The 72,089-nt window shown below is 38.0% G+C and overlaps 1 protein-coding gene and 1 long non-coding RNA gene across 3 annotated transcripts; both read left to right on the top strand.

Annotated features, from left to right (window-relative positions):
* The first annotated feature begins 13,061 nt into the window (after nucleotides 1-13,061).
* CPPED1 (calcineurin like phosphoesterase domain containing 1) lies at nucleotides 13,062-48,277 on the top strand. Of its 2 annotated transcripts, XM_042864419.1 has the most exons (4): nucleotides 13,062-13,185; nucleotides 21,151-21,369; nucleotides 34,620-35,042; nucleotides 47,628-48,277. In XM_042864419.1, the coding sequence occupies exons 1-4, from the start codon at nucleotides 13,122-13,124 to the stop codon at nucleotides 47,858-47,860; spliced, it is 939 nt and encodes a 312-aa protein (XP_042720353.1). In that variant the 5' UTR covers nucleotides 13,062-13,121; the 3' UTR covers nucleotides 47,861-48,277. The 2 variants fall into 2 exon arrangements, with proteins under 2 accessions (XP_042720353.1, XP_042720354.1); XM_042864420.1 differs by lacking the exon at nucleotides 34,620-35,042.
* Nucleotides 48,278-49,824: 1,547 nt separating this feature from the next.
* On the top strand, nucleotides 49,825-55,569 carry LOC122176090. The gene is made up of 3 exons (XR_006177631.1): nucleotides 49,825-49,867; nucleotides 50,659-50,726; nucleotides 53,376-55,569. It is a non-coding gene; the product is annotated as an uncharacterized LOC122176090 (long non-coding RNA).
* Nucleotides 55,570-72,089: the final 16,520 nt, after the last annotated feature.

Below are 72,089 nucleotides of genomic sequence, written 5' to 3'. Positions count from 1 at the left end.
GGGAATTAGTCTGTCATTCACTCCCACACATCTGACAGAAAGCTGGCCTCTTTAAAGTAATGTAATTTATATACACCTTGAAATATTAAATATGATTTTACAGTTTCACGAATTCTCCCTGTGAATATAGTGATTGTTCTTTAAAAGAAAAAAAATATTAAATTTAAAAAGGAAATCACATGTAATTTCTGTGCAAAGTAGAACAATTGAAGTGAGCCTTGAGAATATGATGAAGAAACAGATTATTTCAATGACTGAATAACCAGATCACTTTTCACTGCAAGTATTTTAATACACAAAATGACCACAAGTGAAAAAGAGCAGAGATCTTACAATACCAAATTATCTCACTTGTTTCTCTCATGATGTTTAGCTTAAGTTAAAAAAAACATTTGTATAGCAAGACCAGAAATAGATTCTCCATGCAAAGACTGAATCTGTATCCAGTTTTCAGTCTTTTCATCTTATTGCAAAAGATATTTGGGGTGTTACGTCTGGTGGTTGTCATTAATTACTTATTGATAGCTGTACGCAGAGGACAAAATCTCATTAGTGTTAAAAGGAATATTACCATAAAGAGAAGATTTCACTGTGAGAATCAAGATTTGATCCTCAAATTTATTCTCATTGAGGTGTTTTTAATAGGATATAAAATTCCTTTGGTTGCAATGGGATCACTTTATAAAGTTGGTATAAGGTTCACGTTATTCATAGTGAAAGAAAAAAAAATAACATTAAAGGATCTAAAAAAAAAAAAAAAAAGCCACTGAAAAATGTTAGACAAAAATAACAAAGATAAGGGCCAGATTATCATGCATATTATGTAGAAGGAATATGGAGATATTTAAAGAGTATTTCACATACAGTGCACCCTTAAGCACCAGCTTAGATAGCTATATACTGCTCAAAATGTATTCAGATAGAGCTCTGGTTTCTATGTCCATCAGCACACTGAAGCCCAAGGGAGGCATGGTCTGCCGGCAGAGTGATAAGGACAGCTCTGCAGCACATAGGCTGAAAGTAGCTGTTTGCACTGCTAGGGAAGCCAATGAAAATCAGCAATCTTTGTCTCTACCTTCCTGCCTACATCTATCCTAAGCAACTTTTGTGCACCTTGCCAGTGTAAGAATGAAGGCTGCTTTTGTCTGACTTCATGACCTTTCATTACAGTTACACTCCACAGGGACAAGAGAAGACTCATCTCTGTGCCATACATATATAAATTTTTCTTGGCAGCTGGCATAAAGCCATGGAGTTAATTCCCTATGATACTGGAACAATTACAAATCTCAGCTCCTTCAGAGTAAAATGTAAATTTCATTATTTTCACCTTATTTCACAGCAGTAATAATGAGATTAACAAATCCTTTGTCAGATACAAACAGAAACCTAGAGGAAGGTGATGCCATCCTCAGAGACCTAGACAGGCTTGAGCAGTGGGCCCAGGTGAATCTCATGAGGTTCAACAAAACCAAGTGCAAGGTGTCGCACCTGGGTCGAGGCAACCCCCATTGCCAATACAAGCTGGGGGGTGAAAGTTTAGAGCACAGCACTGCTGAAAAAGACTGATGGATGGGAAGCTGGGCCTGAGCCAGCAATGTGCCCTCACAGCCCCGAAAGCCAACTGTATCCTGGGCTGCATCAAACTAATAGGAATGGGAGGGTGGTTGGACTAGATGATCTTGCAGGTCGTTTCCAACCTTGTGATTCTGTGATTCTGTGAAACAAAACAAAAGAAGCACAGCCCGCAGGTTGAGGGAGGGGATCCTGCCCTTCTGCTTTGTGCAGGTGAGGGCTCACCGGAGCAATGCATCCAGATTTGGAGTCCTCAGTACAGGAGAGACATGGAGCTGTTGGAACACATCCAGAAGAGGGCAATAAAATTGATTCAGGGATGGAACACCTCTCCTACAGAGACGGGCTGAGAGATCTGGAGCTGTTCAACCTAATAGCAGCATTCAGGTATCTAAAGGGGGGAGGAGGCTGTGTGAAAGAAGGAGACAGACTCTTTAGCAGAGACTGTTATAACAGGACAAGAGGAAATGGTTTTAAACTGAAAAAAGGAGAGATTTAGATTAGATATAAGGAAGAAGCTTTTTACGATAAGAGTGGAGAGGCACAGGCACAGGTTGACCAGAGATGTGGTTGGTGCCCCATCTTTAGAGACATTCAAGGTCAGGATAGACCATGCTCTGAGCCAGCTGATCTAGCTGTAGATTTCCCTGTACCACTGCAGGGAATTTGGACTAGATGATGCTTAAGAGGGCCCTCCGACATAAACAATCCTATGATTCTGTGATCCTTTAATTGTGATTACTCTTAGAGCTTGTAAAGGTGTTCTGGTACCACAGTGATGAACATAATAAAATTGCCAAGTTAGATGATGGATCCAGCTGGTGCTTCTCCCTCTTCCTCCACACATCAAGGTACTCACCAAATGCTTATGATTTTGTCCATTGAGTCTTGTTGGTTTTTATGAATTTACTTGCGGAATGTGCAAAATCATATGCTCTCTTTCTTCACTGTTGATGTAGTCTAGACTGTGAGAGGCGCACGATTTTTGCAGAAATAACATCCCTATGTCGCTTTACTCTCTTGATTCTTCAGTTTACCAAATAACTTTTCAAAAGCCCTAGCTGGTTCATAAATAAACGTGAGTTCTCCTTTTATATGCCTATCTTGTCTGCTCAATCATCTTAGTCAAGTTTTGACCAGAATGGCTTTATTATGTTTATTCAAGTGAGATTTATTGTTCAGTAGCTCAATGAGAAAGTCTCCCTAACTTGCACTTTTTCTACTTACATGGGATCTATGCAAATGTGGCAGTTTAGAGTTTTTTTGGTTTTTTGTTTTGTTTTGTTTTAATCTAGAAGATGAAATAAATACTGTAAGAATGCAGCAATATTACAAATGTCTATCTCCAAGGAAGGAAAAGTGAAAAAAATAGGAATGGCATCATTTCACAAAATCTTTTGCAGGATATTTACCCAACTCTTTTTTAAAGAGAAATCACAATTACTTAAGTTCTCATAATCTTACTAGCTGCACTGCCTAAGAATACCATTGCATCTTGCACTACTTTCTGTCCTTGCTGGCAGGGTCACTGCAAGTCAAAGACAAAGTGGCTATGCACAAGATGATCTCTGATCTGTAGACAAAGGTACTCTCAAGAGTTAAGTGAAGGAATTACTTTTGCAGGCAGAGCAGATGTCAGTATCCATGGTTTATGAATCTGTTAGACAGTATACTAGGACTTGACTAAAACATTTTCCATTGCAAAATTAATTATGAGTGGATTTTATCTGCTGAAATACTTCTCCTGTGTACATACCTGGATGCCTCCAAAACAATTACACTTTAAAAGCTACATAAAATAGTAAATACTGGGAGAAAGGAATTCTAATGGACTTAAATTAGGCCAGGACTCCTTTCAACCAGGGTGCATTTGGCTCTTTATTTGCTTGAGTTGCAGAAATGTGATTAACCAAAGTTTATCCAGAAGTAAATTAGTGCTAAATCATGAAAATCAGAGCTCTGAGACTACTAGTGTAGCCTCATGCTAGTTTTTTTCATCTAAAGAGCCCAATTAAGCCAACTTGGCAGAAGCTTGAAAAGCATGGATTTTCTAGTGGTTTTTAGTATAAAAATAAAAATAATAAAAAAAAAATTTAAAAATCACTCTTTTTATTATATAAAGAGAAAGCATTCCTGTGTGCCTGGTGAAGAGTAGAAAGGCAAGACCAAAGCACACCAGAACTACACAGATTTCTTCTGGCTTTGGAAGCCGAAACTGGAAATTTTACTACTAGTCTGTTAATGATATCATTATTTCTGGCTGACAGCAAGGTAACAGATGCTTTTTCAGGTCAGCGCATCCAAGCCTGATCCTAAGCAGACATCTCATTCTTATTTCTGATATAGATGCCCTTTAAGTACTGTAGCATATCAAGTGCATGAACAGACCATGTACAGTGGTCAATGACTTGAATTACTCTGTGGGGATCTCTCTTACAGCTTAGCAACACTGGCTTACAAAACCTGCACTAGGAAAGAAATTCAGCCAAATAAGAAAGTCAGTTCAGCCCCAAATAGATTCCCAAAAGGAGGCTTAGGGCAGACAGAATTTATGCACAGACTTTATGCTGCTTCTCCATACTGGTTCCTCGTCCTTCCTGCTAGGTGAATGAAGATGTACAGACTTGTGCAAATACCTGTTAAATCGCTATATATTTAATATTTAATACTTAAACTTTGACTGCAGCTTGCTTGAAAGTCACAGAATCACAGAATCCTAGAATGTTTTGGGTTGGAAGGGAACTTTAAAATAACCTAGTTCCAACCCCCCTGCTATAAACATACAGACATCTCCCACCAGATCAAGTTGCCCAAAGTCCCATTCAGCCTTGATAAAATCAATGAATTGTCACAGTTCAACCTGGTTTCTGTGATGAGGAGGTGAAGGGAGCCAAGGATCCGCACCCTGGAGAGGGGGGTATGTGGGAGCAGAAAGGGAAAAGGCAAGGAGATATGCCTGGAAGAGGAAAACAGCAGCAATGAGCCATAGGAAAAAAAAACAAACTCAGTTTACTGAATACAGTAGCAAAATGTGAGGTCGTATAGTATTATTGAAATTGAAGCTAATAAAATGCAAAAGAGAGAGTTTCTAAAACCAAAATCCTTACTCTAATGCTGTAGGCAAAGTGTCCAGTGAAAAAAAAACCACTGTCTTGTGACTCCCAATCCACTTCAGCTTTCCCTGCAAACAGAAAATAGAAATGGAAAACAGAAACAACAACAATATGAAGTCTTCTTAGAGTCATAGTTCATTCTTCTCTCTTAAAACCATGAGACTGGAACTCATGAAGATATAGTGACAAGTCATGAAACTGCACCTTTGACTCTTTAACTCCCACTGCACTGTGTGATGTTATGATGTGGAATATCGATGGAAAACCTTGAAACCATGACCTAAGTAAATGTCTTAGTTTCAGCTGGGACAGAATTGTTTTCTTCAGAGTGTCTGGTATGATGTTTCAATTAAATTTGATGTGCTCTTGAGCAAATTATCTCTGGGAAGTAAACAGAGTAGTTGCTTTCTCATCAGCCTATTCTAACAAGGAATGTGATGATTTCCATCTAGGTAATCTTGAATGTTATTTTGTCAAACGTCCAGCCCTGGCAAATTCTAAACAATTCAGAATTCTTTAATACTTTTCAAAGAAACAATCGGTATGGTAGAAGGTCAGACTACGTAGAATTGCTTGAGAACTCACAAAGGTAAAAAGTTACTGATGTTTTCAAATCAGGTTTCCCTCCATGGAGGATTTATAGAGGGTTAGATGCCTCAGAAGAGTAAACCTAGAAGTCTGCATACTAAGTGGAAAATATGACAACCAGTGATTAAGTGCTGTGTCTCACCTGGTGCCCATCTAGGGAAGTTAAATATCTGGCAGAAGATGGTAAGCAGGTGCCTTTTTCTATTCAATTTTAATTTGGACTCTGAATCCCATATTCATCTTCTCAGCACAAGAAAAAGTATTGCTTGTTTCTTTCTGTTGTATTTATTTTCTTAACAGAAACCATTAATAACAGATGAAGAAGCTACTTCAGGTTAATATGAGTAAAGATAGAAAACGAAGAAAGAAGCTCACTGGTGATCAGAATATCATCTTCCAGCTGTCACAAAGTCTAAACGTGAATCATTTTGACTTCCCTTTGCTCTTCAAAACTCAAATGGTAGGACAAGTATGAGTACTATGCCGACACTAGATATACTCCACCAGCTCTTCAATCACTGATTACTTGTACATATTCAAGGCCTTTCTTCTGGTTTTCACTGGAGCACAATATAATTCCTATGATAGCACCAAAGGCCACAGCATTCATTGAAAACATCTTGATTTATGGAACTCATCATAAAATGTGAGTAAGGAGACACCCCACCCCTTTAGTATAAGCCTAAACACCAAAGATCAAAGCCCGAAAAGATTTCTTTCATTCACTAAAAGATATTAACATTAAAAATATTTGTAAGGAAGAGACACGTATAACCACCTACCTTACTGTAAATTCACATGTGATACAGGTTTAATTAAAAGGCAAAAGGTTAATTATATTTTCTAGGTATTAAAGTAAATTGGTCAATACCAATCTGCATTCTTGCTATTTTTGTTGGAGTCTTTACTAGGTTGTTAATAAGCACCACCACTCTACTAGGGATTATAAGCTCATATTTTTCTCATCTGATTTCTTTCCATTCAGGAGACTCTAATAATGGAAATATATCCTGTCTTTTATTTATGTAGGTAACTCCAAATGACTGCTTGTACACAGTGTATGCCATAGTCTCAGTTGTTAGGAAAGTTCTAAGCTTCCACTTATTTTATTTTTTATTTCCTCCTAGGCACTTATTATATTCTTCCTATCATGCTGAGCTCTTCTAATGTTTAGAAATATTTTAGAACTAGAAAGAAAGAAAAAAAAAAAAAAAAGCACAGTCAATTAATTCTTTCATTTGAATAATTAAACATTTTAAATAATCCTTCCATACCTTTTGTTCAGCTATGGATATATTATTAGTAGTAGCCTGTACTGTGTGCTGCAAGAGAATGTTAAGCACATAATTCCTAGAACCTGGGGAGGACAACATTTCCTGACACTGTGAATTTACCTACTCAGTGACATCTTGTTCTAATTCAAATGCATTTCACAGTGTAGTAATTATACCATATGAATGTTGTGCTCTTCCATGAAAAATTCAGCACAGTTAATTATTTAAAGAAATGTTATAGTTGTTGAATCCATCCCACTGTGTTCAACAAAATTTTTAATCATGCTTCACTATTTCTAGGATGCTCCCATTTTATCATTCATTCCCATAGTTTACTCTGTGAAGAAGCCCCATAGGTTTAAGACCATAGGTTTGTAGGCAGACTTTTGTCAAATGGGTGTCATCAAAGCTCAGATGCAGTCTGTAACATCTCTGCTTGTTGAGTGTGTTCGTATAGACAAATGGTCTTCAGTCTTCTACTGATTGGCATTAAGTAATTTTCTCGCAGACCCGCTCCTGAACAGCATCCAATGATTCCACCATGCCTCATAAGCAAACATTACTAGGCTTCATGAAAGTTCTTTGTTTGTTTGTTTCCAGGAGACTGTGTCCAAGGGCTCACAGAAACTAATTTTTTCAAATAAGTATGAAAGGTATAAAAGGTATAAAAGGTATAAAAAGTATAAAAGAGCAGAAAAGCCACTTTTCGATCAGGAATAAAGTATGCCATTTCGTACTTAGTCACAGGACTATGTTGTATTTGTAGAAGATATTTGAACAGTGCTGGAGGGTAAAATATTTAAAAGTCACAGTGGGAATACGCAGAGTGTTGCCAGTTGTTATGAATAAATACAGCTGGAAGAAATTTGAAAAAAATCATCACAAACACAGTGAAGGAGGAGCGTGTGTGAAGTGAAGGGTTAGTGCAAAACAGGTGGATTTTGTTTGCATGGATGAAGGCACAATCTTGTCTTAATCAGTTATTAATTTGGCAAATAGAAGTGTTGTGGGGCATGTCTTACTTCACAGATCTGCCTCTGTGTGCCTCTACCTACGTTGAGATTTGATATTTATCTCTTTTTACCTATGGTCTGAAAAATAATAGTAAATATATAGATCTTTAGATGAGGAACCTGAGAGGAATGCAAAATGTAATTTATTGCTGAGATAACACTACTGAAAAATGGATGCTTCTGCTTATCTAATACAATAGGAACAAAAGGACTTGAAATTCTGAGGAGCAGAAGTGCTAAACACATCTGAAATATAATTTTGAAGTCATATTTCCTACAAATTAAGCTGACAGGTTTGCAATAGGAAGCGTTACCTTCTCCTATACATAATACTTCTCTGTTCAGTTCCACCTTTAATTATGGAAAAACATTTTATTTGATAAAAAAAACTATGGCAAAATAGATGCCTGCTTCTTAGTCATTCTGTTTCATGAAATTCAGTGACTGCTATACAAGTGACATCACAGATGGTAATGTCAATTTTAAGATCTATCTCACATGTAAAATCTGGTACACAACATGAGCGAACAGGAACACACAGTTGTAAGAGTTCTATGAAGATTTCAGAGAACAGAATAATTCTCCAAGGCAGTAAAAATTCTCTCAAATGCTGATGCAATTATTAGTAAGCCTATCTGTTGAGGGGACAGTAGTGAAGGCTACTCAACAAGAAGGTTTATTTGCCTGTTTAATCTATAACTTAGTTTCCACTTGCACAAAAGAGGACAGCTAAACCTCACTCTGCAATCTGTAGAAGCTACAACTTCTCAAAGTGGTATGACTGTGGATCCTTTTTCTCAGATTTTTTATAATCACTATGACAATTTTTTCTCAGAGCATTCTGAGGTTGTTTCTTTATGTTCAGTTTGGTGATGCACCTGTGTTTCTCAAAAATATATTTAAGTTAAACAGTTGATGTTCAAAGAAGAAAAAAAAAACCCTTTTTAAGAAAGAGGATGAATTCTGTTTTCCTGCTTTAAAACTAGCTTTTTGTTTGAGCAAGAATACAAACAGATTCTCCTTGTATATTTTGAGTTAACTAGTGTAACAGTAAAACAAGAACATCCTTGTTGTGTGGTTAATTGAAGAAACATCTAAATTCTCTGACTGTTTAATAAATGTTAATACTTGAAAGATTGCTGCTGCTGCTTTTTCTTTTTTTTTTTTTTTCAGAAATAGCAACTGTGGTTAATGATCATCTAGGTTATTTTTTTCTAATACAATGTCATCAGCAAAGGACAAAGGAATCTGAAAATCATGCTCAAACTAAATAGTGCTTCTTTTGGCAGATTGCTGCTTTTGCTTATTCATTAGTGGAAAACCTGTTTGTCTAAAAGTAAAGGAAATCCAACAAATCCAAGTTTTAGATCTAAATGTGAATTAAAAGCACTCATATTTCATTTTTATTCTCAGACCAAGTCAAACGATAAATACCTGAAGTTTGTAGTATTCTGGAGATAAAAATATACTCTGAATAGTATTTTTGTATGTATTTATATGCTTAATTTCCCCCTAAATTGACTGGACACATCTCAGCGATCATCAGAAATTATACACTACACAGAATTTAACACATGTAGAGGAACGTTTAAATCAGGAAGTTCTTAGGTAGTTCAGTATGAGCTGGCAGTCAATCTCAACTTTTCTGCATAGTTTTGGAGGAGGGTACTTCCCTTAAAGCCTTGATTTTGTTACTTAGCTGTAGTCCTGCAGACTTGCTGTGTTTCTTTTCTTCTGTGTCTAGCAATTTCAGTGCAAACTCACAACCTAAACTTCCGTGACCCTTCCAGAGCAGAAATGTAATGTGTCAAAATTATCCCAGTTCTCTGTGTCAAAAATCTGTTTTCTGTCAGCACAGGTCTCAATTACTCAGCAAGATCTGCAAGTAGTATGTACATGAAAATGCAATCAAGATAGGGAAATACAAAATCAGAGGCACCCAGAATGAAGTAGAACTTCTGAACATTTGGCAGCACATAAAATGAGTAAGACATCTACTAGAATCTTACAAAAAACAACTCTTATCTAGACAAAACCTGTATGTGTCAGAAATGGGAAATCAGTGTGCAAAACAAATTGAGTTAAACAATGTGTTTAACTTATTACATCAACTTTTATATTTCTCATAGTTACAGTGACTCAAGGAATATATTACAGGTTTCTTGAACAAATTGAGCCTGCCTACACTAAATGAGTCAGATAAAAATCAATTACATTGTGAATTCTTAATTCAATGCCATCATTGTTTCTTTCCTAGTGAGAAAATATCAGTCCTGGTCAACCAACGTTTTTGTTTTGTGCAAAACATTTTAATTTTTTTTTCTTATTTTGTGGACCCTTTGAAAATGAAAAACCATTTGGTATCAAAGTGAAATATTAATAAGACTCTGTTTAATACCGAGTCAGCACTTAGTTACTCTTTTTTTTTTTTTTTTTTTTCTCCATACAGAGTATCAAAAGGACAGACAATAAGTTTTATCATATTTTATCGTATTTTGCAACATTTTAGGTTTTGTTTAGTACATGTATTTATATTGCCACAACACACTGGAGTCTTCTATTCTTAGCAATGGAATAGGATGAAAACAGAATGAGCTAGTGTAAGCTACTACTCTTAAGTTTTCAAAACTAAACAGTTGTTACCTGTTGAGGTAGAAAAATAGGAGGGTGTCAGATGCCAGGCCTTCCAAAAGGTAACATCTACTAAGAGTGCTCTCCTGTTACAGTATTTATGGGAACTGGAAGAAAAGAGAAACAGAAAATAGACTTGATACATTGTATGCCTTATTTATTCAGCCTGTGTATGTCCATACTGTCTCCAAACAAACACAATGATGCGATACCTTTTATATCACCAGGTTTTATTAATTCCCCTATTTTTTCTAACTTGTCACTTGAAGACTGATATAAATCATAGTATCAAGCAGTGAAAACAGATGCTGAAAATTTGCTGTGTTGTTTACACCTCCAACCTACATTGGATTCCCTGCATTCCAGATGGCACATAGTCATTCTGTTCTATTCTATGTATAAGATTAAAATGGTCTACTTTCAAATCTGCATATCTGTTTGTGCTTTGTAATTTAAATTCCGATGTCTGGATCAACTCCATTTTGCCTTTTTCACCTTTCGGATTCTTCCATTTTTCCAATTTATCTTGTTACCACTTGTTAAGAATAGATAAAGGATTTCTTCTTTCAACCACTGTATTCACCATGTTGCTTTTCATGTTAATTAGTCATTAGAGATAGTAAATAAAAAAACTAATTACTGATTTAATAGGTACTATATTTTGGCCTCTCAAGGTGCATATAATCATACTTTAAATTGCAACAAGAAATAAGGTGCACCTTCTGCAGCTGGTGGGTTTTCTTTCAGAACTTCTAAGTTAAGAACTGTTTGCATTGGTAGTGCCTAATATGTACTGTGGTAAGTATTAGATCTGGACCCTCAGACCTGCCCTGTTCTAATCATGATCATTACTAAGCTAAACCTTACACAAACATTTCACTGCCCCATTTCTCTTTTTTTCTTATTTTCAACATATTGTCTGCTTTTCCAGAATGGTACATTCTCCGCTGTATGCTCACACTAAGTTTTTAAAATTATTAAGACTATACTAAACTATACTAAAATCTATACTATATAAGACCAGATATGTATTCTGAAAATTATTTATTCAGTGCCATTATATCAATGATGCTTCATTTAACAAATCCAGGCCTATGACAAAATTCAGCTGCTTTATCCAAGCTTCATCTGGAATAAGTCCACAAAAATATTTAACTAACGTAGATCTGTAGTCACCACTTAGTCATAGTAAAATGAGTGTAGCAGTTGGTCCATGATCCAAGCTTTAAAACTGTTCACTCCAAATTTGGCCATGTAAAGGGAACAGAAGAGAGCAGAAATGCCCTTCCTGCACAAACACTCTTCATCCTCAGTTCTCACATTTATATGCAAATGTTCCTTTATTTCTGCAGATTAAAACATTTCTGCATTTAGACTGCAAAATCACAGGAAAATGTGTTTAAATTACAAAATGGACATTTCTCATGGCACCTTTATCACAGTAGACAATACTTATGCAGATGCAATCTCAGAGGATTCCATTTGAAGAGGAGGAAGTACAGGCACTCTACATGCACACCACACTCATCACCTAGAAAGAGCTGAGCATCCCGAGGCTCATCTATGACCCACCATGCAAAGAGATCAAATACAGCACTGACAACAGAATTGTAGAAGAGAACGCCCTACACATGCCTAGGGGAAAAAAAAAAAAAAAAAGAAAAAAAAAAAAAAAAAAAAAAAAAAAAAAGGTGGGAAATTACAGAGATTTGTATAAAATCTAGAATCTTTTAGAGTCCATATGTTTGTAACCATCCACATCTTTGCCAGGGCTGATTCACTTGCTTTCAGACATGCATACCTTGATTTAAGCAAAATAGTTGCCTTTCACAACACATCCATGTTAAGAAAAAGGAAATCGAGTGTTCCAGTCAAAATCATGGCCTTGCGCTGCAAAACTGCAGTAAGCTGTCTTGACAAGATAGTAGTGCTCTCATTACTCTTCTACTTATGATCTTGATGGCATTTTAACTGCAAAATCCATCCCGCATTTTAGAAGAAGTCATCCAGCTTGAAAGATTACATTCTGCTATATGACTGCTCAACCCTATTTAGCAGGCAAGAAAAAAACTGAAAAGAAACAAAAAAAGGTCAAAAATCTCTTTGGATCACTCACCTAATTGCTTCTCTTAGCAGGAGCTGCTCCAGCATTAGACCATAATCACCTATTCCTATGGCGGAGTTGGGATATCTATACAGTCTGCACCTGAGACTGACAAATGCATTTCAACGTATTTGCTTAATGTACCAAATGTTGCCCCATGAAGAGGGGAATTGACAAGCTTCCTAGTAGAAAGACCTCCTTTAGCGCTTTGTATCTAGTCACCATCAAGTAGTTTACAAACTGGAATCAAACTGGCACCAAAATAGTTTTCACTCAGGAAAATACCCCATGGAATAGTAACCCTATCATAGGACATACAGGCAGTGACAGCAACCTAATCCAGTGCTCTCCTGTAGATTTCACATGCTGAACAAAACAGCACTGAGCTCTGCATATCACGAGGTGCAGATTAATGGGATTGTGACCATTCTGTCAGGAAAATGATTCCATGAGCAACTTTTAGAGCAAAACTGAGACAAAGACTGTAGAAACCTCAACTGAAAAGCATCCCTTCGAGGTGATCAGGAAATTCCTGATGCTTTTAGGCTTCAGGTTTGCAGGAAAATCAGGCAGGTTTTCGGCGGGTTTTGTCTGTTTGTTGCCACCGAAATGCCTCAGCAGCGGTGAGCAGAGCCTGCCCTGCGCCCAGAGCCGGTGCCGCCATCCAACATGGCGCCGCCAAGCCTCGGCGCTCGCTTCCCGCGCCGCCGGACCCCCGCCCCTCCCCGGGATCCTCCCCCGCGCCCAGGTGCCGCCCCCGGCGGAGGCGGTGCCACTCTCTCGGCCGTCCGGGACGAGACGGCGGCTCTCGGCGGCGAACGTTATGGCGGCAGAGGAGGACGTGTTCCAGAGAGCTCGGGGAAGGACTCTGACCGCTTTCCGCCAAGGTACGCGGAACTCCAGCGGGGGGCTGCACGTGCCGGCGGGCTCTATTCTCTGCCCCGCAGCCAGGCGGGCTGGGCCGCGGTGGGGAGCGGAGAGCAGCGAGGCGGCAGCGGCAGCGGCAGCGGCAGGTTGCCCACCGTCGGGGAGGGGAACGTCTGAGATGCGGCGGGGCCCGGAGGTGCGTGGCGGGCAGCGGCGGGCAGCTCCGCGAGCTGTGGGCGGCGTTCTCCGTGCTGCGCTGCTGAGCGGTGGAGGCGGAGGCGGCTGTGCTGCCGCGGGGAAAAGGCCGACTACGTCTGACGCCAGATCTAGAATGAATGGTGGTTTTTCTATTTGTGCTGCTGAACTTGAGCTGCGCAAATTGTAAAACTGTTGGCACCAGCATCGTGCTCTCACCTCACGTGTTGTATTGTGCTTTTACGTTTGCGCCTTTGTGTGCATGTTCTTTGCTTGCTTAACAGAGGTGGGTTCTGGTTTCTTCGGGGTGCTCCAGCCTCCTTCAGGGTGGAGGACCGCTGCTGGTTCCTCGCCTGGCACTGAGACAGCACCGTAACCCACTTGGGCTGGCAGCAGATGTGGTTCCACACTCACCTCCTCCTAGGCCAATTAAATATTGAGGCTGCTGTGAGGCCAGAGATGGCTCTCACCTGCTGCTGCTGCTCATTTGGATGGTCCAACAAATACACGTGGATATTCACAACGTGCTTCTCATCTACTCGTAGAGTTCTGTAAGGATGGGCATTCTGACCTTCTCCTGGGCTTCTCAGGCACATAACAAGCTCCATCTTCAGCGGTTCTTTAGTACTTTCACACGTAGAAGGTGTTCTGTTTCCATGCAGTTTTTTATAAAATATATGTGATATGTCTTTATGAGGTGGGCAGGGCTATTCAATCTCAGCAATTTTGTGGTATTTTCTTGGCTATTATTTGGAAATATTTACTTGTTGCTAAACAAAAAGAAGACGATAATTCTGAGCGTGTGAAGTATACATATTCAGTCATTCTGGCAGCCTGTTGATAATTGCGGATGCTCTGGTTGGTTTGGAACAGGATGTGTGGCGATTACTGAGGAGACAGATGACAGACAAGCCATTTAGTTACATCCACTGTAATAAAAGGAGTGTTCAAAGGCAGAGTAAAAATCTCTAACAAAAAACCGTAACAAGTATTTCTTGAAAACTGCCTTAAACATGGATGAAAAAATGTGATTTAGGTATCAGTCATCCAAGTGCCCTTTCTTTTGAAGTTTGTTGTTTGATATTCTTCAAATTGTGTTAAGACTTCTGTCAATTACTGTTGGCTTGTTTAGGATGTGTTAGCTATCATAGTCCACCTGCCATCTCTGAGTACATTGTTTCTGTGTTAATGTTTTACTAGTTCTTTCTTTAGAGACTAAAGTTCAACACAACCTTTTAATGATAAAGAGTTTAAAAAAAAAACATAATCAAGGGTTAACAAAACTGAGGCAAAGTTTCTTCTTATTTAGAATGAAAATCAATTGAATCTGATCTCTTTTGTTGAGTTTGTGTATGTGTGTTTCCCTCCATCTTAGCATTCATTCATTCTCCAGGAATTATTCCTTTTGTTAGATAACCACACAAAATATTTGCCAGCACTACTTTAGCTTGGCACAGTACTTCCTTCACAATTTGAGAATCACCCCTTAGGGCTTAATTTCTTTCTTTCCTTTTTTTTTTTTTTTTTTTTTTAATTCTAAGCTCTTCTGCAAAGTCATGTTTTTGCACCTATCCCCTAATAGTCATCTGTTCAGTCTGCCTACACAAGATGTGCTCTGATCCACTCTTCATATATCACTCATGAACCAAAAGCTCAAACAGGTCTAAAATACCCATGTAGCTGCTGGAGCGTTGGAGCAAGGAACACATCAGTTCTTCACTTTATTGAAAAGAGACCTCTGTATTCTTTGTCTTTCTTTTTTTTTAAATATATCCTCTGTAATTTCACATAGGCAGAAAAGACACTTCAGATGTCTACTAGTTTTATTGGTCTTATACTGAATATATACAGGAGTGTATTTTAGGGTAAATACCGTCATCTTCTCCACTACCTGTCCCAAAACCTCTAATGCTAATACCATGCCATACAGAGAATTTCTGTGGAAATATGTCGAGCTCTTTTTTAAAGTAATTAAACTAGTGATAGTGCCATCAGCTGTTGTCAGGTCTTTTTTTTTTTTTCTTAAGTGGAGGAAATAGGATTTGTATTTCTTGCATGGTATCCAGTATGTATGAGAAAAGAGTTGTAGGGCAACTGTGTGATGCAGGAGGGAGCATTTCCTAATGCCCTCAGAATCTTTCAGTGTCTAAATTCATGGTAGGGTGTACAGGAAATGAATGCCATGACCAGATCAGAGTTGATGAGAAAGGTGAAATCACCACAATAAATAATGTCAGATATGATTCCAGTCAAACATGTTCTGTCTGTAAGGGAGGATTGTGTTCTTGGGTTCTTCTGCAATGAACATGGCTGTAGAACTTTGTTTCCTGTCTTTATCTTTGGGTGCATCTTGCATGTTTTTTAGTCTAAATGACATTCTGGCAATCTGCCCTCTCATCACACCTCTGAAAAGGGCTTTAATATGCTTTCCAGTTGTTCTTGACTCTTACTGGTTAGTCAAGCTGGATTCTTTTTGTCTTCTCAAGTTCTCAGAAGACGTTGCGCATATGGTCTGAACCTCTGGAACAGTGTCTTTGAACAGTTTCCACACTGCCTTTAAGGAGTTCTGCTCTTTTTAAAAGCTTTGAAATTATATATAATTCCCTTTCCTTTGAAAATAAATACAACTGCAGTTGGTTTCTTTTTTATTGCTTTCACGTGAAGGATGGATCTCTGCACATTATAACTACCACCCTGGAGTTCTTCAATGCAGTATTTTTGAGTGAGGTTTTCCTCTGGTCAGAACAAATCAAGAGCAGCTTCCCAGCTGGCATATTCTAATTCCTAATACTGTCTCCAACTCTCATATGAATGAGGCATATCTTGAGTGGGCTTTAAGCAACCTTCTGTGACCACACCTTGTCATTGTGCAAGTCATCCCCCTTCACACCAATAGTCTTGGGATGAAGAAATTAGTGTATTTTCTGCAGTAAGTTTGTAATAATATAAATATATATTTAAATATATAAATATATTAAATTTGGGGGTGGGCATGACTAGGATTTAGCATTTAATAGCCCTCAGTACACATAAATTGTGTTTGAGGGGGCGTTTCTTACCTTGACGTTTTAGAAGTTTATATTTTAAAAATAGTAGCATTGCTTAAATGATTTGAGAATAATTCCCCTTGGTCAGTCAGCAGAATTCTACTGTCATACCTTGTGGTAGTCTCTCAGGTACTCCAGGAAAACCCAGCTAAAAGGAATGAACACTTAATTAGATTGAAATCTTTTGTTTGGACATCCAAGTAGTAATAGTGGTGTTTTTTGAAACTATTGATAATGTTTTAATAGTAAACAAGAAACTATTAAGGGTTTGGGGCAAGTACCTTACTGGTTTTTAAGCCATGACACAAGTGAGAGGAATGAAAACAAATTGTCTTAAAGGTAAACTGCGAAACAGTTGCAATGATTTTTTTGCCATTTCTTCTGCTTGTAATGTACAAATACTGCCTTCACTAAATAAATAAATAAACTAATTAAAATTTACATTTTGCTTCCTGCTTATATCTTTTTTTAAAACACCGAAGATGTTCTTTCAATCCAATCTAATCTAGAAAAAAAGTCATGGGCGTATTTTATAGACAAGAGCAAGAAAGCATGTACTGAACCTGTCATTTCATATGTAAAAACAGAAGAGGGACTTGGGCCATCTATATCTTCCAAAATAAAATGTTTCAGAAGTTGCTAAAAGCAAAACAAAAGTATTTAATCTTCGATTAGCAATCTGACTTCTAAACATGACGAAAACCCACATTTCAGTTGCTTCAGTGATCTTTCAGAGAAGTGACATTAAGTCCCCTGGCAAATCCAACATCAAAATGTGTGATTTGTATTTGTTACTGCCCTTTTTGTATTTATCTGCCGTTTTTTGTATTTGTTACTGCCCTTGTTATACTGAACAAACACAAGCTGTGTGCCTACATCCATTCTCCTCTGATATCATAGTGTCCACTTACAGATGCAGGCAAGAATAACTTCTCCTAAATGCTTCATTTCTGTGAAATGTTGTAGAGTCTAGAAGAAAAACAAACCAGCCTCAAAGGTACATCTCACTGCTGTTGAAAATCCCACCTGGGAAGCACTGGATATGCCACCAGTACTGTGGGGCTGTCACGAGTCTGCTTGTGATGATGTGTCTCTAGCATGTACCTTTGTGATCCTCGGAGAAAGGGGGAAGAAAAGGGAAGACATTACAAAGAGCAAAAGGGGAAGAAATAAGGGCACATGGAGATGTTAGCTGTTCTCTTCTAGAAATGGCGAGGTTTGACTCAGGTCCCATCTAGGCTGTTGGAATCTTTGTGTTTGTGAGCACAATGCACCACTGAGCTTTTCTCCTGCATGTTGCTGCCAACTGCTTTGGCCCTTTGCAGGATTGATCATTAGATAAAATTAGAAGCTGGCATCATTTTTCAGCCTATGCAACTAAAAATATGTTGCACTGATCCTCTGTACTTTGGCGTGCATAGGAGTGGAGTAAGAGTGGGAAGCTATTGAAACTGAGGCATAAGAACAGTTTCAGAAGGTGGACTTTTTCCACGGCAATTGACTGTACTGATGAATGTGCTAACTGTCACCATTGCTGTTGTATTAATACAATTTCCTTTATGATGTTTTTCTTTTGTTCATAGTACTTCATAGTAAAGGAACCATGTTCTTGATAAACAAACACTTAAGTGATAAGTAAAGTGGATGTCCATATATTCTTTTGTTTGCATGAATTGTACTGGGAATTTCTTTGTGGAGAATTTGGTATGTACTAAGCTAAATCGATAAATACCACATGATAAATAAGCTGTTTCAAATTCGTTTGAATACTGGTAGGATTATTTTTTTTTAATTGGGTTTCTAGTTGGAGTAATAGAGCAATAAGGAAATGGTACAGAAAATGTATTCAATGTCACTGTAATTTTTTTTAACTATTTGATAAATTCTCAAAAAAAAAAAAAACACACACAAAAAGAGCTTTTGAGTATATTATTTGACAAAGATCAGTTAATTAAACTAATTCTTTAAGTAAACGTTATTTATATCATCCTGATTCCTGTATCTCTCCTGTTCCCCCCCACTTCATTTTCTTAAGTTTATTCTTTTTTATCTTTCTTTCCCACATGGGATTGTAGCATCGCTTTCAGTTTTTCTCTTTTCACCTCTTATCTCTTTCCTTTTCTCCCCACTCTTCTCCACGTCCACCCCTGCATCTTCTGTTTCTCCTTTTTTCTTCCACTTCTTGATTCTGTCTGTGTACTGAACTTCTCTTTACAAATTCATCTTTTCTATGTGTGTGTCTCTCTCTTCCTCACATGACCATCACCCACCCACTCAAACAGGAGCATCTGTGCTCACTCTTGGAAACATTCAGATGCTTACAACCTACAGAGTTACTGTATTGGCATAGATATAAGGCAGGGGAGGAAAAACTCCACAAAGCTTATATTAGAATAGCCTCTGCTCTGGCCTTGCGACTTGTTTTGTTCCCACTCTGCAGGCTCCCAGAAAGCACACTGCCTGCTTGCTGCTTTTCTCTACTCAAACACTATGGGTGCACCTCCTCATCACCTGGCTCCAGGTCTGATCCCACTGCCCGGGCTGCTGCAGCTGCACCAGCTGCTGTGCCACCCCAGGGGCTCAGGAGGGGAGAGAAACCATATGCCTAAAAGTGAAACTTCATCCTTCAAAACAAATATTACTTCTATTTTCAAAGTGGTTCCTGTAAAAATAGACAAATGCCTTTATATTTATTTAGCTTACTATTGTAAAAGCTATTGGCTTCAGATTCATCAATGCAAAGTAAGTAGATCTTGCTTCCAAGTTACTGTCTCAAAGGGACAGGTGTTAAGCGTCTGGTCGCTTTGTTCAGAATCTCAGCTTTTTTTTCCCTAAGCATCTATTTGATGAGTTTGAGGTTGTAGCACTTCTCCTCAACAAGGTCTTGTGTCAAACTTTCTCTTTCCAGCCTTATTTTGTATAAGCTGTAAAAGATTTCTCATAAAGACATGACTTAAAAAAGCTGGCATAACTTTCCACTTATAAAACTTGTAAGATAATTTCTCTGCGCAGACAGTGCCTTTGCAGCACACAAGCTGATTTTTATGACAGTCATATTTATAATTTTTTTCATGCAAAACACACAATAAAAACCTAAACTGCTTTGTGCTATTGAAGCAGTTCCATAAGGCTTCTACTGAAAACTCATGGGTAGATCATTTTGCTTCTCCAAGTAAGTTATGTAATTGGAAAAGTTCATTTCAGAATTAAAATCTGAAAGTTCTATCTATAAAACAGGATTATGATGCATAACAAGGAATGCCAGTATGAATTAGCAAACAATTTTATCAGATAAGTAATTCTGATCCTTAAATGTTACATTAACTAAAATGTAGATGCTTGCATTTAGCAAAATCATCTGATGCCATAGCAACAGGCAGCAGCATGCTACAAGGAGTTGCCCACATTCCTTCTCCTCCACCCCTACCCATCCATATCCACCATGCAGCTGAATTCTAACCCCTGCTGTCTTACCTTCCTTGACAAAATCATATTACTCATCTTACAATGTTAGAAGGTCCAGTTCTAGACCACTTAAAAGAAAACCGTAAGTAAACCCATGTGATAGGCATGCTGCTTGCTTATGTACTGTTAGTGGAGGATGAACCCAGGATCGACTCAAGCTGTTTTGGATAAGACTGACATTATATAAAAACGTATTCCTATAGTATAATTTGAGACTGTTTGCTGTATTGTTTTGGGTTTTTTTTTTTTCCCAGGTTCAGCTACATCAATGTAGTCAATGACATTTTGATGATTGAAATACTGACCAAAAAAAAACCAAAAAAAAAAAACAAAAAAAAAAAAAAAAAAAAAAAAAAAAAAACAAAAAAACAAAAACTAAGTGTTTTAAACAGTGTATGAATTAGACATGCTCAGAAGAGTAAAAAGTGGGAAGGAGATCCAGTTGTCCAGTCTGAAATATTTGGGTTGCAAATGAATATGTTTAGAGCTACAAAAACGACAGTGTACTGGTTTGCACTTTCATTTAGAGTTGATAGGTAAGTTTAGGGAACAGGGTAACATTTTATGTTTATAGCTGGTAGTAGCCAGTGTTATGTATCACACTTGTATTACTTGGTATTGTAGTATCAAAGAAAGAAGTATGCAAGAAAACTGTAGCAGAACAAATCCCACTGTATCCTTCATCTGCACTGACTCTACAAATGGCATTCTTTTTCCTAGTAGTTCCCAGGAGCTATCCGACAGTTCAAGTTACAACTTCTCTCCATTCCTGCTGCTAATTCAGTGTTGCTGGGGTTGCATTTGCTGACTTTGGTTCTATTCAGTGGCTTCATCTCTTAACTCTAGCAAATGTGTTACAGAAGCATTTAACTCAATAATGTTTAACTACCTACTGAAATGGTGAAGTGTAAAGCATGTTGTGTATGTTTTAACTTGTTAACTAAAGGAGCAATTATTGGAGCCTTGAAAGAATCCAGTGAAATGTAATGTCATATGCTTCTGCTGTGTTGTAATTTTGCGTTTCCCAACAGTATTTACTGAGTTCTTTACATAGTTTTCCTCTAATTAGTCTGCAATTACCGGTGTATAAATTAGATTAATATACTTTCATTTACTACAGCTACCCATTAGAAGAAAAATTTATACTTCTGCCTTTATATTTGTCCAATACAAATGAATAAAGAATTCTATACTTCTTTAATATGGCCTTAACTTATGTAGGTAAAGAAAAGCCAATATTTACTTATTTATAGTTTTTAATTCTTTCAATGTTTTTAGGTGATGAGTACCAATGGAAGGGACCTTTCTACTTCATCCAAGGAGCAGATCCTCAATTTGGACTAATAAAAGCTTGGGCAGTTGGCAATACAGGAAGTGGAGATGATGAATGGGGAGAAGAAATCAAATTAACAGAGCAAGCAGTACAGGCCATTAACAAACTAAACCCTAAACCCAAGTTCTTTGTGTTGTGTGGAGATCTTATCCATGGAATGCCAGGTAAGGCAATTAAAACTGTGGAGTGGATCATAAATCTATTTTCCTTACTTCACAGTATGCTTTCATAGCATTTCGTATCCTACTATTTTGGTGTTTGGAAAAAATAGAATTTTTTTTTTTTAGATTATTTTTGAGATATAGTCTCATTTGTTCATCTTATTTTATGTGTTTCTAATTTCAGGGGGGCATTTCTGTTAGCTGTTTGTTTGTTTGCTAGGGTCAGGGTTTGGGGCTAGCCCTGAGGAAATGCACTTTGAAATAAGCATCTTGAGAGGACATATTAAAATTCTTTATTCTAAACAAATTGCTTTGATAAGCTAAACAGTGATTCTAGCCATTGGGAAAAACAATGCTAAGTAAAAAGAAAGGTAGCTATAGCTACCAAAGTGAGCAAAGCTCTTTCTAAAGCTTAATAAGTTCCACTGCTTCAATATTTAAATTCTTAAAATGCTAAAAGTCAGCAAATTGAAGCTGTAGCATTCTGTCATGTTGCTGTAGGAAGCAGAGATCAGTGTCTTTGAGTGTATAGCCACAGGAAAAACAATAGAGGATATAGAAAGGTGGGTTCCAAAATTTCACAGCTGTAACTTTAAAATAGACTCATACTTTCTGAATGGAAGTAACCTTGCAAATTGACAAGTGGTCTCAAAAGCAGATCTGTGCAAACCATCTTTGATTTCTTAGCCCTGGTAACAAGCCGAGCTGCAGACAGTCTTAGCTATGCACTTGACAGTGCAATGATGCAACAAGAGAGCTTGCAGAAATGGGAGTCCTTCATACTTCACTCTTCCTGAGATGGTGCTTCCTGGCATTTAACTGCACAGCAAGATCTGAGTGTACTGGACATCTTTCTCACAACTGAACCAACAATACTTATCCTACTTCACTGCTGTAGTTTTGCGCAGATGATTTGTTGTGTCTTATGCTAGTAACCATATAAACTCAACATTGCAGTCAGCCCTTTGTCTTTCTGCCCAAACTGATGAGAGCCTGAGATAGAAGCGAATCATTGCGTTTCATAGAGACATCTCGGGATTAGCATTCTGTCACTATTTGCCCAAAGGGCAGAGAGATATAATGTGATACTTCAAGGCTGACAGAAAAAATATTTAAGAGAGGTAAATCTGAATCTGTGTGTTTAAAATAATTTGAAACAATAGTTTAAACTGTGTGTATGTGTATTTTCAAGTGAAATAATGGGCTTTTCAGACAATTTTCTCCTACTTTTTTTTCTCAGTCTCTGGAATAGGAACTCTTTCAGATCACAAAAAAGGTTAAATAAAAAATCTGAGAAAATATATTTCAAAGTGAGACAGCCCTCACTACATTTTAACAACTTCTTGTTCTGACAGTTTCTTTGGGGTGACTTGTTAATAGCTGTTCATTTATAAGACGTTGCAAGACACTGGTGTTAGGAAGCCAAGCTGTTGGCAAATAAGAACTTATTTGCTGTGTTTTGTTGTTGTTTTTTTTAATCAGATGGAAATCTCCTGATGTTAAAAATGAAATCTTTCCAAGTTCTTCACAGTGATGGTTTCTGAAATACTTGGAAATACTGCAGTTGTTTTTTCTAGTTTTCTGCCACATTACATGCTAAACTCTAGGAATCAAGGTGACTTCCTACTCAGGGAGGAATGATTTCCTAGATTTATTCACTTGTGGGCATGTTTGAAAATGTAGTGTGCATCAGTGATAGCCCAGATTAAAAAAAAAAAAAAAAAAAGAGAGCCAAAAGATCTCTCATATTCCATTACCAAATAGCACAAGTCTCTTTCTGGTACTAATACTGTGCTTGAGATGTCATATTTCTCAAACACATTACCTCTCAAATACAATTTCATTGCTCTAGCCAGCAATGTTTGGACCTTGATACTGCATGTTTGTACTTGTATGGTACTTCAGTTGTTCCATGCTGTTCCGCAGAGGAGTCTCTCTAAAAATAATTCCCGTCTTAGTTCAATAAAAGGAAGTAGGAATAATTAAAAATTACATAAGGCTTTTGTTTAATTTTAGCAACTATGAATTTTGCTTACATGTATCTTATTCAGTATCTCAGATTACCTTTTAAATCACTTGTGTTTATCAGCTATATTAAAACTACATTAAAGTCAGGGCTGATGGCAGTGTATCATTGTTACTATTGCAGCATACTTTATTAAAGAAAGCTACAGTCAGCTGAGATGTTATGATCTGTTGGCTGATGTCTATCAGGTTCTTTGGATTTTATTGCTTTGTAACCACTGCCTGTAAATAAAATAAACACAAAACCCCAAACATTCTTTTTCTAATATGTTTTATCATGGAGAATTGACTGTTTATAACAACTGTTTTAAAGCACACGCTGTAGCTTTCCATCTGAAGCAAGTTTGAGGCCTGTGCAAAGGAACTCCAAGAAATCTCAGAATGCCAGCAGCTAGAAGTGATGAACAGAATCCTGATCAGCTGGGAAGCAATCAAGCACAACACTTGGAATCCATTACAGATGTCATTAGAGCAATGAAGTAATCAGTGCCAGTATCTTGGTATTTAGCTGGTGATTAAAAGTAGTTTGTATTCTGAATATTATTTTCAGAAGTTTTTCTTGACTACATAATCTTGATTACATAATCAAGAATAGGATATCTATTCCTGGTAATGCTAATGTTCTGGTATGTAATCAAGAATTTTAAGCAATACCTTAAACTGCAACTTTGTTACTAAAAATTATTTCTCTGAACACAATACTTAAGTTATACCTAGCCAGCATGCTAATGAAAGTCTTTCTTCTAAAGCCATTCGTGTACATTAAGTTAACATACCATAACTTAGTATGGCAAAATAGTAATCTGCAAAATATAATTGACTGAGTGAAGTGTTTATTTCACTGCATTTTTCTGTAACCCTGGAAAATTATTTCATTTTTTGTCTCATCAAGTTGGAACCTTCTGTTTTGGCTTACGAAACCTTCCTGTACTTTCTGTTAACCAATGGGTTTTGAGCGAAACAGTTCAGCCAGCTGTCCATCCGGCTATATGGAATAACCCCTCTAAGATAATAGAGAAGTGCTTTGCAGTAACATTAGCCAGCCACTCTTGGATGCATCCAGTCAGGCCCTGCAGACTTTTCTGAGCTGAAATTTTTTGAGATACATAACTGTTTCCTCTTTCTCATTGTTTCTTTAAATCAAGGACCAAAGGCTTGGGAAAACAGCAAAGAGAGGCAAAAAGAGCATTGAATACCTCTCATTAATCACTGCCTTACTCAATAGTGGTTCCACATGTTTTTTATAATTTCATTGCTAAAGTAGTTGCAGAAACTCGTGTTGCCTACCGCGTCCCTTGCTAGTTTCAACTCTCATTGAACTTTGTTTTTCCCAACGGGAACCCTGCATGCCCAGGCAGTTTATCAGCGTTCTTCCTTTCAAGTCTGTCTTTGCTTCAATCTTTTTTTTAATGTTCTTTTTACATCAACACTCAGATGTGAGTTCCCCATTTAGCCATGTCACTCTCTTGATAGTCTAGACTTTTTTTTTCTCCCCCTCAGGATGGGCCATCCTTGTTAGGAGGAGGTTGTCTCTGAAAACCTGTCAGCTCTCTCAAACTTGCCTTTCAAAGCTACCTCCCACATGATCCCATCTACCAATTCACTGAACAAGCCCAAGTCTGCTCTCCTGAAGCTCCAGATTTGCAAACTGCCTTCCTTCCTTCCCTCAGGATCACAAATTCCACTCTGATGGCTGCTGCAACCAAGGCTGCCAGGGATTAACGTGCTCCCTAGCACTTCTGTGATTGTGAGTGGCTGGGACCTCGTTGGCCCATCTTGTATGTGTGTTAAGAGGTTGTCCCAGGCTCGCTCTTGGACAGCAGATATCAGTTTCAGTTTAACGTGCAGAACTGTACTGTTTTTATATGTCTGAATTCCTTTGGAGGAACTTGTTTAAAGTAAAAACTGTTAATTTTTGTAACGATTTCTCAGGGAGTTGATAGATACCAGTTCTATCCTGCAAAGTCCTTCAGGGGATGAAATTTTAGACCAGGTCTTTAATTATTTTTCATTAAATTGCTCTAATTATATGGGTGAAAGAACAAGTAAAACAGCAAGTCTCCTGCAAAGTTCACTTAACTCTGATGAACAAAATGTATCCATTCAGAGACTACGTGAAATGAGACTTGACTAGTAATTTGTGTAATTAAAAAAACCTGGTAGAATGTGATTAAGCTAGATCTGTTAGCAATATGATGATGGATTGGGAGCAACCGATGTTTGTGATTACACCTTTCAATTCATTTGTATGAATACGTTAATTAGAAGAAATAAAAATCACTGTAATTGAATATTATGGCTCTTGAACTACAGTGTGAATTCTTGTACTAATTTCTTTAAGTGAAGGCATAATATAATAATACAGAGACCTACGTAGGTCTCTATTTGCTAAATAATCCAACACCAGCCTTTTCAATCAAGTAAGCCCAGGTAGTGAGATTCTTTTTTTCTCTCTATCTTTGTTTTATGTTAGTAAATGCTTTAATTAAAGGATTTCAACTGTTCTTTATAACAAATTTCTCAAACAAATGTGTTTCTGGTAAAGCAAACTTTGCTCTTGGTAATGTGAGTGAAAACAGCATCTGGTAGCCAAAAGCCACGTGTGTTGTACATTCTTCAGAGTACATCTATTTCAGAATTCATTCATTTTGCTGAGACGTTGGAAGGAGGAAGAGAATGCCCACATCCCTTGCATCTGCTATGACAAAGGTCTTTCAGTAATCCATCTATTCCATTTTTTATATACCTCTGTTAAAAACTAATCAATCTAGACGTCTTTGTAAATGACGGCGGAAGACAAAACCATTGTATTGAAAATAAGCTGAATTCCAATATAAGAATTTTGTCGTCTCTGTTCTTCTTACATGCCAGAATAAACTGTGATAGCACTTCTTCCTTTTTCATTAATGCGCCTATACTTCCATTTCTCTCATTAGCTTCAGCAGCAATCGTCCATCTTTCTAGCATTATCACATCAGGGCACTTATTCCTGAGGCCTATTGTTGCTGGGGTTTTTTGCATAGATTTTTATTCACTTTAAAGATAATGAAATATTTAAGTGATGTTGCCCATTTCAGCTGCTTTTTGTCTTTTTTTCTGTTTTTTTAATTATATGTCTTAGCTCTTTCGAATTACCTGTGTTGTATCCCCCCATCTGTGCAAGGCAGAGCATGGGGGGAGGGAGGGAGTTTTTTTATTTGCTCAGATTAGAGCTACCTTGTGCTGTTCTGGACCACAACGGTGGCCCTGAAATTGGTACACCTTCATTTAATCCTTATAAACCTGTCCCAAAGTTTGGGGAATCCTTGCAGTTTTCCAGAGATACTCAATATTATTACAAGTGGTTGCAATAATGTAGTAAAGAAGTCTGTGAGGAAGGATGGTATTTTAGTGGAACACACATAATCACAATATGAATTTTTTATCTAGACCAAATATAAGGTCTCCTGAATTTCTTGTATTTCTACTATTTAAAATGTTTCCTTAACATCAGACAGATTTGTCATATTGTTTTAATAACTGGCTGCTTGGTAGTATAAACACTGTCCTTGTTCTCACTTGTCAACATACTTTACACGTGTTCTTCCATGCACATGTCTGCAGATTGGCATTTCAAATCCTTGATTGAATAAATACTAAAAATTCAATATGATGCAGTAGAATAGGAAGGTATGGCTGCCACTCTGTGGTCAGAGGAGTAGTGTACTTTATGCTGGCACAGGAGGGCTACAGTCCTGGCCTGCTAGTCTTACTATCAGCTTGTTAGATGGAAACTTGCTGGGTGGACTGGAGTTTTTGGCTTCTCTTTCTCTACCTGCTGCTTCCTGGGTCCCCAGTGCTTCTAGGACCTTCTTGCCAGCCAGCAAGCTCCTGCACACAGTGTGGGGAGTCTGCGTGCATCTCCAGCGCGTGTTTATTCCCCACAAATCCTGCACATTTTTCTTCTCTGTCACTCCAAAACTCAGTAAAGCCATACTGCATAGCAACTCAATTTGACTAATTATAGTTTTGGGCAATGCTATGTGCTTTATGCAAAAAGCAAGTAAAACTGCCAGCTACATGTGTCCTCAAAATTATGTGCTTCAGTCTGCAATCCTGTCTTCCATACAAACAGTATTTTTATATAATAATAGAGGCAAAGATACACACTAAGTTTTCCAAGGGCAGGTGCCAAATATTGGGATTCTGGGTTCAAATTTAGACAGCAATTAAGGGACATGATTTTCAAATCAGCATTTCTCCATTTGGTTTCTGCTTGACAATTTGATGATCAGGACACGAGATAAGCTGAGCATACTGGCTTTCATACAGTCAGTACCTCTTACAAGCTCTGACACATAGGCCGGAGAGTTATTTACATGCAAAATAGCTTCAGAGCTGAGGAGCTTCAGAGGTGATAGCTCTGTTGTAAAGACAGCTGTATGGCTTCATTTCTGGTTATGATCACCGTAAAGATTTAAGGCATTCCCTCTCCTGAGAGAATTATTAACTTCAGCCTCTTTCCAGGGCCTAGATGTGTACAACTGCTGCAGTTCAGAATATTCCTGCCTTTTGCTTCTCTTAAACACTGAGTCACTGAATATAGCTTCTTCCAAAGCTCATATTTGTATATATAATAATTTTTAAAGCATAGGCTACAGCAAATAATTACAAACCTCTGACTTAGAAGGTAGCTCTAGGAAAGCTCTATCTTTCAAAGAGAAAGCATGTACCGTAGTAAACGGCTCTTATCAAAGCATTTATTTCTCAGTAGTAAGGGCACCTCCCTATTCTGAATATTTTAACTTCTCTTCCTTCAAAAGCAGTATTGGGCTTGACAGGGAAAGATGAGTGAATATTTGGCTTCAGTAAGAGCTGAAGCTTATGCCTCCCTAGCAGCTCCACTTGTCTTTTGATTTAGATCTACTAAAACTGATATTGAGGTCGTCATGGAGATATTAACTTTCATAGCATATATTTTTAAAAGTGTGCAGTTGTTTGCATCTGAAAATCTTTTCACCTCTTTACCAAACATTCTGAAGACATCTAGTGTACAAACTTGTCAATTTTCAGTTGATACATGCTTGATTCAGCCTGACTTCTCTTCTAGGAAAAAAGCATCACAAAGCACTGCACTTGTCCTTTGTTATATCAGATATGAACCATCTTCATATAGCAGAGCTGTTGGAAATTTAGAGCCCTTCTGGTAGCTTCTGTGCACAAGAAGTGATATGAATGCAAGGTTGAAATCTCTATGCAAATACACAAGCTGTCATTTATATATTTGTGAACTGAATAAAATACAGAGAAATGTCAGGTCCATAGAAGATCTTAATGCTACTGTAGAAGAAATGCTGAGTCATGGCTTGAAGCAGTGATGGAGCACCTGGTGGGAAGGCAGGGCCAACCTAGGGGAGCTCAGGTGCATGCAATGCAATGCAATGCACTGAGTGACAGAAGGACTGGAGCCAGGATGCACCTCTTCCCAAACCTAATTTAAGGGCTGGCAGTGGAGGTAAAGGGATCCCTCTGGAGGTCTCTGTATACTTGAGGCATTCCAAAGGTAAGCAGTTTTTCTTCCTTTTTTTTTTTTTTTTTAATCTCCGCAGCGCCTACATTTGAGTTTGTCCTCATTTGCTGCAACCAAAGACTTTGCCACCCGTTATTATCACTGTCCATCACGTTGTAGTGTTACAGCTTCTTAGGAGTCACTACTTTTGGTGAGACCTACTTATTACCATAGAAGCTACTATGGATACAAAGAGCACAGTAATACTATTTGATAGAGCTACAAAGCACTATACTTCAACATAGTTACCACTAGTAGCTGTGCATTTTCACTGCTGATGAACAAGAGCCTGCGTGCTGCGTTAGTAAAAATCTTCATTACCTGGAATGTGGCTTGTCTTCTCTACTGTTAAAACGCACCACCCACTACCTCACTGCACTGCCATCCACTGTTTGTTCTACATAAATGTTCACAAGCATCAATGAATGCCCACAGGGGCCCTTTTTTCCACATGGAGGAATTCAGCTCCACCCTTCGCTCCCCCCACACTTCCATGTCAGGCGCCATTCTGTCCCAGTGCCCCTCTGCTGCCATCTGTCACACAGCAACAGCCTGTCACGGAATGTTGGTGGGCAGGTTCAGCCTCTCCTGCCATCCCACCAACAGATGCCGCTGACATCACAAGATAGGAGGCATTACTTTTGGAGCAGCATTCATAGCTAGAATGAATTAGGAAGACATCCAAAAAAGGAAAAAGTGGCTGGTAATGCTTATTGTCTTTCTCAAAAAATGATTTTGCAGCAGTAAATTTAGCTGTGAACTGCTTCTATTACTGCTTCTGAACTACTTGTTCAGAACCTGTTTTTTTTAAAACAAATGATCAGTAAGTTTTCTGTCCTTGAGGAAAGTATGTGTATAAGGAGATAACTTCAGAAGGTTCAATTTTAACTAATACAGTAATTCTTAAAAATAAAAAAATCTCTCATGGTGAGGGCAAGAACGTGAATGCTGATGTTTGATTTGTCCATGTAACAAGCTTACAAGCAAACAGATATTCTTTTTTTAAAAAAGGTAATCAACAGATATAAGGCTTAAAACATGGTTCCAATTTTGAGAAATGACTGCAAGCATGTCACCTATTTGCCCCCCAACTTTTTTTTAACTGGCTCTTTGGTTTAGTAACAAAAGCAAGTTTTTCTGTTCGCTTTTTTTTTGTTTTTTTCAAAGCTCTCATCAGCCTGGCACAGCTGGGGAGGAGGCAGCTGTGTTCAGCTCTGGCACATGCAGCACTTCAGCTAAATCCCAATTTCTGAATCTTTGTCAGTGGAGGTTTATAACAGAGCACAAAGTGATACAAAGAGGAACTGCAAGGCCCAAGAGTACGCAGACCTGTCATTTGTTTATAGCGATCACGCAGTTGTTTCCATCAAGAATTATCTGTCTTTTGATATCACAGCAGTTCTGATTTCATTATGAGTTACCTAAGGAAAGAGTCCAATGCTTTTGTTAATTCCATTTTCATTGGTGGTGTTTTGACATTTTGTGTTTTACTTTTATAAGATATAGTTAGTATTTCTGTTTGATATTTTGAATAGTATTTTAACCTGCAATTTATATCTTATCTGTACTTTGATAATCCATCTCTTGGGTTAGATGTTAACCAGATTGCAGTTGTCATATTAGTTCTTTTTAAGGTTCTGCTTGGATTAAAGCTTAGAGTTAAAGAACTTTCTTTTTAACTTGTTTTTTTTTTCTATGTGAAAATCTGCATTTTCCTTCAAAAAGAATGCATTTGCAACTCCTCTGAGGTTTGGGACACTTGTATGATAATGATGAAAAAGTGAGAGTGAGTAATTTAGAAATCCAGGATATGATTATGCTTTATTTTTCGCATTTTCTTCGTATGTAATTTAGAGAGTAATTTTCCCTTCTCAATAGATAAAATAGAGGAAAATCAAGGCCCTTCTGATGGCTGATATACATAGGCAAAAGAAATCTAAATCTGTAAGTTATGATGCCCTCCACTTGCTCTTGTCTCCATAGGATTCTTGCCCTACCTTACATCCCTTCTCCCCATTGGAGCCATCTCTGGCTCACCAATTTCAGAGGTAGATTCAATTGATGCACCACTTCTTTGGGGGAAGATTCTCAGCCATACTGGTTGGGAACTCGATCAGTTCACAAAGGAATTCAAGAAGTACAAGAATGGCATGAGGCCAGAAGGTGAGGGTTCCTTGACAGAAGCTGGAATCTTCCCACTACATAATCAAGGGATAGGTAAATTGGCTGTAGTCAGCTTGGTAACTTTACCCTTACAGTGCCTGCCTTGACTGTCAGCTGAGCAAGGCCTTGCAGAGGCAGAGTTCTTAGGTCAGGGCAGGCAGTCAGTGGGGATGTGCATGTGTACTCAGTCATAATAAGGAATCCTTTTGCCATGTTAGGTTAAACTTGCTACTAGGCGTTTGGTTATGTTCACCCACGTTGTTTTTTCCTGTAGCAAACCATGACATAGTAATGTCTATGCCAAGATTTGCGGAAGTGGTAGGCAAATAGTACTGAGAAAAAGACCAAAAAGGAGGTTTAGAGGCAGCAACAGCATAAGCACCACTTGCTGGGCACTTCCACCCTATGCTGTAGACACTTTTGCCATGCAGATGACTGAAAAGGACTTCTCAGTAAATGACTGGAGAGAAAGTTCTCTGGAATGCAGCATCCTTGTATCAGGCTGGCAGTCATCTTCTCCATGAATTTATGGTACTAGCTTTGATTGTTAAAAAAAAATTCCATTTACCTCACTGGAATTTCCATCTTTTGGAAGACAACACAGAATTGGAATTCTGGACTGATGCAGCAGTGGTTCCAGCCAGATGTGTTTGTCTGGCAAGGGCTGACAGCCACTTGATGCCAGGAAACACTTTGGGTTCCCTTCCTTGTGCTGACACAAGGCACAACTGGGGGTGCCACTTACTAATGCCAGTATAACTTCTCCTCCCCTAATTCAGATTAGTAGATAAATGGGTGCTATTATTAATTGACTGAATAATTTGAACTATTTCAGGGAGAAAACTGATGAGAGTGTAGGTGAAGGGTTGTCTCAGATACAGTTGCAGACAGCATACATTGCAGTGCTATGGTTTGGGGCAAACTGTTTCAAATTCTTTTTATAGCTAGGGCATCTAAAAAAAAATCTAAATCCAACACTTTGCTGTAGAGGCCCTCTCTGGAATACCAAAGTAAACTGCAGTGTGGATTAAGAGCAAGAGGATTATTTCTTCAGCAGAATAATCTGTGAATTGTGCTTACGCTGACTAAAGCCAGCTTCTGCAAATGCTTTAAAATTGCACTCTTTCTTGAAATCTGCTCTTTCAGTGAGCGAAGGCAGGTTGCCTTTACTCCTTTAATAATGCAAGATGGAGCACTCGAAGTGTTAAGGTAGCGATATAACCTACAGGAGGAAGATGTGATGTCAACATCTCTGCAGCGGCACGCCTCTGTGCTCCTGCTCACATAGCTTCCAGAAACGATAGCCCAGAAATCTGTGGAAAATTGTAGGCAACTGTACCAGCTCTCACTTTTTTCTTTTTCCTAAGAGCCAAACTGGCCTTTATGCGCTATTAATTTATTAAATTGTTTATCTTAGGGCAAGACTGTATTTACAGAACCTAACGTGAAAACAGCATAGTGTAGCTTGGGATTTAAAAATGTCACTGCACATAATGTCAGGATAAATGGAACAGAAATGAATCTAAATTCCATCTACCCTGATGCTTCCCAAATTACTTTTTTAATCTGCTTCCAGCCAACCCTCTTAAGAAATATACCTGGCAAATAAAAATGTTCTTCATAATCATTGGGGACATTAAATATTAGTTAGCCTTGTCCCAAAGACAATAGAGACACTGCTTTTCTTCTTCCTACCTTAATCACTGTAGGTATCTTATTTTGAAGTTGTTTTCACCTTCCACCAAGGAAAGGTCAAGCTGGAATATAACTGTCTTAAAATAATCTTTACATAGTAGGATTTCTTAGACTCTTTGGACAAAGACCTTGTTTCGCATTTTGAGCAATCTTTTTTCTGCAATAGAACACTGAATGTGTCTCCCTGTTGCTATAGAAATAGTATTGCATTAAATGAGGGAACCAGTGCCCTGCTGTCAACAAATCTAGTCTCTGGAGCTTGAATTTCACCACTGGGAAGATGTATACACAATTCTACAAATTATTTCTGCAGCTTATGCATAAATGTCTCTATACTCTGAAACTGTTATCTAAATTTCCCAAAGTGATAGCAAGTGGATTAGCATGGTATAATCTGTTTACTCATCTCCTAATTAAGACTTCCCCTTCAGCTTTTCCCCATCTCCCTCCCACACAGAATATATTTTTGTATTTATAGACTGAAATTTCCAGTTCTTTACATAGGAAGGTAAGGAGAAGCAGGGCAAGCAGCTTTCTCACCAGGCTCCCTGACCCACAGACAGCAAGAAATACTGGATTTAATCTTTTTTTTTTTTAAACCCAGCTCCTCCAAGTAACTCAAGATGTTACTTGCCCTGTTATTTTGTTTTCCAGCACTAATAAGGATTTTTTGAAAGGATGGCCCAAACTCACCATCCACCTTGTACATTAAAAATCCCACATACCCACCTGTTTTCCTCTAGTTCCAAGACACGCCATATACCCAGTATTTCTAAGTTACACTGAGATTTTGCTCCGAAACCTTTCTATTCTTTCATAAGTTAAAGATGAGCACTGTGGATTCCCTTCCCTTGAACCAACACAACACATATTAAATCTCACACTGGTCTTTACATTTAGATGTATGGATGTGATATTTTTCAGTAATTTTTTAAGTGTCAAATTCTACTAATTCTAGTAATAGCAATAAGGTACAAGGTGTATCTTTTGGAAATAGAAAATTAATTGAAGTCTTTACTAAAAACATCTACCAAGGGTAAGTATTTCTCAACATTAATCATAAGAATTTTGAAGAAATATGGATAAAAATGCATTTTGTCTGGTACATTTTTTGACGGGAGTCCCTGCATTGCATTTCAGTATATAATACATATATGGGGTTACAAAACTAGAACATGGACTTGTAAGCAAATGTGTAATTCTGATGTCAGAGTTCCTGTAAAATTCCTCTAATTTCTTCTTTAACAAATGCAGTTATTTTTTGTGAAACATGCTTATTAGAAAACAGTTTTGTCATAAAGAAGTCACCACAAGACAGTAATTCCATTTTTGCTGTTAAAGTAGTTCTTGTAATGAAAAAATGAATAAATTTGTTTGTGCAACCATAAAATATAAACCACATCTTAACCTGTTTCTTTCCTTGTGTAAAGCTGACTCACACCATACAATGTGGCTGCATTTTTCTCCAGATTGTCAGACTATAGATGACAAGAACTGGCCCGCCAAAGCTTTTCATGCAAAACATTGAATATGAGGTCATCTACTGCTGTGTGATCTGTTGGTTCCTCTCCAGAGCGTTACTTAATGAAAATTTCAGAGAATGGCTGAGTAATTGATAAAGGAGGGGGGAAAAAAACAGGAAGGAAGGGGCTGTGCGAAAATATAAAGTGAAGATATATTCCCTATTCTGTATCATTACAAACCTAATACTGAATATTTTCTTACTGTATATGGTATTTCCATTAACAAAAACAAACACTGAAGGTAGGAGAAGATAGCATGAACAGTAAAACGTGGTTTTGTGGTGTTTTCTTTTCTGTAGGAACCCAGTGGAGAAAGGACCAAGAGCAAGATTTAAAGAGCGTTCTGAAAAACACTGACCAGGACATCCCGTTGGTATTTGTCAGTGGAAATCATGATATTGGCAATACTCCAACAAGAGAAACAATAGATAATTATTGCAGGAGTTGGGGAGATGACTACTTCAGCTTTTGGGTAGGAGGTGTTTTCTTTCTTGTGCTGAATTCTCAATTGTACTTCGATTCTTCCAAATGCCCAGAGTTAAAGGAAGCTCAGGACGCATGGCTAAATGGGCAGCTGGCTGCTGCCAGAAAACATAAATGCAAGCATGTAATAGTGTTTCAGCACATCCCTCTGTTTTTGAGAGAGCCTGATGAAGACCATGATTATTTCAACTTGGAAAAATCAGTTCGACATGAGATAATGGAAAAGTTCCATAAAGCAGGTAATTTCTTGAGTTCTCCTTTCTCTGAATTTTTGCTTCCAATTGTTAGTGGCTACAGTGCCAGGAAAACAACAACAACAACAAAACTTGCATAGTACTGTTTTCAAGAAGTTTGGGGTACTGTTTATAAGACTTGTTCCTCTTAGGTCAAAATTATCAACCAAACCCTAACATCTTGGAAAGAAAAATAAGTGAGAAACTTTTAAAAGATGTAGCACAGATTTCACTTTGCAAGTACTGGCGAATACTAGACAACCTGATTTTTTTTTTTTTTTTTTTTTTTTTTTGTTTTAAAAAAATGGAAGATCGTGTTTTGCCATATAAAAAAAATACATTTTCCCCCCCCCCCCCCTCCCATAAAACAGAAACAGAATTCAGAATTACCTTGCAGGCTGTTTTCTTTCCCAGTGAGCCAATTTTATAGCATCATCCAGATTTATTCAGTGCTAAAGAGTCTTGCTCTGCTAAGATCCACCCTCTTTTTTATCTGTTCCTAATAGAGGTCACTTCTGGGAATAAAAGGCAGGTAGAGCATGCTTTGAATGAGAATACTGTAGCAAATCCCTTAGCTTTGTGTGATGAAACTTGAATGCCATGGAGACAGGTACACTGTGCAGCCACCTCTCCACATTGTTCCCACTGTTTCCTGCTAATTGCTTTCATGTTTCTGAAGTGTGCTAGTCCCTCAAGATTTCCTGCCAGCCTGTCATCACTGCATCAGTGTCATTTTCTCTGTATCTATGAAAGAACAAGTTATTTGGATTACCAAACAATGGAAATTACATATGATATTGTTCCTAATTTACCATGTAATTGTTAAGCCAGAACTCATCCAGAGCCAGTCTAATTTTCCAAGCTATGAATTTCCTCCTGTTTCCAATCAGTCAGGCCAAAATTCATAAATATCTGAGGGCTCTTCAGGAGACTGACATCTCGAGATTCCAGACTTAGAAGATTGCTCTTTTCCCACAAGGAGACATGCTGAGCATACCTTATATTTTGTATTAAGATATTATAAAGAAATCATTTTTGGTCACGAGTATTTTGATTAGGAATTTTGGTTTTATTACACAAAAAGGGAGACTGTGTCTTCTTTATTTCAAGAAGTCTTTCACTTCCTGCTCTCGCACTCTCCACCTCTCCCTTTGCTGCTTGTCATGATGCTTTCTTGCAGTGTTTCCAACCACTTTGGCAGACCAGCATGTAGTTATGAAACATTTCAATATAGTTCATATATTGTGTATATTTGTGTATATTTTAGGGCTTGTTGGCTTTGGGAACACACTGTTAGTAGGGTGCGCGTTGTATTTCCATTGTTAATAACACAGGATCAGACCTGGTGCTATCCCAGTTATCAAGACTTTGTGTTGATACTTTTAAGTTTATGGTATCAAACATGGAGCCACCACGCACAGAGAGAAAGATAGAGGGACAGATGGGGAAGAAAGGACAATCTAAGGATTTCAGTCTTTCCATAAACTAAGCCAAATGGGTCTTTTGGGAAATAACAAATACTTGAAGTATGGTGGTGTTACACAGAGGCTTCAGAGGTATGCAACTTCAGGAAACAACTGTTTTAAATTCTAAGCCCAAATCATATGTAAGTGGTTAGAATAGAATAACTACACACTGCAGAATGTTTTTGGTTCAAGTATCCCCTCAATGCAAGCAGAGATAAAAAGACTAGCTGTACAGGCTACATCTGGTACAAAGTACTGAATTACATTCTCACAATAGAAGTGTCCTTAACAGTTGAGGTACTTAAAGAGAAATTCATGTCCTTGTGATAATTATTTACTAATTGAAAATCTGACACTTGTAAATATGTATTACTACTACACAAAGTTAACCTATATTTCTAATCAGCATGTCTAAATAATTTTACTGATCGCATTTTTTTTCAAATCATTATAACAAGTAATGTCCCTGGAAAAAAACGATGTCAGAGATAGTGAAAATCTACTCTGTTGAGAGCACAGTTTATCATTTGAGAATACATTTGTGAAAATGTATTTCTGTAACTACTAAATGTTTAGCCTCAGTTGTCAAAGGTTGTGTGAACAATTTTTTGAATGAGGGTGAGGTCTGCTCTTCTATGTGAAATGCATATTCAGTTCTTAAGAATTTTATAGTGATGTTATAAAGAAGTGTGCTTTGTAGGGGAAAAAAAAGGAATCCAGGTACTAGTCTAGCTGAAAATCTGATCTGTGTGCCAGATGTACTCCTTCTCATATATCTCATCCAAGTGTAGTTTAATTAGCCCATTGCAGCCATTTTCTATGACCAGAAAGGTATGTGTGTTTTTGCTGAGCTACGGACGATTTTTTAAAGAGTTGTTGCCTGTGAGTCATTGCTGAGACACTGAAAATCCTTAGTACATAATCCTTAGTAGTCACACAACATAGTAAAAACCCTAATTATGCAAAACATGAGGGCTGACCTGAAAGTTATGCCTCCTGTTTTATTACATCAGCCCTGATGTCAGCGGCATCTGTTGGTGGGATGGCAGCAGAGGCTGAACCTACCCACCAACATTCCATGACAGGTTGTTGCTGTGTGACAGATGGCAGCAGAGGGGCACTGGGACAGAATGGCGCCTGACATGGAAGTGTGGGGGGAGCGAAGGGTGGAACTGAATTCCTCCATGGAGAAAAAAGGGCCTCCAATGACTTCCATCAATAGTTGCTCGGCCTCCATAAATGTTCACAGTGGCTGTGAGCCTAGGGGGGTGTAAGTGAGTGTTTCAACAGTGGCAGTCACTTTCACTGGTGCAGATTTTTACAAGCGCTGCCTGCAGGCTCTTGTTCATCTGTAGTGAAAGCGCACCCCTAATGGTGGTATTATGTTGAAGAATAGTGTTTTGTAGCTGAGAATTGCTGTATCAAATAGTGTTACTGAACTCATTATGTATGCTGTAGTTTCCATGGAAATACATAGGAGGCATCACTTTCAGAGCAGCCCACAAACAAGTTTAAGATCTTGGCTGAATAAAACCGAGGTTGATAGCTCCTTTATCACCAACAAAACTGATAAAAGAATTAATCGTTCAGAGCAAGATGATGAATACAGGTTGGCTATCAACGCAAGAGTCTTGTTTCAGAATTACAAGGTAATGCATATAAAATAATGGAAGGAAGATCCTCATAGCATCCAGCTTTTTTAATTGAAAAGTTATAAATTCAGCTAAATGTCGTCAAAGTAATTTTTCAGATGTGATGGAAAACACTTGAATTCATACATGCAGGAAAAAGTAACTTTACTATATGTCTTTTTTCATTACATGTGGTGATTCTAAATGCTGTAACTTCTAACATCTTTACTCATTAAAAGAGCATAATAGCTTCATGCTCCTCTTAGATTTTTTTTTTTTTTACATAAGAGTGATATTACAGGGAGAAGCAGCTTTCTGAACATCATCAGCTGAGATATATTTGAGTACCAAATTAAAGCAAGGAGTGTTACCAGACAACTTGTACTGTGTTTCGCTATTTGTTGTGTAATCAGAATAGACAAGGGGTAATATTTTCTTCTTCTTGCCACTGATACCTTGATTTTGGTAAAGCCTATACACCAAGTGAGTAATCTTAGCACTCGCTCATGTCACTTTGTCAGTATTTAAGATAACGTAGATTTACGTATTTGAGCTTCAGTGTCTAGAATTACTATTATAATGAAATTATATATATATGTATGTGTTCATGCTACAGGCAAAGTGACCAAATTTGATGTATTTTATTTATCTGCATAAGAACATTGTTTTTTAAACCGTGCCCTAGGTATGACAACATAACACATAGGTAGATGCAGACTTGTTCTTTTTTTTTTTTTTTTTTTTTTTTTTTTCCAGAAATTCAGCAAGGAAATACTGCAAAACATTTATTTAGCATAATTCATAATGAGAATAAATAACATTTGTTCTTAGATAAATGAATGTTTGAAGTTTGTTTTCTCCTCTGGGCTATAGTTTTGATTGGTAAAAACTTCTTCTCAATCTTTAAGAGCACACAGCAAGCCAAGGTAGTCCGGGGTTTCTATCAGATATCTTAGAAAGTTTGGCTTTCAAATTGAGAAAGTAACAGAATCAATAAATAAATTCCACTGACAGGCCACATAAGGCATTCATGAAGATTAATCCAAAGCATGGAGTGACCTTCTCCAGATTGCACCCACAGTGGCTTATTTAGCCATCCAAGGTCTGCAGTCACCCTCTGGCTGTGCTCACTGCCTCTTCTCTGGTTACACAGAAGACACGAGTGCGGATAAGGGCCTTTTCTAGATAACTGCATTCAGTGTTGCCCTACATAAAACTTTTGTCATAGATAAATTTTGCAGTCTAGAACCCCAAGGAAATGTTATGAAGCTGTGTTATGGGAAGGCAAGCTGGATATCAGGAAAAGCTTTTCATTAGAGGGTGATCAGGCAATGGAACAGCCTCCCCAGGGCAATAGTCGTGGCTCTAAGTTGCTGGAGTTTGAGGTGCATTGGGGTGGTCCTGTCTGGAGCCAAGGGCTGGAATAGATGACCCTGGTAGTTTCTTTCAAATCCAGGATATTCTGTGGTTAATGTTTATCTCCCACTTTCATCAGTTGCATCAAGCTCTGGATTTTTTTAAATTGATAAAGCAAGTTTAAGGACGTTTTCCTGCAAGTTTCTAGGGTCACAATCACTAACAATGTCATGTTTTTTACTAAGATTCTTGTGGTGCTGCAAATCGTAATTCTACATTTCAATTCTGTATTATTCAGAGAACACCTCTGATGAAGAAGGTAGAATAATACAGAGCTTCTAAAAGGCTACATAAAATAATTTCATAATGTTGCTATTTGAGGCTGGAGGGGTTACAAAATAAAGGCTGCTTATGCCCTGACACACATACCAGATGGAATATTTCCTTCTCATAAATGTCTGTTAGTGGGATTGGGATCTTTGTAGAGCAGAGTCTGAGAACTACCTGAGCACTGAACAGTCCTGTTAACAGAGCTGTGACTGGTGCTTCACATGTTGTTTGTTGCTGTATTACCTCCCTGACAGATAGGGTGATGTGAGGGCTGTGAGGCGATGAGATAAAAATCAGTTTAATATTACAAGAGAGACTTTGCTTACAAAGACTACCAAATATTATCATTTGTTTTGTAGCACTGGAGGCTTGAAAAAATGATATACACCACTTGCCCAGGGGAGAGAAAAGAGGTGCAGCAAAAAGTGCCTGTGGTTAATGTGTGCTCTTGTAGGGAAGCTGAAAGGACGTCATTTTGGAGTGCAGAATTGTTCTGAGAACAGATACTACTGTTGAACCAACCACATTGTTCAGCAGTCTAAAAAGGGAAAGGAATAAAGAAAAGTCCGTTTGTGCCTGATGCTCTGGGGAAGTGCTCAAGATCAGTTTATTCTTGTGAATTAAATGGTTGTATATGCCAGAAACACTACCTGTTAAAAATACATATCTACACGTAGAAGCATGTGGATATATGCGCGCACTCCAAGTCTCTTACCGAAGTTTGGGGTATAGTAGTTCTTTGCTTGGATTTGTTTTACTGCTTGTAAAAACTCTGGAAGGGTACCAAAGAGTGCTGATAAGTTTCAGGTGTTTCAGAGAGTTTGGTTTCATTTCCTTACAGAACTGCTTCTCCATGTTTTTGTTTCCATTTTGACTCTGCTGCTGCTCCTATCTGGCTCCTGCAATTTGGGGAAAAATTCATAAATGTTCAGCTTTGTCTAATATGTATTCTTTCTTCAGCCCATGATTGGTTTGACCAGGGAAGCTAGTGATTTTTTTTAAATAGGCATAATTCTCCTTTAAACTGATTTTTGCCACTTAACTTAAATAGCTAACGTAAAAGCAGAGTAATTAGATGAGAATGATGGTCCTTGTTGCCTGCTCTCATGCTTTTCCTTCTCAGGTCCTTAGGCAGAGTACAAGGCATAGAAACGCTTGAAATTTCTTCCAAGTACTCATCCAATCTTCAACAATTTTTCTGTCACTTACTAAATCACGTTATCAACACAGTGCTATTTAGTGATTTTATTTGTTCAGTTGCTTTTTGATAACTCTGAGCTTTCACAGCAATCTGTGGGAAGGAGATAGATACCCTTTTGCAGCTGGTGCTATGTGAAGAAATTTGCTTTGTTTGCTTTGAACTTCACCTGCAGTCTGTACTGAAGCCTTGAATCTGTAAATGAAATGCAGTGAACATTGGTTTGTGTCTGGCGTTATTTTAAAAATTGTTCATTAGCCAGCTCTTAAAGGGTAATAATTTGGGCCATCTGTCCAGTCAGAGATACTTTTTTTCTCCCAGAAATCTCTATACAGTGCACTGGAGGAAAAGAAAGGTCTGTGCTGAACTCATTACGTATTTATTATGTCATTCATATTCCACTAATTTAGCCTTCTCTTACAGTCTCATTTACTTTTGCTGAGAAAAGCATTTATTTAATTGAAGGCTCTGTCTAAATAAAGTATGCTACTGATTGCCTATACTGATTACTCTAGGTTTTCTCCTCCTAATTTGGAAAATGTGCTTGCTTTTCTTTGGTTTATTTTTATATGGGTGATTTTCTTCCTGTATTTTTACACTGTCCGTAGTGCTGGTTTGAGCAGTTTTGTTTCCAACTGAGGCTGAGCCAGTTACAATGAGACACAGAAACCTACTTCAAAATAGTTTTTGTATGTGAGGAAAAAGAGTTGGAAAACAACTTCTGAACTCAGGGGGTTTTTGGAACAAGCCATGGGAGTGTGTTACAGAAATTAGGTTCAGACACCCCGGGATTTTAACTATTTCAGGTCTGAACTCTAGCCCAATATCCAGGTTGTATAAGGAAAAAAATGTTTTCTTGGTGCATGTAATTTCATGAAAAGTATTTCAAGGTAAATGTGAGCATTGTTTTCAGTCTTGTTTTAGCCCATTTGTACCTCTGCTAACAACACATCTAGATTTCCTTTGAAATTGGCACTCAACCTGTACACCTTGAATTGTCAAACTAACAAGCATCCAGTTTTTCAAGAAGCTGGGAAAAGAGATGCACTTTGCAGAATCTTATTGTTGTATTGGAGGTCTTTTTTTCCCACTGTTACACAAACTTTCATATACTGAGCAGTGCTGTCACTTCAGATCTCGTTTATATTGCCATGCGCATTGTTCCACTTTGTTTATTCCTTGAAGATGCTGACCTCTGCCCCTCTAAGAGCTCAGACTACCAGAAGCTTGACTTGGTACCTGAAATCTTGCGAGTAAAGAGCAAATCATTGTTACTGAAAATACTACTTTGTGGGAGGACACTTGATGCTTGTGACAAAACAAAATAAGCTTTCTGTGAGATCTTCTGAAGATGACACTTGATTTTATTCATGTGTCTTTTAAACCAGGGTGTTTAGCATGCATCCTGCACATACCGTCACTTCGGCTGGGTTGTAGTGTCCTGTTATCCCAAACTGCCTTGCTCAAAGGCCTACATGGCAATCCCCTCACTCAGACACAAAGCCGCTGGTTCAAAACAGGTTTGTCCTGTACTACAGTAGTGCTCTCTCCTCTCACTCCTGCCTTAACAGGGAAGGGAAGGGCTATCCAGTGTATGCCTGATCAAATGCAGTAATGATTTAACTATTCCTTGAACTGAAAGGTTGGTCAAAGGAGCTACTGCAAAAGACAAGGTTGTCTGTTACGCTGTTAGGAGAAGAGCCACAGCCCTGTTCCCTTTCTGCAAAAAAATTGAATTATGCCCAGTCTTCCACCTCCTAGCATTTATCTACGCCACAGAATACAGGAGCATGCAGTACCAAGGAAGGGAGGGAAGTCTGGAACTGTCGTGCTACAGTTAGACAATAAGCCGTAACCAGGACATACTCTTTCTCCTAGGAATTATGCATGACATAGCTAAATGCCTTTGTTCTCTTGGCAGTGCAATTATGTCAAAATCACACTGACCTCTTCTCCCTAGTGTTGCAGAATTGCTTTCAAAAGGGTTTATCAGAGTGATAAAGTACAATTGTGAAAGGAGATGCACTTATAAAATCCTTTAAATTAACCTGAGCTTCTCCTGCTTACAAACTGCCTTCTGCACAGTATCCAGCATGTAGTTTTCTTCAATGCAATGAACCATTTTCCTCATCTGATTCTTGCTGGAAGTAAAGGCAATGGCACAGCTAGTTCTCTTTCAGATTTTATTGAATATTTTAGTATCAGTAGGTGGGGAACATTTCAGGAAGAACTCCATTGCTTTCAGACTAATATTCTGCTCTGGGCTACATGAGGACAGAGGTGCTGTACAGTGGTCAGAATCAAATCCAGAATTTCAGATTTTTCTTTTTTTTAACAAAGAGATTAATATTTTTGCAGATAGATGGTTCTTATTGTTTTGTGTGCAGGCCTGAACCTGCACACAACCTGAATATATATATATTCACTTGAATATATATATATATATATATTTTTTTTCAGACGTTTGCATGATCCAAGTATGGTTTCAGAGCAGACAAAGCATGATGTGGTGTGTTGCACTGAAGCTTTCCATCCAGAGTATGACCCGACTTTCAGTCCTGTTTTGATCAAAAATGACTTTGTCAGCTCAGACCTTTTTGCCCTGGTAGTCTGTTCCCACTTGTCATGCAGTCCAACATCAGGCTGTGACGATCGCAGATGTATTACATAGGATTTTTTTGTTTTCTTTTTAACACTCTCTGCACAGTTATCTACTTTATTCTGATCTTAATGTTTTTCTTTTAATGAATAATCTATTAGGTGAGAATAGTGTCTTGCTGAAATGGATAATGCTCTTTTGACTAATAGATACTGTAAAGTCTCCATTCACCTTTAAATTCAAATCAGCTTGTATTTCCTAAAAATGAAATAATGAATGCTTGGGAAGCATTCTGGACATTTATTTACACAGTAGGGTTTTTTTACTATTTTCTACTGCTTTTATATTAAAACTTTTCCCAACTGCTATTTCAGAAGTCAGGAATGAAAAACAAATCAGTGCACTCCCTACTTCTTGTTTTTGTGGGGTTTTTTTGTTTGTTTGTAGCTTGTTTTTTTATTGGGAAGGGACTGCACCTTCATAGATCTTCTGGATTGTATTTAGCTGACCTGAGCTTACCTTAAAGCAGGTTCTCACAAGGTTTGAAAAACAGGAGTTTTGTGTGTGAATGTGTGCTAGGGTCGAAGGTAGATTGCTAACAACTTGTCAGTAGTACTTAAGAAAAACATCTAAAAGGAATAAATTAAATTTGAATGCTCAGATCTTAAGATTCTTTTTATGTTTAAGATCAAAAGCAAGAGCAAAGTAAATTGCCTGCTTGTCATCTCAGTGTTATTGCATTGATTTGTTCAGATTTCTTTCCTAAGCTTACTAATAAAAGCGAGGGGAATACAGTTGAGTGAACAAAGAAATACTATTGAAGTAAAAATAAATAAATAAATAAATAAAAAAGTCAGATTTCTATTAATACACAGCAGTGACCTGTTTGTTTCTTTGTTCAAGATGTAACAGATTCTAACACAGCCGTAACAAGAATGAATTGTAACATTGGAAATAAAGAATACCTGAAAACTGAAGTCTGGGAGCAGTTTTCACTGTGTGATACCTAAGATGAATACTAATACTAGCAGAGGCTGGTCCAGAGCACCTCAAATTCACAAGGGCATTTCAGATTTGAATACCCATCCAGTGGAATTAGCATCTGAATGATAAATCTGCTAAAATAGAGAATTTGAATGAACAGTGTCCATAAACAGCAGCTTGCTTAAGGCAGTCTGCCTCACATAGCCAACAGGAGGTAAAATAATTTTTAAATCACATGCCCTGTTGGTGAGGAATCACATTTGCAGTATTTATCAATTGCTCCAATTTCAGTTCTTTACCAAAATACTTCATTGGGTGCAGGCAGGTAGCAGATGCTAATCATAACCGGGAGAAGCTGCAGTATTTGTTGGAGAAGAAAAAAGGCTGTGTGACTCATGGGACAAACTTCGCCTGGCTTTGGTTTTGCTTGCTGCTGATTTTGGCTAAATGGCCTAAGATAGGTGCCTCAAAAATCTCCTGAATTCTCACACAATGGGAGATTTTGTTTTTTCTTGCAGTATAACTGAAGTTGTTTCCTTGCTTTTTATTTGTAATCCTTCTAACTACACTAAAACTGTAGGTTGGAGTTTTGTTTACTTATGGTGACACAAGTCTTCACTTCTGGTCTTCTTTTAGTGCTAAAGGTTATATTCCATGGACGGTAGAAAGCTGTTACTATACACACACTGATGCTTCCATTACTTATTTCCCTTACAAAGCACTTTTTCTCTCTTACTAAAAGTGTCACATGCAATTTGCATCTCGCTATGATTTTGAATGTTATTTTTTTTCCTAACTTTTTCAAAGACTGAAGTTGTTTGGAAAAGTGGAAAATATTAAAATGAACTTATTACCATAGTAGCACTGTTACTGAGTAGAAACTAGTAAAGATATTTTACAAATCTAGCTGGTGTAGTATGAAAGCAAGCCAAACATTTGGCTCCTTATGTTCCATCTTTGGAGACTAAGCCACAGCTTTTTACCTTTAACAGGTAAAGACCAAGATCCTGTCAAATCTGTGATATTATATGCCTGAAAATAGAGTCTAGAATGTTACTAAAGATACTGATTATTTGTTGGGCACTTGAAGGACAGGAAAGTGCTATATCCATAGATACTTTACAGCCATCTCTAAGCTGGCTCACTCTTAAAATTATTGCAACAAAGGAAGATAGGTCTCAGTCTAACAAGATGTCATATATAAAGTTCCCACAAAGTTCAGTTTTGCTTTCTGTACTGGACACGATACTCAACCCCACCATAACAGCTCTTGGTTGGGCCCACACTGCCTGATGCATCAGGCAGGAATGTGGGGGCCTAGAGGGGAAGCAAGTGTAGCCCCAAGGCTTGGATACATGCACATAATGAGAAGGAAACACCCTGTTGTTCTGCCTGGATTACTTAAGGATGTTGTATTAGATAGTTGCTGCAACGAGCTGCAACATGGAGCTTGTGAGAAACAACTCTTGCTCTCAGTGAACTGACCATAGCGTCAGTTTATATTGTAATTCCCTATATTGTAATTCTAAAAACAATATAAAAGCATGCAATCTCTGCAAAGAACTCATTATGTCACACTGCTACTTTCTGAGATATTCTTATTGGATTTCTCTCAAGGAGGAAAAAAAAAAAAATTGACTGTTTTGCTAGGTTCCTGCAGCCAAGAGCAAGCTCTCCATGTTATAATGCTGACTTACAAGTGTAACTGTTACACAGCTAGGTGGGTGTTAGAGAACAAAAGGAATCAGTACTGATAAACAGGATTACAGATTAGTTTCATTTGGCAATGACCTTCACACACCACTGTTCAATGTAAAGTTTGCTTCACTCTCATTTCCATCTTGAGTCATTTGCTATCTGAGGAAGGTTTGGCTTTTGAAATATGAAAGCCTACATAGCTTTTACCAAGCACATAGCAGAATAATTTATATTTTGCTTTCCAAACTGCTTAATTTTTAACTATAGATTGATGCTAGTTTATGTATTTTACATCAGTCTTCAAATCACTGTCTATCTCCCCTGAAAGCAAAGGACAGATGTAGCCCACTGTCTTAAGACAAGTTCACCTACTTTCCTATCATTTAATGATGGCGAACTGAATCTAAGCCTACTGTAGGCAAAAAGGTGAAAGGCATTCTGGCTGAGGAAATGAGGATTTCCTTGTAAAGCTATAACCGTGGTCCTAGTCACAGCTCTCTGCCTTTACACTGTCTATAATCTCTTCCAGCATTTACTTTGTCTGAAGGCAAAAATCAGTTGTTCCTAGCATTTTTTTTTGTCACTAACAGTTATAACAACTCATGAACAACTCATTCTCTGCACTGGCACTTGATCAGGACAAAATGCATGTTGCCTTTTGTGTTAAGCATGGAATGGGACATTAGGTTTCTTTATTTAAAACCTAAATATCTTTGAAAATAGATTAAAAATATGTATGCTTTTTGTTTCGACTTTTTTTTTTTTTTTAAAAGGGCCACTTACACTTTGGGTAAATAGCTTTATGATCTCCTTAGTGAATTTTCTGCATATTAATTAACAAATACAGCTACAGTTCATAGCTTTCAGCTTATGTTTCCTTGACATAATTCTTCAGGTAGTTATTTATTACTTTTTTTTTCTAAATTAAATCAATTTCCTCTGGTGTATTCCTTCTTTCTAGCCAAAAGAGTTAGCAAGATGACAAATGCCTTGCAGTAAGCATAAAGACATGGGAATCTAATAACCCTAAACAAATCTAGTGGAGTGTTAACATCATTCTTTTTACTCATTTATTATGGCTACAATTTATTGCTGTTAACTCATTATTTGTTTAAAATGCAAGTTTGGCTAAATGGTTTCCTTTTCATTTCATGCTTTATGAACCACTAAGTACTGCAGGTAATCATGACACCTGTACTTACTATCAAATTTTTCCTACAACCCCAATAGTGGTGTAATACAACTTCAGCAGTGCCTTTCAGTACAAACACATATTGTATATAAACTGCAAATGCTAACTATATGTATGCTTTTTATTTTTTTAAACAGGCGTTAAAGCTGTGTTTTCAGGACATTACCACAGGAATGCTGGAGGGTGCTACAGAGGACTGGAAATGGTGGTCTCATCAGCAATAGGATGTCAGCTGGGAGAAGATAAACATGGACTTCGAGTGGTCCTTGTCACAGATGAAAAGATTGTTCATAGATATTACAGTTTAGATGAGTTGAGCAGCCAAGGCTTGGAGAAAGAGATGATGGATATGCTTGCTAAGGAAAATTAGGCTATGTCAAATTCCTTTTAACTCAAATGGTTTATGTGATTTTTTGCCATGTTTGTTAGATGAACACAAAGAGTTTCAGAAAGTTTCCACAACTTGAAATCAAATTTTTGCTTGTGCACCATGCCCATGAACAGCTCTCCATTTGTTATCATCCTAAATAACAAAAAAGAGTTCTTGACGTATATTTTTGTAAAATGAGACCCACAAGGAATATGGGAAAATAACACATCACTGAAAACATTTTTCTGTTCTGAGATTTTATACTCTCCTCATGGATAAGACATTCTAAATAAATAGGAAGTATATGCAAGAGTGAGAGTAGTAATTCTAGGTAATGCTTCAACTGAAGACTATTTTCATTTGATATGTAAGACATTAGAAAAAGAAAAATCAATAAATTCAATCACCTCAGTTACACTCTGGACAATACAAACTTTTTTTTTTTTTTTTTTACTTTAGAGAAACAAATCTCAAAAAGTCAGTGAAAGCAATAGACTCCATTTAAATACAGTACAGGAGGTGAAATACTGTGTTGAAGATTCAATTTCATTACGTTTTAGTTACAACATTTTATTTGAGAGAGGGCTCATGAGATTTTAAAAATATCTGCAGTATTTTGAACTGTTTTCTTTTACCAGTATAACAGCTGTAGCTGCAAGTGGACAGTACCAAACATGAGCTACAATGTCATGATAACAGCCTAAGCGTAGGTAATGTTTGAATCAAAAAGAAAGAAAATGATTTTGCTTTTGATCTCCAGCTGCTTTTGATTAGTTTAATGTTTTCACAGGTTCATTTTCAAGGGAACATGCGGAAAACGGGAGAGAAAATCTAAAGTTAGCTAAACACCCAGAAAGAAGTTTCACTGGAAGTTAAGCAGTTAATTTATTAGTTTAATAGTTAAAAGTTATTTTAAAAAATCTGTGTACTTTTGTATCTTTGAAACCACCGAGTTCTGTTAACATTTAGTCTTAGATTACATTTAGTAATCACAGGTTATTAAAGGTTTCAAAAACAAGATGATACTAGATTATTACTTGCAGAGGGAAGAACAGATTTGCTATTCAGTCTGGCATTTACGTTTTAAGGCTGAAAAAGTTCAGCAGAGGGACCTGAGACAGTCCAAGCACGGAGCACGCTCCCTGCTCTGGCACAGTACTGTAAAGCTGGATGGAGGACATGCTTTTTTCATATGGCCGTTTATTAAATGTAATTTTAGCTGAATATCTGAACCTTGGGAGATAGGTCCTACAAACATATCTTCAGGAGGAAGACTTTCCAAAACTACAAAAACATTAATAGTAGTGGTATTATAGAACTCTAATTTTATTTTCATGGTTACAATGTACTAATATACAGTGGAAATGTTTGCATAAGCATCATTTTAATTCATATTTGTACATTATTTTTCCTCTTCTTAAGTATCATTTCATTGCAAGAAATTCCATAGCATTCAGTCATAAAAATTTTGCTCAAGTACAAATCTGAAGTTCAATTAAAAGATATTTTATATCCCAAGTACTCCTTTTATTTGGAATGTGCTTTTTTACCTGCATAAATGAAAAATGTTTTTTAGATTAATTTTCTTAGTATAATCAGCTACTTCAGAATTAATATGGATGCCTTAACTAACTACAAATGGCAGAGGTCTTCACGGTGAGAGCACATCATATTTATGTAAAGTAACTCATATTCACAGAATTATCACAGAATTGTAGAGGTTGGAAGGGACCTCCAGAAATCATGGAGTCCAACCCCCTGCCAAAGCAGTTCCCTACAGCAGGTCGCACAGGTCGGCATCCAGGCAGGTCTTGAACATCTCCAGAGAAGGAGACTCCACCACCCCCCTGGGCAGCCTGTTCCAGTGCTCCGTCACCTCACTGTAAAGTTCTTGCGCACATTCACATGGAACTTCCTATGCTGCAGCTTATGTCTGTTTCCCCTTGTCCCGTCTCCACGTACCACTGAAAAGAGACTGGCCTCACCACTATGGCCCCCACACCTCAGGTATTTATAAACCTGGATTAGATCCCCTCTAGTCGTCTTTTCTCAAGGCTAAATAGACCCAGTTCACTTAGCCTTTCTTCATAAGGGATACTGTGTTAAATTATGAAACAATCCTGGTTTGCCAGTTTAAACTGAAGAAAATGCTTCTTCTGAATCTTTCTTGAAAGAAAGTAAATGCTTGATGTCTCATAAAAAGAAAAATGATATTTTATGGTGGGAATGGGCAGTGATAGAAGTGAAGCCTCTTCTACCATCTCAATTTAAGACTGAATGTTCCATGCTCACCTTGCTTCTTTGCTTCAGTGAATGCTCTCTTATCTCTGCACTGTAACTTGTTTCCTGGTGTGTTTTTAGTAGCAATTTTAATTCTGCTGTGAGCAAATAGAGATGTATCTATCATAAGCAAATGCACAGAACATTGAAAACCAAGCATTTCACCATTTAAGAATGCACAGTTCCTCTGTCTATGTATGTCACTGTACAAACCTTTGAAGGCTAACATGTCATTGTTTCAGTTAATGTTAATGCTGTGAATAAGCTGCTTTCTGTAACGCCCTCATTAATCCTGCTTTGCAACTGCCATTTGAACAGTGATATCATTGAAAGCAGTAGGAAATATTTACATATACTTTACTTATCAGAAAGCTTGCCTGCCAAACAAACCCTAGCATCATCTGTTATGATACACATTCTTGACCTGTGGAAATACCAGTTTGCATTAAAAAATTGTGAAAAGGTAATTTCCCATTCAATAACATTTTACAGTTTGTAAGAACTTCCTTCTCTTCCAGCTCTAACCTGATATATGATGTCTGCCATCATTGGTAGATAGCAGAATGCACAGCCAGGAACCAAGGAGGTGAGTGGTTTAGCCTGCCAGTGGTCTAGATTGCCATGAACCATTGGCTCCCACTTAGCTGGAAGTTGGCAGCTGTCCCACCCTGCTCCTAAGGGACGCTAGCTACTCCAAAGGCTATTCGGTCAGTTCTCTGCTGGCAAGTGGCTGCTCTTCAGCATTTGTCAAATATGAATATTCACAGCAATGCAACATGACTAATTTTCACTGTTAACAACTATATAAAGGCTGGTTAATATAGCCTGAAGGTAGGCTCCCCACTGCCATAATATGCACAGTGTACAAACCAGGGCAGACTTCCTCCTCCCAGCTCCACAGATCCCATCGGGCCCTTTTAAGGATGCACAAATTGCAGTAACAAAACAGGATGATCTAAGGCATGTCTACTTTGACTCACAAGATAGCAGTTATGACTTCTTACAAAAATTTAATCGTCAGAGCAATACAATTCATCTGGAGTAAAGCAGCCCATGAGTTTAAAGACTGCTGTTCTCCCTACTATTACTTGTTTGTTGTTGTTTTTAAGGAATATGATGACTGTAATGCGTAATTCCAATTTATTTCATTTTACTGCAGTGAAAGCAAAGTGGTTTATTACCAAAAATAAGTTTCCAGCAACAGGGATTGCTGTACTTACTCAGCACATTTCAGGATATTTTGTTCAGATTGCAGATTTTTACATTCTCCTTAAAAAATTTTACATCATCATAAAAAACGGTGGAAGGAACGGAGCTTAAAGTGGAAGTATGAAATGAAAGCTTCTTCATGAAAAGTATGTTCTTTAAGAATGCACTGTTTCAACACAGTAATAATTAGTTTGAATTACTGTAATGCTATAATGTGATGGAAAGTACAGCAATAGTAGCAGGGTGGCACAATCCTGGGCTGCAGAAAATGAGAACAAGCCTAAAGGCTGCAGCCACAGATGCAGAAAGAAAGGAAGAAAAACTTCTGACCTTTGGAGGACCTCAGGTACACAGGGATCTCCAATGAGATCCCCTCACCTCCTCCACTGCCAGCCCTTAAATGAGGGCTGGGAAGAGGTGGGTCCTGGTTCCACCCTTCCATCACTCAGTGCATTGCATTGCATTGCATTGCATTGCATGCACCTGAGCTCCCTGGGCTGCCCTGCCTTCCCACCAGGTGCTCCATCACTGCTTCAGGCCACGACTCAGCATTTCTGATGTAGTTACTTTTTTAAGAAAGCAAGTAAAAAAGAGAACAAGAGAAAAAGAGGGAGAATGCTATTTGTTTCTGTGACCCAGTTTGAAAGCTGAAATAGTCCAACTGAGAAAATAGCGTTCCTTTTCACTGCATAGCAATTTAACACAGATGTTAAATGCATTGACAAAATTGAATTCATTTACAAACATAAATGTCACTGATCTGTCAAATTAATATTTTTTTCCTATTCTTATCATTTGGTACACTGTTGCAATAGGTTAACTGAGTTTGTTTTTTTTTTTCCTAATGTGAATTTCTGAGCCTAATTATTAAAGAATTTTGTTTGCTGTGGACAAATGCAGGAGGTGGTTTCCAATGTGTCTCATTCAAAATTAATTCTAAATTTTACAGCTTAAACTTTTTATATAAATCAATTTGCATTAGAAAAACACTTCAAGAAAATCAATGATTTGAAAAGATAGAGAGTTGTATACATATCAAAGGGAAGAATCTAAATATATCAAAAAAATGATGGAACTATGACAAAACTTCACTTACAACAATGTTTAACCCAAAGGACTTTCACAGAACTATTTGTTTCACTCCTGTTCTTACCTGTACGTTAGGTGGTATAAAAGTTTCCAGCTCACACTGTTAGATTATTTCTTAGCTCTCTAATATCAGTGCCGACATCTAATTGCTCCCCTTATCCTCCTAAGAAATAATGCAATCCTAATTTATTATGCATCTCATTAAAGATGCATTGTACCACTAACCAGGTAAAGGTATTTTACTTGAAGCTTCTGGAATTTATTTTTAAGTCTTCAACATTTTAATTGCTTTGCTTTGCCCTTGGGTTCCTAGAAATTAAATATAAACACACAACTTTCTATGCAACTAGAATATAACCCATGAAATTTCTGTACTCTTAAACAACATTATAGCAACACAAATTTATGTGCTTACATTTATTGCTACTGTTTCTGGTGTTTTCCTTCTTCCCCTTTCCCCACTTCCCCCCTCCCCCCCTTTTTTTATTAAACATCTAAGAAAATAATTCTTCCCTTAGTTGTCCTCAAAAAGTAGTTACACCTGGTATGGTTTGAGATATTTAACTACTCCCTGGCTTTTGAATATGCCTCCATTTCTCTCTGTCCTATTATTATATGTCCTATTATTATACTCTGGGAAAAAAAATCTGGTTGCGCTAGCCGTAAGTCTACAGGTACGCCCTGTTAAAACAGTCTGGGTAATGAAGATCTCAGGACCTCAGGGAAACAGGCACCTGCTATAATCATAAAGTAATAAAGGCTGGAAAAAAACCTCTAAGATCAGCCAATCCAACTATCAACACATCACCACCATGCCCACTAAACCACTTACCTCAGTGCCAGATCTTCCCTTTTCTTAACACCTCCACAGACAATGACTCCACCAGCCTGTTCCAGTAACACACCACTGAGAATAATTCTTCCTTCTATCCAACAGGAACTTTCCCTCCTCTCATCCTAGTGCTGGTTATACGGGAGAAGAGGCTGACCCCCACTTTGCTACAACCTCCTTTCAAGGAGCTGCAGGGAGTGATAAGGTCTCCTCCTGAGCCTCCTCAACTCCACACTGAACAACCCCAGTTCTTTCTGCTGCTCCTCATAAGACTTGTGTTCCGGACTGACCTTTCATAGCTCTGTTGCCTTTCTTTGGACACACTCCAGGGCCTCAACAACTTTCTTGTCATGAAGGGCGCAGAACTGAATACAGCACAGAACAGGTGTTGTGTACATCAGAGCTGAGTACAGGAAGATGATCACCTCCCCGCTCCTCTTGGCTGCGCTGTTTCTGATACAGGCCAGGATGCCCTTGGTCCGCATGGCCATCTGAGCATACTGCTGGCTCACGTTCAGCCAGCTGCTGATTAGAGCTCTCAGAATCCTTCTCCAGCATGCAGTTTTCCAGCCACTCAGTTTCAAGCCTGAACTACTGCACTTGGTTTTCTGGAACTCCATACCACTGGCCTCAGCCCACCAAGCCAGCTTATCCAGACCCCTCTGTAAAGCCTTCCTACCCCTATGCAGATCAACACTTCTTCCAGTTTGGTGTTATCTGCAAATCTACTGATGGTGCCATCTATCCCATCATCCAGGTCATCAGTGAAGATACTGGTAACATAATATTAAGTAGATGTGGTCTGAGTTAATTGCAAAGAAGAATAAGAAATTATTTAAGGTCCTTTCCATCCATATATTCATTAGGATAAAATTTTGCTGTTATTTTGTTTTGCAAGCATAGGAACGATACTGTTATACAATTTGATTATGCAATCCCTGTGATGATATTCAAAGGCATGCTATTCCTAAACAAACTTGCTGCTATTCAAAGATTCAGTTGTAAGGAGAGCTGGCAATGCAAACTCCAGGATGTGTGATCCAGTGATCCAGGCATTATTTCAGTGTTTCCTACAATGTTAGAAGGTGAAAGCCACTTCACTTTAAGCCACCAACTGAGGTTCAGGTCTTAGAAATCTCACTTTTACACTAAGATCTGCTGAATAGCAATCCTAGTTTAATTAAATGTGGTGTAGATTCAGTCCTCTTGGGGACTTAAACATAGCGAAGATATTGTTTCATAACTAGGACATTGCCTGACAGAGCCTTAGCAGGAAAAAATGGAAAGAAGTTTCTGTATTAGAACGGCAAAGCATGTACTTGTCAAAATTACTGTATGCATTTAGGGAAAATAGTTGCAATTAAACTAATTATAATTTAAGAGTACTTAAATGACTAACAATAAAGACTGCATCTTTATTTTTCTGCATTCAGCAGGCATCCTTCTCTGGCCTTGTACGTGAACCACCTGATACTCTACAAGGCCACAGGAAAGAGTTTATCTAAACAAAGTCATCTGTTTTCTTTAAAAATGCATGACTGTTTGCTAGGTGGGAAAGCTGCAGTTTGAAGTCTCTCCGTTAGCAAAAATTGACAAGGTAAAAGAGGAATATACACCTGAAATACACATCTTTTAAATGTAATAAAAGAACTAGCAAGTGCATACTGCATCCATCAGTACCTCTTAATTCTCTGCTAGGGAAATCAGATAGCTGAGTTTCTTCAGTGTTAATGCTCATCCTTGACTCATTTCTTTAAGGCTATCAGAAAAATGTATTGTGTTCAGTGTTCCAATTGAAGGAACTTAAAAGAGCCTCCCATTTTGCATAGGAACTCATACAGGAAGGCACACTGAAGCACTACAGAGGGAACATCTTGAGTTTCCAGTAGGTTCTCAGTTTGTGGATTCAGACATAAATGGCATCAACTTAGATTCAATACCAATATTTTAAATTAGTGTCTCTGTCCAGAAACAGGGTGGGGAATTGTCCAGCCAGATCCCCATATTTGGAGGCTTAATAATAGAGAAAGAAGAAAGGATAGGTTGACAGACTTTTTTTTCCCTCACAGACTAAACCTTCCCTGAAAACAGGTACCATGACAGTAACATATGACTGAGCATCCAAGTACACTGCACCTTTTTATCACCTCAGCCCTGAGAAGCTACTATTTCAGTGATGAGTACTTAACAAGACATGACTAATGCAATTTAATGCACTTAGAAGTCTTGATAAAAATAACCATTTATCAAAGAAAGCTTTTTAGTAAAAAAAAAATCTTTGAGTATTCTTACAGCCTTTGCAAAGTAAAATCAAGTTTCACTGAAATTAAGACTTCAAAAGCCTTCAGAAACATTATTCAAAAACATTTTGATGTGCTGAATTGTTAGCCACTTTTTAAGTGACATCAAAGGAGGAAATTAAAATTTTAGTAATACTTCAAAATATCCTATTTTGATTACTTGACCTGATATCAAACTGTATGGAAGAGTTGTATTCAGAAATGTGAGTCTGTCATCATCTCTGCTCCTTAAGCACAGCATAAAAGAAGCAAAAGGGCTGGGAAAATTTAATATCTAAAATTTAGTATCAAGCAAAATATGTGGAATTGGTTTAATTTCTGTACCTCAGTTGTAAATTAGACCATTATTACTCTGAACTAAGGTTTATCAAATGTCATTGAACACATTTCACAATATATGTCAAACAAACTGTTCTTTGTAATGTGCTACATATGGAGTAACATTGATTCACTTTAGAATGAGGACAATACAACCTTCAAACAGAGTTTGGATTTTGAGATATCAACTAATTCATTCAAGCATTTTCACCTAGAACTCATCAGAAAAACAACCGCTCCCTTCACACTACAGTTAATGTCCAGTCTCTGGACACCACCACATCTACTGGACACCACCATTAGCCAAAATCCAGGATACATGTTTGGCTAGTTAGCTTTTATTAGGAGCAGTAGCCATTCAAAGAACAGAATATTCCAGTTCTAAGCGAAACCTAGCAATTCCAGGACTTTAAAATTGCTTCCTTGGCCTTTGCAAACTTCTGAACTTTTCATCTATTTAGTAATGGGAGGAATAAGCAAAGGCTGCCTCAGAATCAAGAGCAACAGTTGAACAGCAAGACTATCTTAAGCAAGTTACAGAATAGCGACAAAAGGATAACTTTTAATTATGTTTTGTATTTGTACATAGTAATTTACACACACGCATACATACATAATCTGAACAAAGAAAACTTTTCCAGAAACTGGAAAACATCAACTGAAATGCAAATTTAACCACCATTCCCTTAGCTAATCGTGATATTGCTCTTAATTGTGTCTGCATACTGCTTTTTGTCATTGAATTTTTTCTTAAGGTTCCTGCACTTATTTTAAAGGAAATATAGCGAGAGAAAACTAGTGAGCAGTTTCAATCCTTCAAAATCCTTCAAAATTATTCGTAACCCAAGAAGTTCACAGAAAACACAACCTATACGAGCTTATGTACAAAGGGAAACATTTTAAACTTGTGTTGGACTGCAAAAGGTCTTTGATCGTTGAACAATTCTGACAGTCTCTGCTTAGCTGGAAATGATCCTATAACACGTCATATTCAGTAAATTCATTATTAAAACTTGCCTTCACCTTCATGTATAAATCACACTGTATATTAACAAAGAACCAGGAAAGTGCACTTCAGGTTGAGAGCTGCACCTATCACACACTTTTGACTTCGTTCTAAACAGCATGTTTTTCACTTTATAGTGGAAGAAACTGCTTAAGAAAAAACCTAGAGGAAAACAACAAAATACTGCTTTGAGACATCAAACACACTACAGATGTGTGTTTTTCCCTCTGCCCAACGTACAGCTTGGTCAGTTTGGTTCACGGGTTTACAACATTTGTTCTGAAAGAAAAAGAGGTCCCTACCCCTCAAGAGTACTCCACAGCTTTAGTCAATGGGTAAATCATGATGATCATCTGTTAGAATTGACAGCTTAGTGTGAACTGCATCTCTGGTCTTCTGAACTGCCTGACAACACACAGTACTCTTTATCTTCCTATAAGCTGTGGAGATTTGTAAAAGTGAGCAAATGAAGAAAGCATGAGATAAATTCCTTCTTGTACTTCTGTTTTTAAAACCTATTCTAGGACACAGGGAGCCTCTAAATGGTTCCATCCAGCACAATGTACCAGAGACGTCTCTATCAGCTGTCTTTGCATGATCTTTACAGAAAGGCCCAGCTGGAAGTCTCCATACTGGTACTGCTTTAACTTTTCAGTGAGCTTACACATTGTAAAAATCATTCTGAAGCTCTTTTCAATGTTTGTCTCAAGAAAAGCAGATCTGATAATTCAGTTCCAGCAGATAACAGTTTTCAGTAAACACTTCCTCCTTCCACTCTCAGTAATATAATACAACTAAAGAATTTTGTATGATTGAGTGAGTTGCAGAAGAAAAGCATTTGTTCAAAATACTGAATCCACAGTCAAAATGAGGCATAGATTTTAAAAGCTACAGGAAACATTAACAACTCTGTTGCTGAGTACACCCTGATCAGATGGAAGAATTGCACAATTCGCTCCTATTTAAGAAGACCTATTTTTCACCACAAATGTGGATATAAGAATCTGTAGCTTTAAGCATTTATTTTTGCGCCAATAACCAATGTGCTTTTGATCTCTCCACAATTCCATCCATATGAAGGAAGGCTGAAGAGAGAAAATAAGATTTATATCTATTTCTAGGAAAGACAGTGGAGCAATTTCACCAGTCAAATTGCCAAAAATTTGGTGCCTTTCACACTATTACTCAGGCACACGAACACAACACCCTCACTTTTAGTACTCTGCATTGACTACCTAGTGGATGATTTTGGGGACCAATGGAAAAACCGGGTTTCTTAAGGAAAAACAACAGATTTGCCAAATATTCCACAACCATTTTTAAAGCTCCTGTGAAAACATTTGTTGTTTTTTTTCATTCTGTTCCAGTAAACAACTGACCAGGTTTCCAAAGTCAGTTGAGTGCCTGCTATCCCTACCAGTTGCTGTGATGCTCTCACACTGAAGTGCTTCAGTGAAAACAAAACTCTCTGGGGAAAAGGCTATGTGAATGACAACATGTATACAATGTACATAGTCTGAAAAGCTAAGTTACTGAGCTGCACATCCTAACACAGCTGCCAGACTCTGCCACACTTAAAAGGGTGCTGCAAGCTCAGTGCCTACTGTAAATACCAGGAGAATATCAGAGTACTAATGCTTTTTGAGATGGCCAATAACTACAATAGCCATGCAAAGCAAAGGAATAGGAATTAAAGTAACTAACTGAAAGTTACTTTGTCTGTGATTACAGCTTACTAAATCCCACAGCACAGCATCTTCAATTCTTTAAAAGTCAGTTATTTTTACATTGCAAGGAGAGGGAAGAAAATGGATCTGCGTCAGAAAGATGGCACATTCAACAGCAAATGTTGGCACAAAGATTTAAATGTATCAAAAAATACTTGCACTTTTCTGCTTTCAAATACCCATCTTCAGGCATTCTAGTTTTTCATTTGAACAGAGGATGAACACCGGCAGTATCACTAAGTTGACTGACAATTATAGGGCAGGAACTCAGGAAAAAGTAATTTTGGCAACCATCCAGGAGGACAAACCTAATCACTGGCCTTCAAATAGCTTTCCTGTTGTACATAGAAGAACCCTAAGTATGTAGTGTTATCTGAGCTAAATGTGGAAAAAAGAAGTTGTCTAAGGATGCAGTTAATCTGGAACTTCAATTCTAATCTATTTGAACACTAATTATGATTACAATTAAATTAAACATTTCTGGGAAATTTGGCTACTTTGGATTCTAGAAAAATGATGCTACCATATCATTTCAAGGTCCAGCTCAGATATTATCTCACTGATTTGATCTACTACAATTTTAGAATAACAACAACTTTTCTTGGCTGCTTGTACAATAAAATCAAACTGGATTACTTTCTTTGCTGTAACAATTATACAAAACAAAGATTAATAAAGTCAAATTAATTTGTTTCAAACATGTTGTAATAAATGGTACATTCTACATACATACGCTAGATCACCAGACTAATTATGCTTCCATAATCTTCCACACTGCATAATCTCTTTCCTGACAACTTTTAGATCAATAATTTTTAAAAAAATAAAAATCAAATACATGTATTATTTTTACAGTGAGTTCAAGATTTCATAATACAATATGCTAAACTTTCTATCCAATGTATCACGTTCTGGTATCCTGTGGTCACACTAATCACATTAGAGGGCTAAGTATACATAATACTTCTATTTATTTATGTGCCGGAGGAAAAAAAAAGTATCCTTAGCTTACTGACATGACTTCATGCTCACACACCAACTAGACCACTGTCACATGGTGCCTAGTTATGCTGCTCTTCATATTACGTAAAACACTAATATGCATACACTTCTCAAGTTAAGTTAAAGGTTTGCCAGTTATTTTTGGTTTGCAAAATTTCATTAGGAAAAATAAAAATCTTAAGAATTTCAGGCTCTAAGATGCAGATTCCTGTCCAAGATAAACGACAACAGATCCTGATTCCTGAAATGGCTGAATTAACAAGCAAATGAAAGTCAGCACAACCTAACACAATTATAATCAATTATCAATGTATCAAAGAATGTGGCTGCTGTGTGTAGTGTTTGGACCTCTGTGAACACAGTTCTGATATTTCCTTACTAACATATCAGAAGTATTCCAGAGGCATCAGAATATTGCCTAGCACTAAATGCTAATGCGTTTCTGCGTGGTGTTTCATACATCCCAACACACTTTGTTCATACATCAAACATCAAAACATAGAAAATTCTATTTTGAAAGGGACATCTGGAGGTCATCTGTCCAAATCCTGCTCAAACATGTTCTTAGGATGAAATATGCACGTAACATCCTGACACCCAGCATAAAATATTCACGAAAAATAAAACCTTATTTTGGCACCCACTGATCATATTTCCACTGACTGTTCCACTTTGTCAGAGAAAATGCAATGACTCACCAAACTGGTAGCCACGTTATTTTGCAGCCTTTTGCTTACTGGTCTTTAAGCCTTGTTGGCAAACGGGAACAAAACGGGAACAAAATATTACAAAAAATATCAGCAGTTCCAACATCTACAATGACCTGAAATTTTACTCTGATAATTTCGTTCCACTTGACAACAAAGTTTTGAGTCCTATACAGCAAACGGAGACAAGGATATTTAGTAAGAATCTACCTCCCAGCACAGAAAGGTCATGTAGCTCTTAGAGTGGGTCCAGAGGAGGACACTAAGATGATCAGAGGGCTGGAGCACCTCTCCTAAGAGAAAAGGTTGAGGGAACTGGGCTTGTTTAGCTTGAAGAAGAGAAGGCTCTGGGGAAACCTCATTGTGGCCTTCCAGTGCTTGAAGGGAGCACATAGACAGGAGGAGGAATGGCTGTTTGTGAGGGTGGACAGTGATAGGACAAGGGGGAGACAACAGAGACAGAAGAGGCCTAGGTTGGATATTAGGAAGAAGTTTTTCAGCCAGAGGGTGGTGAGGCACTGGAACAGGTTGCCCAAGGAGGCTGTGGATGCCCCATCCCTGCAGGCATTCAAGGCCAGGCTGGATGTGGCTCTGGGCAGCCTGGGCTGCTGGTTGGTGACCTGCACACAGCAGGGGGTTGGAGCTGGATGAGCACTGTGCTCCTTTGCAACCCAGGCCATTCTATGATTCTATAATTGTTAGCAAATTATTTTTATTTATATCATTAAAACTTGTCTTTTGTTCAAAGAGAACACCAGTCTGCTCTACTGATTAAAGCTTCTGTATATCCAGGGTTCTCCATTTTCGGAAGGTGTGAATACAAGCATTAAAAGGAGAGATATAACTGCCTCAACATTTTCTCATCCTAGGAGATGTTTGCAGACAAAGAAATTTTTTGGCTGCCAGATCTTTTCACATTTTAAGATGAGGTTTTTGCACAGAGCCACTTATTGCTCACTACACTCGCAGTCACTGCCACTAGAATCAGACTCCGTGAAGGGCATCCCTTAAGTACTCATTGAGAAATTCTGGCTGACTTTCTTTTTGAACATGCTTTTCTTAGACAAAACATACATACACAACAAAGAGAAATGAAGGAGCCCTGGAGCTTTTTTGGACGGCTTAGGGTGGTTTTGATTCGGTTGGGTTTTTTGTTTGTTGGTTGGTTTCTTTCTTTTTTTTTTTTTTCTTTCTATTTTTTTAACGTTCATTTGTTTAGTTTTGTTGTTATTTCTTGTATTTGTTAGATTTTTGGAGGTTTTTTGATTGGCTGTTTTGGGGGGAGAGAGGAATTGTTCATTTGTTCCTTATTTGTTTGGCTTTCAAAGGAGAAGTAATCAGCTACAGCATAATGGCGCTCTTCTCTTTAGGGTGTTTGCCCACGTGCAAGATTATGTTAGAATTCCCCAGTAATTACCCATTTTAAGGCTGAGGTTCCAAGACCTTGTTACTTGACACTCTTCCCAGGTAATTTTCATTCCCAGAGGCACAAAACAAACATTTTTTGGAAAATACTTGCATTCTGGTTGATACAAGTTTGCTGTAGAAAAGTGCAATCTCTGCCAACTGTGGCTTCCCTTCTTCGTCAGTAACACTCAGCATGGTGCAGGTGGGAACAGCAGAGCCTGCAGTGCTGTGTGTCCCCTGTTCTCAAACAAAGAGGTTGCAGCCGTGAGACCTGCTACTGAGTACTGTATCATCTTTTCTCTTGTTTCAACGGGATCACTTACTACAGAGTCAAAGCTTTCAGTTACTCTAGCCTTTGCACAGCCATAATTACCATAAATTCCATGAGGAAACAACAGTAGCCTAAGGACTTAACAAACACAAAACAAAAACCTACCAATATGGATAGCCCAAAAGCTGTTCTGCTGGGGTAGAGAAAGGGGGGTTGTTCCTTCACATGTTTCTTTGTAATAATTCAGTATGAATCCCAGCTTCCATCTTTTGAAGTTTCTGATCACAGTATTAGTCCAAAATAACCTGCAAAGGTCATCTGAATGCAACATGTAAGCTCGTAACCCCCCCAAAATACATTTTTAAAAAAGAACGTTCTTTAAAACACTTGAATGGATTATGATTCTGGGGACCTGACTCATTCTTTTTTTTTTTAAATACAGCATTCTCGAGACATTTGCTTGCAAACATTCAGGCACAGTATGTCAAATTTAGTAGGAGCAGAAAAGATACTCTCATGCCCAATAATTTTCTTACTCAATAAACATTTCTCACCTGCTTGATTTTCTGTCAAGGTGTATCACACATGTACTCTCTTTACATACTATTAACTGTATTTTTGGATTTCCTCCCACTTCTTATTTCTGAAACCCAGAACGATGGATAAAACATTCCACAGCTGTTTTACTCAAGCCTTAACTCCAGAGACACTTACAAGATAATCTTATACTGTCAACTGGTTTCCCTTTGAAGATTTTTATCAACTGAATATTAATCAAAATCTCTTCCTGCCTAATCAAACAGTATCCTGAGATTTCTACTGAAAGAGGAACACATTTCTAGCCAATTATGCAACACTATACATCCTTTTGAAATGTTTCTTTTTGTGCAACACACTCAGGTTATTTCTGATGTAGTGCTTTTGTAATATTTGTACTGAAAAACTGTGCACTCAGAAATCGAGGAACTTGAGCTATATAACCAAATCTAACATAGGAGTACTACCTCAACAATAATTAGTTGTTGTGCAAACAAAGTTATAAAATACAGAATCTATAGCACTGACAGCAGCACCAACTTGATGTACAAGTCATAATACACATAAAATTTTAAAATAACTTATTCTTGCCAAGCCAGAACACAATACATCATTGCATAGTATTTCCATTTCATAGTATTACATATTTACCATCCCATTAAAGACAAAATATGTGGCTCAACAGAATTTGTGAGATTGTTACATTTAAATCTGAATTTCATGTTCTGCCTTTTCCATTTTACCCTGTTTCACAAACAATGATCCCTAAGTCAATACTGTCTACATAATTCCAATGAGTTCACTTTTACTACCAGGAATTCAAACAGCAAATGAATATACAAAGCTGAAGAGCTTATATAAACCTTAAGAGTAATCTCAGCATCTTATCACTTATCTTCTTGCTGCTATTCTCATTAAACTCTTGTAAGAATTAATAAGCTACTTATATATAAGGCAATATATTCTTTAATGCTTTCCCAGCTATATTCTTGCCTCAGGATACAAAAAAGAGACATAGTCCATATACACATTAGTACTTACATTTGCTAATACAGCCTCCTAGTGTCAGTGCAAGTCAGACCTGCACAGCACTCCAGGGATTTCTCTCTGCAACTGCAAAGGCTTGTCTCTGTCTACTAAGATCTGTGTTTATTTTCTGGCACTTACCAGTCATACTGAATGCCGCATGTTTCACATATTAAAAGTTTGGTTTTGTTTTTAGTTGTTTTTTAATTCTGCATAGGATAAACACTGTATTTCTCTAAGTTAAAAAAATCCAGGAAACAACAGGGAAAAGACCTGCACGTTATTTCAAAATCACATAGTTCACAATTCCTTTAATTTTGAATTTTTTTCCAGTTACAAGTGAGAACTCATTTTGGAGAATTCATGTGGCAGTATGCCGCGGAGCTAAAACAGTAATGCGATCGCTACCCGAGCGGGAAGCATGACAAGACTCAAAATGAGTGATCCAGCTTCAGTTCATTAACGATTACACAGAGTTTTTATAGTTGGCTTTAGCTATCGTGTTGCCTTGCTATTGGTGGACAACAGTCGTTTCTAGGCAGAAAAGAATCTAACTACGTGCTATGTTTTTGTCAACTCCCTTAAACCAAGCTCCTCCTTGGGCTACTCCCTGCTGCTCACAATAACATTGTGACCTTCTGTTAGCCTCTACAATCCGTACTGCCATACAGGCTGTGCTCGTACATCTCCTCATGGCCTCCTTGCTCCCGGAGCCATTCTCCAACAGCAATATTCTGCACTAACTAAAAATTTGTCTGTTTGAAGAGTGCAACACAAACACACTAAGCTCTTGTAAATGACAGCACTCAGAGCCTAAGGCTAGGATGATGGTCCTGAAGATGATTGTGAAGGCAACATCATGCACACATGTTTTGGAGCTACAAGAGACATTAAGAACCAAAAACAATCAATTAATGCAAGAGATGATAACTGGTTTCTTCTTGTAAGAAAACAACAGCATTATAAGTTAAACCAGCTCTGAGACAGATGGCTATTGGCCATTATATGAAAATTACAATAAGAGGATAATAAGAAAAGATTGGTATTTCTATCAAAACGTGAGCTTTGAAAAGCCTTTGCTTTCCTCACATGATACGGATGATGTGGCAAATCACTGTATAACAGTGTGGACTGAGATGTTGGCCTTTGAAAATTTCTCTGCTGTGAGTGGCTAACCAAAGCATCCATGGACTTCGAAGGCTTCTCCCAGCAACACAAATAGAAAGACTGGGAATATTTGAAATTTGTAGCTAATACATCCTTGCAGATTCTGTTCCATTTGCTGCACGTAAATTTCAACTTAGGTTGGGAAAATCTCGTATTTATTACCTTTTCTTCCTCTGTCCTGGACATCACATGATTTCTTTAAGTCAATGCCAGCGCCCTGGGCAATGTAAGGTCAATGCTATTGCAAAATTACTACAAGCCAAGGGGTTTGGTCAGTTTAAAGGCTCTTATCACTTTCTTAATACCAGAAGCTCCAGGGAACAACTCTCAGCATTAGGTTTAATACTTTAAAGGACACCAGATCCTGATGACCATACAATATTGATGTTAAATCTGGTTTTAACTCCATTAGTATGCTTTTATTGGGCTTTATTTAACTTCATACTTTCTTGACAGATGAACTGCTATATATAAATATATATTTTCATATATATATAAAACTTTACTTTGAGTTGAACTGACTTATTTTATGCTCCTAGATAATTTTTCATTGACAATGAAAATAATTGACAACATCTGGAATATAAACACATCACAAGTTTGAAAGGCCATTTTCACCAATAGTAGATCGTAAGAGGGAGAGTCTATACACATTTTAAGGATTATTCATTAAATGTTTCTTTCATCGTTATCTCACTTCGGATAACATTTTCTTATACAAAGTACACTGAGTACAAAAAGATGCAAAACCTGTAATTTCTCTCATGACAGGAGCCATCAAATCTGGAGAGAAGCCTTTGAGGATGCTTCCCTGGAAGAAGCTGTTTGAAAATGCAGCGTTTGAAAAGCATCTAACTAGCAATTGCCACAGCAGTAAGATTCTATATAAGGCAGCAGCCAGAAAAAAAATCTCTTGTCAGTTATAACATTAAGTTTGTTCACAGTCCTGTTCTTAATTGACATAATATAATAAATATGCAAATTTAGTAGTTGTTAATGACAAGAGTTATTTCCCACTTTTGCTTTAAAATCCAACAGAGTTACTGGCGTGTGTATCTCTTGTTTAGCTTGCACATAAGACCCATTACAAATATTCTGATTTTCCTGAACTTCTTCATCTGGCTATGAATTTGTTTCCTATGAATGAGTGCCAGATCAGTGTCACAGGATTCTTAACATAAGCACAGCAACAGCAGCAAAAATCAGGATCTGCTTCTCTTCAGGGCTCCCTGAGGAACTATTCCTGATGACTCAGACACCTAACTACTTGTTTGTAGTGTTTGTACACACGAAGCTGTGGGAAATGATAAAAGCTGGTATACCTGGGGGGTAAAGGAAGAAGAAAACAGAAGGATGACTGATCAAAGCAAATATTTCTGCCAGCTTGATTATAAAAAGGAACAGAAACAAACAAACAAAAGTTCTAGGTCACTTGTAACAACACTTACCAAGAGTAACTGACTGGAAATTCATTGCATGGTAAAGCAGTCTGCCTAAAGAATAGGCACTAGACTGTACTGCCTTTCACACACATGCTCCTCAGTCAAATCTCATTCACCCTGTTTGCAACCATCAGAATATGTCGTATTAGCAGATTCAGGCAATCCTTTCCAATTCAAAGGAGAAAAGATTCAATATAAATAATGCAGGTAATGGAAAGATTGGAGTGGAAGGAGTTTCTCCCTATCTTCTGAGCTCACACAGTTGTTAGAGGCATATTTTGCTACCCATTAAATTTTTTTTCCAGAAAAACGCATTTTAGTGATGAAGGGAACAGTGAACCCATTTCCCTGCTAAGCATACAGAGACATCATGCAGATGGCAAAGGAAAACAGGGGCATAGTAGTGCAGTGAAAGATTCTTCCATTCAAGTGATGGCAAATAACTGTGTTCATTTTGATACATGGGCTTATATCTGACATATATTTTATTCCCAACAAAGAAACAGGTATTCAACAAAACGACAGTGGTGGGGAAAATTGCTTACAGGGCTTTGCAAAAAATGATGTGGTTAAATAGTTGTATAATTTCCTCTTATCACATAGCACTTTTCTTGCATAGGATTGGGAAGGTAGAGACGTGTTTTATTTGCAACCTCTTCTACTTTCATGACATGGATACTGTAAATAATGCAAGCTTTGCATGAGAGGCTGTCAGCAAAGCAAAATTTCTTAATGGAATGACATCTTCCATAATACATTACAAAATGATGTAAGCCTTGAATAAAAATACACTATCACAATTTAGGAATAACAATATCCTGTATTATTTGAGACCTTAATGGCAATGAGATTTAGCAGTTAGAGTAAAGAATTAGGAAACAATATTTACAAATTCTTTTCCTTACTGCTGACTTTCTCCTTATCCACAGTATATGTGGGCTCATTTTAAAAGACAGTAAACTTAATGCACTCTCACATGTAATTCCAGGAAAGACATTCATCTCCAGTTGATATTCTCCATTCTATCAGAAGTACAGTTAGTTCAGTTGTATTCACCTGGATGATAGGGTGTTATACCGACAAATGAAAACATAGCTGATAGGCAGTCTGCTAGCACGTACATGTAATAGCCTTAAGAATTAAGAAGGGCTATTATCTAAAGTTGTATTAAAAATGATGATTGAATTGAATTCTGTTCCACACCAGAAATCGAATACCTTGTGAGGCCTGGAAACATCAGACACAGCTACAAACTTTGGTTTTCTTTCTTTTTTTAGGAGGAAGTTTTTCCCTCAGAGGGTGGTGAGGCACTGGAACAGGTTGCCCAAGGAGGCTGTGGATGCCCCATCCCTGCAGGCATTCAAGGCCAGGCTGGATGTGGCTCTGGGCAGCCTGGGCTGCTGGTTGGTGACCCAGCACACAGCAGGGGGTTGAAACTGGATGAGCATTGTGGTCCTTTTCAACCCAAGCCATTCTATGATTCTATGATCTATTTGTCAGGTGAGTGCTGCTGAAATACAGAACCAAGGGAGAACTCAGAGGCAAAAAAGCATCCAGTCTTCATGTGCTGAATAGAAAGCAAAAGAGCAAAGGTTCCTACCATAGTTTTGAAGAGTCAAGAGCTTTACATGGTTTTCAAGCTTGCTGATGGTCCCTATCAGTAGCAGCAACATGTATTTAGAAATTAGTAGCAACTGTCTTAAAAACCAACATTAATTCAATTATTTTGTTACAGACTTTTGTAAAACGAAACAAAGCCCTTGCAAATGGGCTGATGACATTAACAGTGAGAGCAGACTGCTTTCCATGACTTACGCACAAAGGATAGCTTTGCTGCTCTAAGATGTTTACAACTGGAGATCTTATCCAAAACTTCCTACCTTGCTAGTGCTTGTGTTGAAAGCAACAGTATTTCAAATATCTGATCATTATATCCTAAGTGCAGGTCTGAGATAAAGCAGCGCTATCGTATTTTAGGCTTTTTGTGACTTTTTCTTTACTTGCCTCAGTGACATGTATTGAATGAGTACTTGCAAAAGACATTTCAGTTTTGGCACCTGCTCCTCTATTAAATTACTACTTCCTCCCTCAGTCTGTAAAAGAAGTTTAAAAGAAGCAAGGCAAGCACAATGGAAGCAACATAAAGCGTTGAGCACTAAAGAGTCCAGTGGCATTTCCCACTGAGCAGACTGGCATTAAACGTCTGCTGACATTTCCCACAGCCAAACACTACCAGCTGCAGCTGTCTGCCCTGGCCAGTGGCAGCACATTGGGACAGGAGACACCACGTGCCAACAAGCACCAGTTCACTGCCTCCCAACACATCTGTCCACGCACAGCTTTATATCCCATCTGGATGCACCCCACAGTAACGCAAGTGCGGGGTCTCAAAAGTTGTGTGTTTTTTTTTTCCTTGTTCTTAGTTCAATATTGCTATTAACATCCTTCACAGCAGACGTCACTAGAAGGAGGTAAGTGCCCACCCTATATGAAGACAGTACTGAGGAACCTTCTGGAAGGACAGACAGTTCGAGAAACTCCACCAACACCCCTGGGTGAGTGAGAGCCACACACAGCCAACACCTGCATTGGAAACACCTGTGACGGGAAATCAAGCACCCATGGGGCGGAACCAGGCCATTCTGAGAGAAACGTGGGTACCATCACGACATCTGCGAGTGAGGAGCCTCAGAAGCAGCTCTGATTACCTTTGCTGGAGCTGCTCAGACACCGGCCCACCATCTCCCCCGCCGCCGCCGCCGCCGCCGCCGCTTCCCGCTCCGCCTAACGCCCCTCCGGTGCAGCACTTCCCGCCCGCGCGCCATTTGTTCTTACAGCGGCCGCACGGGGGCAGTCAGGTGCAGAAAATGGTGCTGTTTGCTGCGGAGTGAAGCTGGTAAACCGTGAAGGGAGGAAAAAAAATCACTGCAGTTTCAATTTAGAGAAGTTTCTTAGAAAAAAAAAGGAGCTCACGGGAGGAAAGTATGAAAAGGTTTTAGAGCGATGAAGACAAAGCTCTGCACAAAATCTGATCCTCAGCCAGCGTGGCAGCTGTGAGCAGACGTGACCTTCCTGAGGAGAATTTCTCTGCTGTGAAGGAGGCAGCTGCTTTGTGAGGGAGGAAACCTTATCAACAAAGCCTAAAACTTTGATTTTGTCCGGAAAAGACAGTGGGCGAATGGCAGTAAGCCTCCCTGAGACATCTGATGGAGGCTGGGACGCCCGCAGAGCTTGGGCTGGAAGGAGCTCACCCACCCGAGAGCACTCCCAGCTTCACGCAGCCGAATGCCACCTGCGTCTGGGCAGCACAGCCCAGGGCTCGTCAGCACAGCTGCTGGTGGGAGCTCTGAAAATTGTGGCCTTGTGTTTTCGATCTAGATGTAGAATTGGTGGTACGTTTCTGTGACTGTTGCCTTGTTCAGATCTCAGTTTTGCTGAATGCCCATCTCAATGTGACAGACATTCTAGGAAGAGATGAAACTCAGAAGGATGACAGTAAACATGTGAGGGAGGCTGGCAGGGCTGATTGTGCCTTATCATAATGGCCTCTCCTCCTGCACAGCCAAGATAACATGTGTCCCTGCTGCTCAGGGACCGCTCACTGCAGCTGTAACGTTACACAGGTCTTCATTGCCTATAGAGTCAAAATATAAATATTCCTTTAGGTACTGATATCCGTGATCTGAAATACCTAACTGCCAAAGATGATAGGAAAGATGCCAGTAATGATTTCAGTTTATCAAATTTCTGTAATGCTGTCCAGCATACAGTATACAGCTTGAAGAGGAAAAGAAAAAAAAACCACACAATGCTTTCTGCTACGTTGATTGGGTAACTTGTTAAGTTCATCCTTCAGTGTTGACTCTTGGATGCTGCAGTCAGATAATTTGCAAATTCAATTTTTGTTCACAAGCTTTCAATTTGCCTTTGACAAGCAAAACTATTCATTGATTAAAACAAAACCCAAGGACATCTGAGCTAAAAAGGTAATAATGTGTCACTGTTCCCTGATATTCCTAATTGTTCTGCAGAAAACTATGATGTGCATGATTTTTTTTTTTTAAGAAAAAATTACATGTTTTGATTATGTTTTGTCAGTACCGCATCCCATCCACCTGTTACAACAAGTGAACATTACTACCTGCTCCCAATATTTTCTTACGTGTTCTGTGCAATAGGTTTGATACTTACAATAAATATATCAATGTGAGACTCTCATCAGTACTTATTTACTGGTGGATGTGAAAGATGGGGTTATGAAATCAGCCGCTCATTACAATGCAAAATTTGTGTGCAAGGTGTGATGGCTAGCTCAGTTTACCTAGAGCGCTGCAGTTTTTGCTGCCTGTTGAAACGCACCTGTTAGTAATGACGTAGTATTTCAAAAAGTCTGTTGTGTGAGAATTCTCAGTAGAGATTCAAATTCTCAGAATTTTCCCTTTGCAGAGTTGTACTGCCTGTGTGAACCTTGACTGTTAACAGCAGTATTCACAGATTGTTGTTGTTACCTAGGCAACCACTCCAGGTTCCCTCAGAGCTCTTGTTTTTTTTTTTTGTTTTTTTTTTTTGATTAAGATTTAGGTGCTGCCTTTGGCTGATCTTACATGTGGGAGTAGGGAGTAGTACAGTTTTCACAGGTGTGATATTGATTAACATTTTATTTTCTCAAACAATAGTAATTTCAGCATTTCATAAAGGATGGCAGGATTACATGAATATTAACTTTGCTAAATTATAGTTTCAGTTTATAGTTATAGTTTTCTCAAGGCAATTTTAATTCACAGAATAGACTGATTGAATTCTACTAGTTTTGCTTTTCTCTATTTTTATGCAGACTAGCTGTAATTCAAATGTGCTTCTCTTGTCCTGAATACTACTATGGATCTTTTTCACTTACTTGATGTTGTGTTCTTGGTTTGTGACTGATGTTTACCTCAAATATAAATGGCAAATATGTTGCTATTTACTGTGACTTCCATAACCATACCATAACCATAGACCATAATAGCTATCACCTCTCTTCTCTTGCCTTGGTCTTTGTGTAGGTGAGTAAATTGCACCGAGGCCAAATTTTACTCAATGGGTATGACAGAAGGAGGGTTAGAACCACATGAGCGTGGTTCTAGGTGAACATTGTGAGCTCCTCTCTTATCTTCTTGAAGCAGATGCACATAAATAATCCCAAATTGAAATGATTCTAAAACTCAGATGAGGAACATGCATGGAAAAAAAGATGAAAACGAGAAAACAAAGTTCAGCTTGAGCTTAAGTGATTTCCTCTGTGGGAGGGGGGAACCCACAACCTTAAGAACCTTGTAGTCTTAGTGAGGTACAAAATCAGGAGCTCAAGTGGAACTAAGATCTGACCAGACAAATATGGAATCTCCATATCTTTGCGTACAAAAATTACATGATGTTGTCTCTCCAAGCACTTACTGTATTAAAATATTTTAGAAAGACAGAAATTTGCTTTACAAAAAAAAAAAAAAAAAAAAAAAAAAAAAAAATTATAGAACAAATCTTCATTGGCATGAAGATAGAGTTCCTAATACGGCACAGAATCTTACATAGAGGAAAATGCATATCTGATTCACATTTCACAATATTTCAAAAGTTTTTTTTAGAAAAGGCATACTTTTTCTAGTATTTTTTAGCATTTTTTCAACATGTTTGTGAAGTGTTTGAGTCTTACAGAATTTATGTTTACGTTGAATGCATCTGTTATAATTTCTGAAAACGTCCCAGGATTAAGTAGACCACTTTGCTTAATATGAAAAGTACAAAATACCTTTTTGTGTGTATGAAAATACAAGAATCTCAGGCAGAAACCATTACATGTGGATTTCACCAATACAATAAGAAATAAACCATTGAGCTCATTTTTAGAAATCGCAGTCAATAACTACTAC

The sequence above is a fragment of the Lagopus leucura genome, unplaced genomic scaffold (assembly GCF_019238085.1).
Source record: "Lagopus leucura isolate 7727_CA_CO unplaced genomic scaffold, USGS_WTPT01 Super-Scaffold_760, whole genome shotgun sequence".
NCBI classification, from domain to species: domain Eukaryota; kingdom Metazoa; phylum Chordata; class Aves; order Galliformes; family Phasianidae; genus Lagopus; species Lagopus leucura.
The sequence above is the reverse complement of the archived record's forward strand: the minus strand, read 5'-3'. Positions and strand labels throughout refer to the sequence as shown.

What these genes read in the sequence shown, in the direction of transcription:
- CPPED1 (XM_042864419.1), top strand. Translation starts at nt 13,122, where the DNA reads ATGGCGGCAGAGGAGGACGTGTTCCAGAGAGCTCGGGGAAGGACTCTG. An exon ending in TCTGACCGCTTTCCGCCAAG is followed by an intron (nt 13,186 to 21,150) that starts GTACGCGGAACT and finishes CAATGTTTTTAG; the next exon opens with GTGATGAGTACCAATGGAAG. An exon ending in GGAAAAGTTCCATAAAGCAG is followed by an intron (nt 35,043 to 47,627) that starts GTAATTTCTTGA and finishes TTTTTTAAACAG; the next exon opens with GCGTTAAAGCTGTGTTTTCA.